The 61,090-nt window shown below is 42.1% G+C and overlaps 2 protein-coding genes across 7 annotated transcripts; both read left to right on the top strand.

Annotated features, from left to right (window-relative positions):
• The first annotated feature begins 798 nt into the window (after positions 1–798).
• fus (FUS RNA binding protein) lies at positions 799–23,720 on the top strand. Of its 6 annotated transcripts, none has more exons than XM_071350719.1 (15): positions 799–956; positions 6,520–6,544; positions 6,863–7,026; positions 7,200–7,365; positions 7,537–7,784; positions 7,906–8,089; positions 12,768–12,802; positions 19,129–19,164; positions 19,455–19,564; positions 19,900–20,029; positions 20,317–20,442; positions 21,260–21,389; positions 21,579–21,682; positions 21,976–22,114; positions 23,366–23,720. In XM_071350719.1, the coding sequence occupies exons 1-15, from the start codon at positions 944–946 to the stop codon at positions 23,403–23,405; spliced, it is 1,650 nt and encodes a 549-aa protein (XP_071206820.1). In that variant the 5' UTR covers positions 799–943; the 3' UTR covers positions 23,406–23,720. The 6 variants fall into 6 exon arrangements, with proteins under 6 accessions (XP_071206820.1, XP_071206989.1, XP_071206908.1 ...); XM_071350888.1 differs by having other exon boundaries at positions 20,317–20,424; XM_071350807.1 differs by having other exon boundaries at positions 7,540–7,784.
• A 12,097-nt stretch (positions 23,721–35,817) lies between these two features.
• LOC139543853 (transmembrane protease serine 9-like) lies at positions 35,818–48,641 on the top strand. The gene is made up of 10 exons (XM_071350378.1): positions 35,818–35,928; positions 38,973–38,993; positions 39,147–39,309; positions 39,632–39,903; positions 40,836–40,972; positions 41,217–41,469; positions 41,604–41,781; positions 47,321–47,577; positions 47,893–47,990; positions 48,111–48,641. Exons 1-10 carry the CDS (start codon positions 35,871–35,873, stop codon positions 48,429–48,431), a joined length of 1,758 nt encoding a protein of 585 aa, XP_071206479.1. The 5' UTR covers positions 35,818–35,870; the 3' UTR covers positions 48,432–48,641.
• Positions 48,642–61,090: the final 12,449 nt, after the last annotated feature.

The following is a 61,090-nucleotide window of genomic DNA, read 5'->3' on the forward strand; positions in this document are numbered from 1 at the left end:
AAACTATCCATGTTCTGGTTCAGTGCCAATAGCCTAAATGTTGGTCTTGTTAAACAACAATAACGGTTTAAACTGACAAACACCCACTTAACCAAGATGGTCCTAATGCCAATACCTAAAATGGCAATTAGACTTGACCGACATACTGAAAATCCACCTGAAACATAACATGTGAGAATTTATTTTTATCTAGGTGTGTAAAACTTGTTTGTTTTGACTGAGATAATTTCAAACTCAAATTAAATTTTGACACCCCTCCATCCAGCAATGTGCATGACTCAAGAAAAACACCCTATTACACCCCTGCCTGACCAAAGCCATTTTGTATGTTACCTGGTGGCGGTCTGTGATTGTGTGAAAATTATTTTTCCTTGTTACCAATTCCATAGTATACACAATAGCCTAGAATTTATTTAAATTTTTATACCACATAAGACATTTTATGATTCTGGACCATTTCTAATAAAGGAGAAAATGTGTTTAATATAATTAGTGCTCTATTAAAAGTTGTCTACTTTTGTGGCAACTCAAGTATTTGACACATGGTCTCCTGAGCAGATGGAAATCCTAATTTATTGCTTCATTGATAGATGAGAATTAAATCAGACAAACCTTGGGCTATGGATAAATTTGGCCCTTGATGACGCTTTATAACGTCATGATTGTGTCGTCATTTGACGTACGATAGTGCATATTGCTGCATTCATGTGCTAGTCGGAACAAGGAAACTCGGACATTTCCGACTTAACTGGTGGAACGCGGCACGTGTCCAACTGCAACCGGTTAGCAAGTCTGACATTTCCGAATAGCCCATGAACGCGGCATATGACGATTCTCTGCCTTTAGCAGCTAGTGTGACCTGCTGTCTTGAAGAATAGCCCAACGTTAGCTAAATAATCAACATTTGACAAGTTTGAACTCTGACTCGAGGGTTTTAAACGAGATGGCGTCGAATGGTAAGAATACATTGGACTAGACAACCTTATCTGAAGTGGCCATTAAAAATAAGACATTAGCTAACGTCTGAAAAGAAGCTAGCTTGCTAACTAACGTTAAATAGTATACATTTTTTTTGTATTTTAGCTAGCTAGTCAATGAAACATTTACCATGTTTTTGTAACTGTTGGCAAGTGAATTTGTCAAGTCAAACCAAAGTTAGCGAGCCAAAGCAAAGACGGCTAACGTTAGCTAGTTAGATTCGACAACCACCATTTTGTTTGGCTAGCTGCGAACGTTACAACAACCAACTGAACCAAGCAAGGAGACCGGTTTGTTCTAGCAACTGACCTAGTTTTGTAGAGGTCATCTTATTAGCTTGGTCGCTTAGTTAACATATTCGAAATAGTCGGTGGAATAAGATTACTTTTAGGCAGGGGTGAAAGTAGATGTAATATCTTATCGGTACGGGACACCAAGTGCGCGCACGCTTTTTTTGTGCTTTTTTCATAGAGGTGTAACGTTAATCATTGAATTGCAAGTAGAAGCCAAATTAATTTAATATAGTGCATTCGGAAAGTATTCAGACCCCTTGACATTTTGTTACGCTACAGCGTTTTTCTAAAAATGAATTAAATCGTTTTCCCCCTTTCAATCTACACACAACACCCCATAATGACAAAGCAAAAACTGGTTTTTAGAAATGATAAAATAAAAATCACTAAGCATTTACGTAAGTATTCAGACCCTTTACTAAGTACTTTATTGAAGCACATTTGGCATCGATTACAGCATCGAGTTCTTGGGTAATGATGCAACAAGCTTGGCACACCTATTTGGGGAGTTTCTCCACTCTTCTCTGCAGATCCTCTCGAGCTCGGTCAGGTTGGATGGGGGAGCGTCGCTTACCTCCCTTTCCAAGGCCCTTCTCCCCAGATTGCTCAGTTTTGCCAGGCGCCACTCTAGGAAGAGTCTTGGTGGCTCCAAACTTCTTCCATTTAAAAATGATGGAGGCCACTGTGTTCTTGGACCTTCAATGCTGCAGAAGTGTTTTGGTACCCTTCCCCAGATCTATCTTGACAAAAACCTTTCTTGGGCTCTATGGACAATTCCTTTGACCTCATGGCTTGGTTTTTGCTCTGACATGCACTGTCAACTGTGGGACTTTGTATAGACAGGTGTGTGCCTTTCCAAAATCATGTCCAATCAATTCATTTATCACAGGTGGACTCCAATTAAGTTGTAGAAACATCTCAAGGATTATCAATCTAAATAGGATGCACCTGAGCTCAATTTTGTGTTTCATAGCAAAGGGTCTGAATACTAATGTAAATAGGATGTTTCTGTTTTTTTATTTTTAATAGATTTGCCCAAATTTCTAAACCAGTTTTCACTATCATTATGGTGTATTGTGTTTAGATTAATGAGGATTCATTTTTTATTTTTTTTATCAATTTTAGAATAAGCCTGTAACATAACAATGTGGAAAAGGGAAGGGGTCAGAATACTTTCCGAATGCACTGTATATAATGTCTGTATGCCTAGTAGCCTAGCCGTAGTAAATATTTGTCATATCACTTTTAACATAGGTGGCGCGAAGCTATTTTTCACCATAAACATGCACCCTTATAATAAAGCATTCCATGCATCCTCGCGTTTGCAGACTTATGTAAGACAGCCTACTATTACTAATGTGATGATTAGATTGGATAGTCATAATTTAAGCTGAAAAAATATAACTCAATCACTGATCGCAAAAAAGACTGTAAAATGCAGTGCAGGCTTAGGCTATAGGCCTATCAGATACATTTCTTGTTGGCATTTTATAAACGCATTGCATGCAATTCTACTGCACTTTATATGAATGTGGACATTAGTAGAATCTTTTTTTAATACTATAAAAATTATAGGGTAGACTACTCTGCTGACACTGACAAACAGATCAATAAAAATGTTGTCTGATCCATGTAATTGGCATACGAACAGGGAAGACGCATACAATATAACGTCCATCTACCCTGGAGGAGGAAATGATTGTCCAAAAACAAACAAAAGCGGCACTGACCCAATGATAAAGACAGTGAATATGCACACTCACCGGGGGAATGGCCGATGTTCTCCGCTGGTGCCAATAAGATACTAGGCTACTGTTCGCTCAATTAAGTTGAGAATTTTGTTAACGAAAAGACAGATTGGATTATTTTCATTGTACTCTCTTTAAGGCAATAGCCATTTGCTTTCCAAACTGTTTTTCCGCAATTCTTTATTTAAATATTGTGATATGCCTGGATCTCTGCTTTTCATTGACAGTCGCAACTCAACTATCATCTAGGCCTATTTGGTATTTGCCTGGCACGCTGCCCAAATTGAGGACCCTTCCGACTGTAGGCTATGCGATCTTTTTTGATTTTTTAAATAAGCTAATGATCCTCGGCGGCCAAATCATGCTTTCTGGTGTAGTAGCCAGTTTTGAATGATTATTGTAGACAGGAATAAGTTACGTAGACAAAATCATTTTGGCAATTTAATTAAATTGAATCTGGAGGAAAAAGAAACGCACACCTGTTTAGGCGAGGTGCTGGCTAGCGGAGTAGAGAACACTTGAAAAAGAAAAGGAGAGCCGCCCACTCTAGAAGCTGAGATGCAATAGTGTAATAACTGAGTAACCAACGTTTCGACAGACAAGCTGTCTTCATCAGGGTATAATGACAAACACAATGGGTCACTGGTTTACATAGTGTCAAAGGACACACACAGGTGTCTGTAATCATGGCCAGACATGAATGGAACATATAAAAAACATAAATGGATAGCATACAATCATAGATAAAATTTGGCTACATAGGCCTACAAACATTTACATGATTGCAGACACTTGTGTGTGTCCTTTGATACTATATAAACTAGTGACCCGTAGTGTTTGTCATTATACCCTGATGAAGACAGCTTGTCTGTCGAAACGTTGGTTATTAGGTTATTCAATTATTGCATCTGAAGCTCCTAGTGTGCAGCTCTGCTTTTCTTTTTCAAATTTAATTAAATTTACCTGCAATTTGATGAATGGAAGAAGACACCTACGTGTATTGTAATGACATTCTGCGATTGTCATTAGGCCTACACTTGTAGCCCGAATTGATCCATCCACTGTTGTCTGCACACGTTTCTCGGCAGCTCTTCTCGTGTGTCTCAGCCGCTCCTCTCCGGGTGCGCGTGTCTCGGCTGTTCACTCATCACTCATCTGCCACAAATCTAAGTGTTCCTATTGAAACACAACGCAATTTGGGGAGCGTATACCTCCCAATTTCGTAAACTTTTCATGCGGCTGACATGCAGTAATGTTAAATAATGGTCTAATAGCCTATAGTTTTTTTGGGCATGTTGTATTAATTGTGATAGGCTCACGTTTTACCGGTACGGCGTATCCCCACTATTTATTTTGCCGGGACGCCATACGGCCTTACTTTCACCCCTGCTTTTAGGGAACAAATAGCTAGCTCATAGGAACATACAGAGAAGGAACTGCAAGATGTGTCATAATAGCTTGGAAGCAATGCTGCGTTCAAAACCACTGGGAACTCTGAAAAATACAAGGTAAAATCATGACATCAGTGCTCTTCAGGTCAGAAAGTTGGAGCTCTAGAAAGAGGCCTGTGATTCGGAGTTGGATGACCGTTGAAATCGATTTTTTCCCAGTCGGAGCTTGTGTTTTTCCGAGTTCCCATTTCTTTTGAACGCACTGAAGTCGGAAGTTGGAGATTTCAGAGTTCCCAGTTGTTTTGAATGTGGCATGAAGCCAAATTTGAAATTGAATACATGGAGCAGGATGGGAAAAATCGTAGTAAAACACAATTTAAATGTATTTTCCAAGTGGCTGTGGTCACCAATGAATACATTAAATAGAGTGCATTCAGAAAGTGTTCAGGCCCCTTCCCCTTTTCCCAATTTTGTTACGTTACAGCCTTATTCTAAAATGTATTCAATTTGTTTTTTTGCTCATCAATCTACATACAATACCCCATAATGACAAAGTGAAAATAGTTTTTTATATTTTGCAAATCTATAAAAAATCTAAAACATACCTTATTTACATAAGTATTCAGACCCTTTGCTATGAGAGTCGAAATTGAGCTCGGGTGCATCTTGTTTCCGTTGATCATCCTTGAGATGTGTCTACAACTTGATTGGAGTCCACCTGTGGTAAATTTAATTGATTGGGCATGATTTGGAAAGGCACTCACCTGTCTATATAAAGTCAATTTTAGAATAAGGCTGTAACATAACAATGTGGAAAAAGTCAAGGGGTCTGAATACTTTGTGTGTGTGTGTGATGCAATGCACTGTGTGTGTGATATATATATATATATATCATTTTTGAGAACTCACAATCACCAAAATAAAAGCTAGATTTTTAGGGAGAATCAAAAATTAATTCAGAAGTATTTTTGTCATGGCATGGGGCACCCATTGAGTTTGATATGTTTAAGTCACTCAGATGGCATAAGCCATGGAAAAATGTTTAGAATTGCAGGAAACTCGCTTTAAAACTGCACTTTTTCTATAAGCTCCATGGCAAGATCTGTAGAATTGCAGGAAATTAGATTTTAAAACATAAAAATTTTCATTCACCTTTTTAGCTATTTAAACAGTAATGTTTTCACTGGCCAACAGGAAGGCCTCTAAAATGTCTGGTCTGTGACAGCACCATTGGCCACACCCATGGCCACTCCCCTGTCACACCCACCAGCTAAGTCCCATTTTGATCCCAAAAACACCCTGGCTGCATATGAAATGCTGTGATTAGCCCGGACTCTATCCACCTCATTCTCCTTCACCCTCGTCGGGCAATCCAAAGACGTCGCTTCGTGCTTCCCACCACATTTGCAACATTTCACATTCTCCTCACTTCTACAACACATTAGATTATCTCCTCCACAACATGGACATCTCGGTTTTTACCCTCCTGCAGACACTTTCCACACGCCCAAAAGCTGTACAGTGATTACACTGCATCACTCTTGGGAGAAACGCTTTTACATGAGAATTCACATATCCGAATCCAGAGGACATAAAACAATATAGAGGTTAGATGGATATCTATTTTGAGACATAACGTAGTATTTTTGTAATACAGTTTTTAAGATTTCTCAGAAAAACATGCATATGTGTGAAATGTCAATTGAACACTGCTTGTACGGCAAGCCTTTTATTTTCAAAGCCTTTTACATTTAATTCAGTTCGTGTCGTGCTTATTTAGCTTTTTATGACCCGCAAAAACAACTTTGCAGGCGACCACCACAACTTGTAAAATCCTCAAGTTACTGCGGGAGAAGCAGCCCTGCTCTGTCAATTATGCATTAGGTTACGAAATCTAAATGTTTTCATATAATGTTAATGATATGTTAGAGACCCCACTGAACGATTCAGAACATGAAGAATCATATTTGTCTTGGTAAAATGTTTTTTTTTAAATTACATTTAAGGGAAATTTCATCACCAAAGTGTGTTTTCACCCACTAGGCAGAGTGGGTGGACACGCTACTATTAGGCTACCTCTACTGATCACATCCCTTTCTTGTTCCTCAGATTACCCTCCAACTGCAGCCCAGGGGTGAGTCAAAATATGTGTATGGTATCCTCTCATTAGTGGTAGTTAACTTTATCCCGGATTGCTAAACCCAGAGCCAACTAAAGTTAAATGCATGGCTCTAGCTAAGCCCAGCCTACATTCTTTTCTGCAAGCTTAATCAATTTACGAACACTACATCAATGGAATGGTGTTTTCTGTATGTATGTGAAGTCCTATATAGGTTGTTTCTCACGGAAACTACTTGTCACACCAATTTTGAAGTGACCCATTTCTTATATTGAGATTAGATTTTATGTGCATGTCGCCACTCCATATAATATCTGTGTTCGCTGCTTTCAGATATGGGTCCTATGGTGGTGGCCAGGCCAGCCTGGTTGGCTACAGTCAGTCGTCCACCCAGCAGGGCTACGGCAGCAGTGGCGGCTACAACCAGAGCTCTGAGGGAAACTCTGCCTCCTACGGCCAGGGAGGCTCCGGCTCTAACTACGGCCAGTCGCAGTCAGGTACGTGACCAACTGCACCATAAAAAAAATCTTCATTTTATCTGGTGATGGAGCTATTTATAGACATTTTTATTTTATTTTGCTTTCAAAATTGGTGCTTGGTAGCTTAAGTCTGCAGATGCATATCCACCTCACGTCCCCTCTCTCTCTCCCTTGCTGTTACCTTCCTTCAGGAGGATATGGTTCTCAGCCTCCATCCCAGGGCAGTCAGCCCTACAGCTCTGGGGGCTACAACAACAACAGTGGTAGTAGTCAGCCACCACAGAGCGGCTACAACCAGCAGTCGTCCTACTCTGGATATGGACAACAGCAGTCTGCTGCTGCACAGTCTTCTACCAGGTGAGAGACTATGGAAGACTGTGTTTGTGAAGTTCTGCATTGTGGGATGAGCATACAAAATGTGTTGATAAACATTGACATTTTGATGCTTATGCATATCCTTAGTGTTCCTAAACGTGAAAGCAGCTGGGCTTAAAATAACGTTGTTCCTTTTTTCTCCCTTTTCCACAGTAGCTATGGCAACAACTCCCAGCCCTCTAGCTACGGGCAGCAGCAGCCGCAGAGTGGAGGCGGGGGCAGCTACGGGAGCCAGAGCGGAAGCGGCTATGGGGGCAGTGGCGTTGGACAGAGTGGGGCTTATGGGGGCAGCGGGGGGCAGCAGCAGGCCGGGGGGGCTCCCTACAGCCAGGCCCCCAGCTACAGCTCACCCCCACCCCAAAGCTACGGCCAGCAGACCAAGTACAGTCAGGGGGGTGGAGGTAAGGATCCCCCTCTGATATTAGAGGTCCAGTTGACGTTCATTGAAATGCACCCACCCTTCTGTTTTTGAGCACCCACCTGGAATCTCAACCTCAATTTCCTCCATCTACTACTTCACAGGATACAGAGGCAACTCTCCACCAATGGGAGGAGGGGGTGGAGGAGGGTATGGTGGCTCGGACGGAGGCTACGGAGATAGTGGAGGGCGAGGCCGTGGAGAAAGGGGAGGCGGCTTTAGGGGTCGCGGGGATGGTGACCGAGGATTTGACCGAGGTGGTGGACAAAGAGGCACAGGCGGCATGGGGTAAGTACTCAATAGCTCCGCTCCTCAACACACTCACACACACACTCACACACCCACCTCAGTATTCACTTAGACTTCTTGCATCAGTCCCCCATAACATTTATCTGGACTCACCACATAACAAAAGGACACACACACACTCAACTTGTATCTGTGTTTGGATACATCTACACATCAATCAGGTAAACACATGTGTAGTGTAGTTGATACTCAATCCAAAGTGTCTGTGTTTGGGCTATTACAAGATAGGGAAGGGCATGGTTATTTGAATATCTGAACAGACATTAGTATTCCATTACTTGGGAGAGTATTAGGGCTGTCCCAGACTAAAAACAAATCTTGATCGATCGAAAGTCGTCTGTTCTTTCGACCAACATGTTTTTTTCCATAAATAGACACACCTTTTATATGTTTTAATAAAAATCAACTAAAAGCATTGAGCTTATGTTTTGATGAAATAAGACAAATGCCTCGAGGGCGCCAGAGATCTAGATAACCGGAAGAGAGAAACTTAACCTGAACCAACCTTCTCCTCCCACTCCTGCTGGCTTTCAGATTCTGCCATTACGCTCCTGAAGTTGCCTGTAATAGGCTACACGAGGAGTCTGCAACCTTTCTCATGTGGGATGACAATTTATCTGACCATTTCTACCGATCTGCGTGCCAGTTAGGGTTTTCATATGCACATTTTCATGAAACAGTTTAATTTAATTTATAATAATGTCTGCGTGTCTCAAAATCATTTTCATATGGTTAATCAAAATTCTATACAAATCTAAATGAAATGATACAAACCTAAAAAGTAACTTCTATTGTCAACTATGTAAAAATAGCCTACATAAAGCCAACAAATAAAAACATTGCAGCCTGCAGGTTTTTTTTTAAACAACAACAATCCTATAAATCACATTGGCTACACATGGCCTGTCTGCAATGAACTTGAAACATTGTATCAACTATTAACTTGGGTCAGGCCCGAAGCCTGCCCTTGCGAATTTGCAACCTTGTATAAAATATTCTGGGCGCTCAGTTTCCCTCACCAGTGAGCTCGGGACAGACACAGCTGGAGGCTATTTGCGCAAGGGATAAGAAGCACTGGTTGACTTGGGCAGGAACTCTACCGGAGCGGAGTATGGGCACCTCAAGTTTTCTACTGTATGAGCTCCTGTTCCCCTTATAAAATATTAGCTTAAAGGTATTGTGGAGCTCCTGCACCTAAATATAAACGGTACCAGCACCCAAAATGAATACCGGAACCTATTTCAGTCCAAGTCAAGCACTGATAAGAAGTAATCAGGTAGGCCTATTTTAGGACGTTTCCACTGGATCAGAGCATGACATTTTCCCATTTCACTCTGAGTGCTTATTGAAAAAGAGAGAGCTGGAAAGATTTTTCAAATACATTGAGGAACTATTGCTTGCTGTTTGGGGTTTTAGGCTGGGTGTCTGTACAGCACTTCGAGATATTAGCTGATGTACGAAGGGCTATATAAAATAAACTTGATTAAAATAAACTTGATATTGTCATTCTCAATGGATGTAAAAACAGACTTTGTTGCTGTTTGAGGTGAAGAAAACATTACTTTGAGAAGCTCCACAGGTCATTAGTGATGGTGTGTTAAGCCAATCAGAAATACTATCAGATCCCCAAATGGGCACATGTATATGCCTACATTTCCTCGCAGGCCAGGTAGCCTATAGGACTACTTCTATGCATGCACGTCTTAACTCAACATTGACAGGAGCTCTCCAAACAAAGCCAATGACTAGATTGACCCGTAAATGGAAGGAAATTAACCAAAACTTGTTTCTCACAAGTGTAGCATAGGTTGTGCACTTTGCAAATAATGTGTTCACTCCGACTGGAATAATAGCCTAATATTGAATGCATTAACAGAAATGATAGGAATTAGCATTAAATATACTATTGATATATGTAATGGGGAATTGATATACACTAACAATCAAATGCAAACAATTCACACAATGAAACAATGAATGTGAAACTGGCAGGAGAGAGCACATTCTGGAGCGAGAAGTGCATCTGGGCACATGGTCAATCTGACATCTGCATTGGCCATGCAGCATTTACGGTGATACGGCCTCAGCAGGAGTCATTCATACTTCTTGTGTTTCGTGGAGCAGTGCAGAGCTGTTGTCAAGAAAGTGAGTTTGTGTTTTCTACAGGATGTACCACCTCCACCTACCGTCAACCAATCATGTCAATGCGGAGTTCTACAGAGCACTCCGCATTGTTACAAAATTTGGGAGGCGCGTGGCGATGCGGTGAGGAGCTCGATTTGGCTTCTGCATTCCTCTGGAGGCTCCGCAATTGCGTCACACTCTCCATATGGAGCCTCCGACCACATTTTTGGATCAAGAATAAGTTGGCTTTTAGTCTAGGCCTCCAATGGATTAGTTCACTGAGATGGGCGCGCGCGTGTGCTACTGCTCGACTAAAACGATCTCGGTCGACCAACAGCCTAACGACTAATTGGGTTCAGCCCTAGAGTGTGTGTATTATTATTTCTGTGACATTGCTACATAGCCTATAAGGATAGACCATTACATTCCACATTTTTATTAAAAAAACAGTTTTTACAAGTGCGCCCCATTTAAAAAAAAAATAAAAAAAAAAAAAAGGGAAAAAAGACGCACTGTCAGCCTAAACACATTTCACAAGTGTATCTTGTTGTTATTGTCGGTCAATCAAAGCGCTGCTACAGTCAGGCTCCATGTGTAGCAAGTGATGTCAGAGATTTCTAATCAATGCAGAATGGAATTAAAATTAGAATTAAGTTCGCCAAATGAGGAGGAGGAGTAGGCTGCAATGATCAACCAACAGGTAGGCTGTTGTTTCTACACACAGCGTGCTCGAGTCGCGCAAGCAAGTCTCCATTTGAAGTTTTTCTTTATAACCTGATTTCAACTATCCGGATATTCCCCCAAAATACTATCACCGGTCTGATTTGTACAGAAACAACTCAGTGGTGAAATGATTGTCTTGGTGACATTGTCGGTTACCTGGAAATCCGAGGGGGACAAGGACAGATGTAATTGTCCACCTGAACTGTAGGAAGCGCTTGTCAATTTGATCAATGAAAAATGGATGCACTGGTGTGCTAGTGCAACTATGATAATGGGAAAACTCAAACTCCGTAGGGGTTGAATAGTTTGGAGTTGTATGTGCAAGCGACCCACGAGACATGACAAAGTAACAGTGTTCTGGCTGGTTATAGGGGTTGTTTACAAAGGAAGGAGTTTTTGAATGTGATGAAGACATCGGTCTTAGGTTCTCCCAATTATTTGGTTATTAAATCATTTACTTCAGTCCCCATGTTCTCCTCGCTGCCTGTTATCTATGGAACCTGAACTGAGTGTCATACTAGCGTTGTGCACATTCACACTGACAAAACTGCCCATGCTCAAACCAAGCAAACGCAATCCATGGCTACAGGGAAATGCTGTGTAAAGTGCACATTTGTGTTTGTGGTTGCTTGTGTGCAAATACAGCATCACCAAAGCCACTGATGAAGTAAGCCGAATCCTACTAGCATTAACTACCTAGCTGTGCAACTGACTCCTAGTAACAGTTGTGTGGTTCTTTTAAAAGCTGAACACTGCTAAACGTCATCCATATTAACTTTAAACATGCTATGTTGCTGAAAAGTTAGCAATAAGCAAGAGATGTAGTCATTATCACATTTCATCAAGAGTTATCTTCTGCTTACATTGGCAGCCGTGTGACTATTTATTTTAGTGAACTATTTGAAGCGTCTCACTGGCAAACCTTTGTGTGCACACTGACACTGTCCACACACAAACACACCACATGACCTTGCCATCCTCCCACTCCACCCTCCTCTTCACCTTTTTATAACGCCACTTTCCCACCCACCCTTTACTGTGTGATATGATGCTTTAATAAATCTCTGAATCTCCTCCTAGGCTCTCACCTCTCCATGGTGGGCTTCTGTTTTTCATTTTGTTTTTTTCTCTTGAGGAAAGGGGGAATGGTAGAAAGAAGGAAGGACAGGCAGGAGAAATTCACTGAGAGGACTATAGGCAGGGGTTAAAGAATAAGAGTTGCAAGTGCAACATGGACGCACTGACTGATCAGTTAGAAAGGATGTCAAAGACCTACCTAGGAAGTGTGCTCTTAAGACAATGTCAAAGTCTCAAGACGGTCACCTATATAGAAAATATCAAGGAAGGTTTCATGAAACTCCTATCTGTAGGTGCTTAATTTATGTTTACTTGGATTCCGCAGCTGTTCTTGCAGTGTTATAAAACAGTGTACAGCACGACACAGCAGTTCCAGGAAACAAGAACATTTGGTCTGAGTTGGTTTCAGAGATCAATGCAAAAGGAGTGTTAAATTATCTCTTGTACAAAGCAAGGAGAAGTGACTGTGGACAATTTTGATCTTCGGATTAAAACCCACTTGCAAACAAGATGCAAAGGTCTTCAAAACTGACCTCCGACTCCTCAGTTGTATAGGAGAAGGGACAAATCCTAGGGTGGTTCCAAAGAAGAGATAGGGGGTGAAAAAAGTAAGAGAGAAGTGAAAAGAGAGTAAAGGGGATGGGGTTAAAAGGGGGTGGAAACCCCCCCTAGAGAGAGATTTGGCTCCGTCCACACCAGCCTTCAATGCGTCTCGCCTTTCTCTCCTCATCAGAATGGGCGATCGTGGAGGATTCAATAAGTTTGGTGGTAAGTGACAAAACTCTTTTAAATAAGAGATTTGGTGGGTTTAAAGAGTCAAGCTTAAAGGGAGGGGGAAAAACGAGATATAAAAGGTTTAGATTATTGGGCCCAAAAAGGAAACTGGCCCCGGACATTAGAACTATTTATTATGTGATGGTTTTTGAACGTGGGAAGAGGGAATTGATGTCGGAAGAACAACCAATATGGGAAGTATCACACAAAGTTAATCAACAAGGAAAGATTGGTCATGATTTTATCTTAGAAACAAATCTAATATTCAGGAGTTCTGGGTAGAATGGAAAGAAAGCATAGCATATTGAGGTGAAAAAGGGTCATGATAGAAAAGCAAAGCGTAATTAGGATTTAAGGTCTTTATTATTCATTAGATGGGTTGCTTTCAACAGATCTCTTGGTCCTGTTTTGCTCAGTTGACACTAGGATTGTGTGGTTTGATTCCCGCTGGGCTCACACCCATACAATAGACCTAAGCACGTGTGACTAAGGCTGGAGCTACATTGGGGCGGCAAGCGTTCAGCATTCCGTCAGCGCTGGAGAGGCGGGATAATTTATCTCGTTGTAATAAATGGAAGCAGCCACACCCCAGGCTGGTCTGCTTGGTCTGATTTGCAAGCGTACCCTGGAATTTTTGTGACCTTGCGCCTCTGGGTTTAGAAACGTTGTCTTTCTTTGTTTATGTGATGCTTTTTCACATTAGTTAAATGATACTTAAAAACAACAAATATCCTTTCCTATATGCAACCTCGAGGCATACCCCTTTTCAGCGACGACTCAGCTCATCTTTTGTTATTTAGGGCTTATTGTTATATTTGTCATGACTGGGTACTTGATGATTCCTTTCAAATTTCGATTTTGCATCCATGTGAGCTGATTTTCATTAACTGTATTGCTCTCTGTGAGTGTGTGTATGTAGAACTTTAAGTACTCGGGCAAAATGACGCTGACGCCATGCTTTAATGTAGCTCCGGAGTAAGTCACCTTGGATAAAAATCTGCAATTTGTATTATATCTTAGTTGTCTTGTTTTTTTCTTTATGTAATACATCTGTAACACCTCAATATGCTATGTAGCACATGATGGATGTACTGCATGTTGTCACCTCAACAGGTAAGAAAAATCTGTGTGTATGTTCCATATCAGAAATTTCACTGTCGTGTTTGGTACTGCGTAGGGTAGTTTACACTGCACTCCAAAATCCTTAGCAGCAGAGGGAGCTGTACAGTAACTTACTTCCATCTCTGTTGATTCGAAGTTACCTTGCTTTAATCTTCTGAATTTAAGCCACTGGGCTCTTAAGATTATTTGAGTTGAGGCGGAAGGTCTTTCTAAGTGTCAAAGTTTTAATGTGCCTACCTGGGTGATTGAATCTGAGCAATGGGTGTTCCCCCCCCCCCCCAAAGGTCAAATAAGGTATTTCTTCTTGCTTGGGAAGATTTTGACAAAAGAGTTGTGCCCAAATAAATGGTCAGGGCTGTTACAGCCGCCACAACGGTGTCAGAAGTGTTGCTGAATTTTTTTTAAACAAATGTATCCTCACAATATTCTATAATATGTGTGATGACATCAAATTGCAGGATGAACACTCTAAGGAAAGCAACTGACGTAGGGTGTTTGGTTATGTTTCTCCCTTTCCTTCTGTAATGCTATGCTCACTGTTGTCTTGTTGGTGTGAGGAATTTGGCTCTCTGCACCTTCTGATTTCTAAATGCTGTCGAAGTGTACTGCCTAGACAGTCCACTTAAAAAATCATGGGTGGAAGTACTGATGATGGTGTTGGTGGTTTTTTAGTTACCATCTTGGACTTACATGCTGACTACACTGGCGCCATCGTGCTCACATGTTGAATATATCCATCCACACCAGACACGATCATGACATGCAGGTTAAAATATCAAAACCAACTGTGAACCATCTATATTAGTTTTGGGGTAGGTCGAAACATGCATGAAGCATTCATGGACATAGGGTTATTTTATCTGACATGCATATGGTCCTCTCTTTAGCTGGTTCTTTTGTCGAATTTTGACACAGTCATACAAAAGTGTGTGTTTCTCTACTCCGACAGTTAATCCACAGACAACAATGGAAACCTACTTAGTTTTTTTATATCTTTAATCTGTCCTCGTTTGTCTTCCAAGCGTCCACGTGGGTTTGTATCTTCCTAATATCCAATAAGGGAGGAACTTGCACCACGTGAAGCGTCTTGAATAGAACCAAGTTCTATTTTAGCGCTTGGCTACGCAGACTCGTTCACATGCGAAATGATTGAATAACATGTATGTGTACATTTATTTTGCACTGCTCACGCACTGAATATAGCCAGTGTGGTTTGCATGTTAGTCATTGGACTCCTTGGACTATGTATCTAAAGAAAATACTTAACCCTTACTCTGGTTCCGAAACTGCGTTGATCAGAGGGAAGGGAACAGAATGGGAAATATGTATGAGGAAAAAACTGTTTGCTCCCAGGTAGGTAGTGAAAGTTAGTGGACAAAACACTAAAGGATTCTTGTGGTGTTGCAAGGGTGCACTAATGACCCCTCTCATCTTGTAACTTTTGTGGTCCTCTAAAGAAATTAAGTGTTTGTTTGTTCAGCGTACAAATTGTTCTTGTACCAGAGACCTGTTTGTGGCAAACAGTGCTCCAGAGGAAAGTCAATTTTCTCAAACCGGTAAATTAAGTGTTGACGCATGACTAGAAGTAAATAATGACTGCCATGCAGTCATAGTATTGTCATGATGCTTGTGATATGTCAGAGGTGGGATCCATACACTATCAAAGAGTAATGTTAAACTCTTGGTGAGGACTTGTTTCCTGTTGAATGTCCTCCGTTGTTTGTGTTGACGTAGTTAAGCAGAATTTTTGAAATGGCACTAAAGCATGATGAATTCTTGGTCCCCCCCCCCAAAAAATAGATAGAAATATTTATCACAGTCCACACTTGCCTTATTGTCAAGGTTCTCTCCACACGAGATGAAAACAGAACAATATCACACACAGTGAAATCAACAGACAAGTCAAATCTTTGTCTCAAAAATGTTGTACAGTGAGCAAAGTGGGTTATCTTGGCCACAAAGTAAGAGTACAGCTTCTGAAAGTGGCCACGGTGTGTGTAAAACGATAGCAGCAACAACCGCATAGTAAAAGAGTTGGACCTCTGAGTAAAGTATACTGAACAAAGATATAAACGCAACATGTAAAGTGTTGGTACCCTGTTTCACGAGCTTAAATAAAATATCCCCTACATTTTCCATAAGCACAAAGAGCTTATTTCTCTCATTTTGTGCACATCTTTGTTTACATCGCTGTTTGTGACCTGCCAAGATAATCCATCCACCTGACCGGTGTGGTATATCAAAAAGCTGATTAAACACCATGATCATCACACAGGTGAACCTTGTGCTGGGCCAGTAAAAGGCCACAATGCCACAGCTGTCTCAAGTTGAGGGAGCATGCAATTGGCATGCTGATTGCAGGAATGTCCAGCAGAACTGTTGTGAGAAACTGTAATGTTAATTGCGCTACCATAAGCCACCTCCAACTTAATTTTAGAGAATTTGGCAGTACATCCAACCGGCCTCACAACTGCAGACCACGTGTAACCACGCCAGACCAGGACCTCCACATCTGGCTTCTTCAACTGTGAGATTGTCTGAGATCAGACACCTTCTCAGGGAAGCTCATCTGTATGCTTGTCGTCCTCACCAGGGACTTGACCTGACTTCAGTTCGGTGTCGTAACTGACTTCAGTGGGCAAATGCTCACCTTCAATGGCCACTGGCATACTGGAGAAGTGTGCTCTTCACAGATGAATCCCGGTTTCAACTGTACCGGGCAGATTCCAGACAGCGTGTATGGTGTCGTTTGCTGATTTAAACGTTGTGAACAGAGTGCCCCATGGTGGGGTTATGGTATGGGCAGGCATAAACTACGGACAAAAAACACAATTGCATTTTATCGATGGCAATTTGAATGCCCAGAGATATTGTGACGAGATCTTGAAACCCATTGTTGTGCCATTCATTCGCCGCCATCACCTCATGTTTCAGCATGATAATGCACAGCCCCATGTCCCAAGGATCTGTACACAATTCCTGAAAGCTGTAAATGTCCCAGTACTTCCATGGCTTGCATACATGTCACCCATTGAGCATGTTTGGGATGCTCTGGATCTATGTGTACCACAGCGTGTTCCCACCAATATCCAGCAGCTTTGCCAGTGAAGAGGAGTGAGACAACTTTCCACAGCCCACAGTCAACAGCCTGATCAACTCTATGCGAAGGGGATGTGTCGTGCTGCATGAGGCAAATGGTCACACCAGATACTAACTGGTTTTCGGATCCACGCCCCTACAATTTTTGAAAATGTATTTTAAATGTTTATTTTTTATAAATGTACGCTACATGACAGTATGGACACCTGCTCATCGAACATCTCATTCCAAAATCATGGGCATTAATATGGAATTGGTCCCCCCCTTTACCGTTAAACAGCCTCCACTCTTCTGGGAAGGCTTTCCACTAGATGTTTGAACATTGCTGCACAAACTTTCTTCCATTCAGTCACGAGCCGTAGTGAGGTAGGGCACTGATGTTGGGCGATTTAGGCCTGGCTCGCAGTTGGCGTTCCAATTCATCCCAAAGGTGTTCGATGGTGTTGAGGTCAGGCCTCTGTGCAGGCCAGTCAAGTTCTTCCACACCAATCTCAACAAACCATTTCTGTATGGGCCTCGCTCTGTGCACAGGGGCATTGTCATGCTGAAACAGGAAAAGGCCTTCCCCAAACAGTATCACAAAGTTGGATGCACAGAATAGTCTAAAATGTCATATGCTGTAGCATTTAAGATTTCCTTCACCCCCACCCCAAACCATTATTCCTCCTCCACCAATCTTTACAGTTGGCACTATGCATTGGGGCCGGTAGCGTTCTCCTGGCATCCCCCAGATTTGTCCGTCGGACTGTCAGATGTTGAAGCGGATTCCTCACTCCAGAGAACACTTTTCCACTGCTCCAGAGTCCAATAGTGGCGAGCTTTACACCATTCCAGCCGACGCTTGGCATTGCACATGGTGATCTTAGGCTTGTGTGTGGCTGCTTGGCCATGGAAACCTATTTCATTAAGATCCCGACGAACAGTTTTTGTGCTTACGTTGCTTCCAGAGGCAATTTAGAACTCTGTAGTGAGTGTTGCAACCGACGACAGACTTTAAAAAAAATGCGCTTCAGCACTCGATGGTCCCGTTCTGTGAGCTTGTGTGGCCTACCACTCCGCGGCTGAGATGTTGTTGCTCCTAGATGTTTCCACGTCACAACAACAGCACTTACAGTTGACCAGGGCAGAAATTAAGCGAGCGTTGTGTCAAGAAGCAGTGCGGCTGGGTTGTGTTTCGAAGGACGCACAGCTCTCGACCTTCACCTCTCCTGAGTCCGTACGGGAGTTGCAGTGATGGGACAGGACTGTAACTATTCATTTGATACCACGAAATTGGGGAGAAAAAGGAAAAAAACATCAATATCGAGACAGGAGTTGCATTTGTCATGTGAAATCCATAGATTAGGGCCGAATTAATTAATTTAAATTGACTGATTTCCTTATGAACTGTAACTCAGTAAAATCTTTGAAATTGTAGCATGTTGTGTTTTATATTTTTGTTCAGTCTATGTCAGATCAAAGGGTCTGTCTGGTTTTATGTGCAAACTTAGAAATAACATGGAAACTTGAGACAAATGGTGACAAACTGAAAGAATGTGAACGTCCCCAGGCAAACAATCCGTGGCGATTCCTTGTACATATCGTCCACTGGGTTCAAAGATCTCTTCGGCCCCTTGTGTTAAATGCATTCATTCCTAGTAATGCTGGTTGGTACATGTGGAATGGATGTATTATCAATAAAAACGGCTGATTTAAAAGTGGAATCAAAGGTTTATTTGATAAAGGTGAGAGAAAAAACTGTCAATTGTTTCTGGTTGTAACTCTTCTGATGAAGTGATAGGAAGGTTGTACGACGTACACTATGGGCGTCGTGGGTCATTATTTCACTTCAATAGTGTCTCAAATCTGGAGTCTGGTCTATGGCAAGCATACACTGTAATGGTCCATGCCAGGTATACACTGCACACTACACAAAAGGCATGTAGAACGGTATACCAGTAGGTGTGTTTTGTGTGAGTGGTTTTGTAGGGATGAGAGAATCAAAAGAATGCATAGTTGTGAATGTGCAGAAGTTGTGGGACTGTAGAATAGTAGTATGTGTGGCACTTTTGTAAGTGTCCACTTACAAAAATGTAAATATGTCCTTTTTCTTCCTGAAGGACCGAGAGACCAGGAACCTGGTGGGCCCAGCTCCAGTAAGTACTGACCTCTGACAGTTGATAGTGCTACAATTAGAACTGATTATGTTTCTTGCCATCATGTTATTAAGTTCATTAATGTGTCACTATACGGTTCTGGAATATCTAGGTCAGCAGCAGTATGCATCTTGCTTTTCTGATCTGCTCCTACCTTTGTAAATTGTGTATATTAGTTATGTTAAGAAGTATTTGTCTTTTCTGGGATATAGATCAGAACCACCTTACATAATGAATGAATGTAACTGTCACTGTGTATGAACCCTATGCTGGCTTGACCACCTCCCTAGTGGAAGACCAGGATAACTCTGACAACAACACCATCTTCGTGCAAGGCATGGGAGATGGCTACACCGTTGATTCTGTGGCTGACTTCTTCAAGCAGATCGGCATCATCAAGGTACCGTCCTGCCTACCTTTTTTTATTGATTGAACTCTTAACACCTCCCTCCATTGAATTATACCTGACACACTGCCCTGACTTTGGTGCATGGGTGGCATCTTTTCCTGAGGCTTTGCTGTAGATTACTAACATGCTATGTTTTGAGTGGTAGGCCATTGTGTTTACCTATGCAATGCTTACATCTAATGCATTTTCCTTCTGTATCTTAATGTAGCTTTTTTTCTCAATCCATCTCTCGTTTTCTACTCTTTCTCTCCCTCAATTCCCCTACCTCTCCCACTTTCTCTCTGTCACACTCTCCATCCCTACCTCCCTTTTTCTCCATCTGTCAGATCAATAAGAAGACTGGTCTGCCCATGATCAACCTGTATACAGACAGAGAGACAGGGAAGCTGAAGGGCGAGGCCACCGTGTCCTTTGACGACCCCCCTTCTGCCAAAGCTGCCATCGACTGGTTTGATGGTGAGGAGATTACCTGTGGAGAAACTGCTCTTTACATTGTTTTGGGGGGGCAGGGAATAAAATGTTTTACTGAAACTTACAACATGAAATAGATAAGTGAAAAAAGCAGCATGGTGGGTCACTGCATTTCTCCATTTGAATCGTTTTCTGTACCTTTAAGTGTAGTCTTTGAGCATTTTGTTTTTCTTATAGGTTTGTTTATTGAAGAAAATGGGTACAGTAAGTGATTTTCACTTGTTTCCCTTCATATTTGTGTTTTGTAAATTCTATTGTTTTCTCCGTTGCAGGGAAGGACTTCAAAGGGAACCCCATCAAGGTGTCCTTTGCGACCCGCAGGGCGGACTTCGGAGTAGGCCGGGGTGGGGCTGGCGGCATGAGAGGAGGACGAGGAGGAGGTGAGGCAGAGTTTGGTGGTGAGTTGGTCATTATAGGGTCGGCTCAATTGGGTTAGTCAATTCCACTTCATATTAGTCCACGTAGGATATGAATTGAGGGTTTTTAAATATTTAATTTTAATTTCAGTTAATTTACTAAAATGATTGAATTGAAAGGGAACTGTTCCAGCAAAACTGCTTGCCCCCCCAATGGAAAGGGGCCAAGTATCTGTATAATTTTGTATAGCCCATGGGAAGGAGGGCATGAGTGAGAGCACAGTATGATTTAGCCCTTAAATCAAGACCATTGGACGTCCACTTTAGCCTCGTGAGGGAAATGCTCAGACGTTCCTCAAATATTCTGTCTAAATGCAATTTTGGAAACATTTGAAACTTAACTTTCATATAAGCGAGAAATACTTTTTCAAATTCAAAAGATACTGTATTCAGTTTAGGAAAGTTGTACCCGGCTGTATTTTGAGAAACGTGATCCAGCTATGAAATATGGAATGGTCCAATGGAAATGCGAGCGCAAGGTAAGAGGATGTGTCGTAGCTGAGGCGGTGTGTGAAAACAGCCGGGTGCAACTTTGCTTAACTGTGCACAGTAAGTGTATCTTGTGATTTATTTCTTTCTTATATGAAAGTTTATTATCAAAGGTTTCCAAAACTGTATTGCTAGTGAGGATTAATAATGTTTCTAAATGTTAAAACCGAGCCTTCGGATTCTAGTTCGTTGACCAAGCTGTGGTCCGGACCTTCAGTTGACAAATCAAGGGCTGGGTATGTCCCCCTCGGGTTCTCGAGAGCTAAGTATGATTGTACCTCTCCTGTATATTCTAACCCTCTCTCTGTAGGGCCGATGGGTCGTGGCGGGTTCGGAGGTGGTAGAGGTGGTGGTGGTGGTGGTGGTGGTCTCTCTGGCGACAATGGTGGCCGTGGCAATGGAGGACAGCAGAGAGCTGGAGACTGGAAGTGTTCCAACCCGTAAGTCAGGGCTGAGGTGTGTGTGGACTAGAAGTGTTCCGACCTGTAAGTCGGGGCTAAGAGGTGCGGGTGGGTGGACTGGAAGTGTTCCAACCCGTAAGTCGGGGCTGAGGTGTGTGTATATTTTGGGGATAAGGATGGGGGTGAGCTGCTGTGTGTGTCTGAGATTCTCTGTCTCTTTCCTTTCAGGGTGTGTGGGAACCTGAACTTTTCGTGGAGGAACGAGTGTAACCAGTGCAAGTCCTCCAAACCAGAGGGGGCCGGTGGTGGCATGTCTCCTATGGATGGAGGCGGTAAGGCTGAAACCAACGTTCTGCACTGGCTTTCAGACTTTAGCCAAAGGTTTTAGTCTTTAGGGAGCAGCCTAATGGCTAAAGGAAGTCTTGTGTACAGAGAATTATTTGCTTATTTACTAACAACGACTAATGGATGAGGTGTAGACTGCCTTTTATACTAGGCCATGTTAGCCAGCCTAGTGGCCAAGGGCACAATTAAACTGAATGCCAGTCGTAGCTCTGTGTTTACTCGTTTTGATGAAATTACCCCCCTTTTTTTGTCTCTAACTCTCTGTATTTCTTTTTGTCAGGAGGTTTCAGTGGAGACAGAGGGGGCCGTGGGGGTTTTGACCGTGGGGGATTCCGGGGCCGAGGGGGTGACAGAGGTGGGTTCCGAGGCGGACGCGGAGGCGACAGGGGTGGATTCGGACCGGGCAAGATGGATGGAAGGTAAGAAGGTGCATGTGTCCCAACATTGTACATAGACAATGACTTACTTTTGTATATATAGTATACATGAATATGTGGACACACCTTCAAATGAGTGGGTTGAGCTATTTCTGCCACACGCATTGCTGACAGGTGTATAAAATCGAGCACACAGCCATGCAATCTCCATAGACAAACATTGGAAGTAGAATGGCCTAACAGAAGAGCTCAGTCACTTTCAATGTTGCACCGTCATATGATGCCACCTTTCCATCAAGTCAGTTTGTCAAATTTCTGCGTCGCTAGAGCTGCCCCGGTCAACTGTAACTGCTGTTATTGTGAAGAGGAAACGTCTAGGAGCAACAACGGCTCAGCCACGAAGTGGTTTGCAAACACCCTGGTCCACACACACATACAAATACCAGATTCAAACGCATCCGTTTTTTTACTTTTAAATTAATTATGTATACTATTGATTCTTGAAGAATATAACTTAACTATATAAATGCCTCATGAGCTTATTTCAACTGTCGTACCCCATTAGAACCCAAAATATAAGCTTGTTTTACAATGTTTTGTTTTACTGCATTGTTTTTACGCATCTCACATGCCACATTTTAGAATACCCTACAATTGGACACACTAGTGCACGTGTCAAACTCTTTCCATGGAGTGTCTATAGGTTTTCGCTCTTCTCTTGTACTTGATTGATGAATAAAGGTAACTAATTAGTAAAGAACTCCCCTTAACTGGTTGTCTTGGTCTTAATTGAAAGGAAAAACCAAAAACCCGCAGACTAGGCCCTCCATGGAATGAGTTTGACAACGCTGCGCTGGTGTCTTTGGTAAATGACCTCTTCCAAGAAGAATGTATGTTCATTTTATAGTTTTGTTTTTGTGTTTGTTTCCCACCTTGATTGATGTAATTGTCACTAACTCCTTATTGTGTCATTTGTATTGCTTGCTGCTTTGTAATGCAGAGTCCGCCTTGCAAAAGAGACCTTGGTCTCAACGGGACTTCTCCTGCTTAAATAAAGGTTAAATAAAGAAATAAAAACAATGTAATTGTAAACTAGCACGGTATAGCCACAAAACATGGTTAAAAATAGAGTGTTGATATTATAGGTCAGTCCTCGTATCCATAGCGTTGTCTGTGAATTTGAGTGATTACATTTCTCCAGCCCCATCTTTGATTTTTACCAACACAGTGGTGGGGTGTCCCTTGGTTATTTTTTAAACCCCTTTAACAATGTGACATGTCTTTCTGTTGTAGGGGTGAACACAGACAGGACCGCAGAGACAGGCCCTACTAGACCAACGCCACTCCAAGCTGGGACTAGTTCTCCATCCTGCTCCTCCTCTCTTACTTTCCTCTAGGACCCACCACCCAACTTCCTCCCAAACCCTCCTTTTATACAGTGTTAAAAGTTGTTACTTTGCCCATGTTTCTTGACTGTTTTGACAGACCTGACTATCCCACAAACACTCCCACTCCCCATATACCCCACTCCCTCCAAAGTTTGGTCAACTTGATTTTATTTGTTCTTGAAGAGCTCTTTACATTTGCTGTTGCTGTCTTTTGAGTTGTTCTTAATGTTTTGTTTTTAAAATTAAAGTATAAAACCAAATGTTTGGGATTTGAGTGGAGGTTCAGGCATCAAACAATATCTCAGGACTATTTCAAACTTTTGGTTGTGAGTTGATACACAAGATATTACACCACTCAAACATTTCTGTGGTAATTCTGAATGTACCACCATCTCACCTGGGTTGACACTGCAGGGGGAAGAAGCTACCACTCACTGTGTTTCCCAAATTGCATCCTATTTCCTTTATAGTGCACTACCACTGTAGGCCTCTAGTCAAAAGCAGTGCACTTCAAAGGGAATAGGGTGCCATTTGCAGCAGATATCCCAGGAGCGGAGCCAGAGGGGTGTCCGGGGTTGCACTGGACACCGCTGACATCTGATTGGCCACCCCAAAATGTAATTTGCTACTGGCAGTTTGATGCTGATTAACATCTCATTTCACATTTTGTTTAAAGAAGCATTTATGTTGACATTCGGCGGCACATTTTTCAAATTTAGGATGAGGAAGAGAGAATATTAACATTGGTTGCGAGATACAGAAGAAGAAGAACAAGAGGAAGAGAGAATATCTCCACAAGCTTTTTTGGGGATTGGCGAAAGCATATTTGAAGTAAGTTAAGGTTTAGCATCAGGTTTAGGTTTCATGAACAACCTTTACGAAAGTTGAGTCGCTGTGTAAGTTAACATTAGACCTTTAGCTACATTAACATACAGTTAATCAGATAAGAGAGATCGGTTCCCAATTTAGTCTAACATCTGCTAGTAATGCACGCATGTGCAGTGTCGGAAGTTACAGTATACGAATGTTTAGCTAATGTGGGGTAACTAGTGTCGTGGAAATATTGAGTCAAATATTTCTCAGATACCGGAGCTTGTGAATTCAAATAGACTTTATTACAAAAAGTAACAAAGCCGAGCAATTCCATGGAACAACTATGTAGCCTCCTGCTACAGATACATTTACACAACTATAGCCTTATTTAATTACGATCCCTACAGCAACTGCCGTAAGAATAACTACTGCCTGTAATCTGTCAAGTGTTTCGCCGGCTGTTAGAAATTGGGAACAATATCAATGAGTTAGAAGAATATCCAACCTAACAAAACAGAAGTCACAAGTCTTTTAAACGTTTACCATGTCTAAAATACCACCACTATCTCTTTTACTCTCACCATAATCTAGGTATGTGTAATGTTCAATTTACTTATAATTTACCCTATATTTTACACAGCCAGCTGTCCTCCCTCCTATGAGCTGTCTCCTGTAACAATATACATAGTCTCTGGAAATAACACCCCTCTACCACCACAACCTTAATATATGAGCCCCCCCCCCAGATCCCCAATGCAGTCACATTCCATCTAATCCATAACACACTAGTCACTACTCATAATGTACTTCCACAGTTATAAACATACTAAAACATTTTCAAATCAATTTAGTCAATATACATCAGTACCTACTTTGGAACAAAAATCACTCTTTTGTTCCTAAAAACATATTACTTACCCCATGTTATGCTGGTCTCCATGCTGTCTCCATCTCCATCATTGGGTGTTCTCGCAAAACACAGACCTTATATGCAATTAATTATATATCATCCAGCCATCTCTATCAATACAATTTAACATAAAAATTCTAATGAAATAATAAAACAAAACAAACAAAAAACAACCTTTATGTTAACCCAAGCTATCATCCAGTATGTTCTAACAAACTCCCTGTCGAAGGATACTTAGAGATAAGGTTTCCAGAGCTTCCCCAGGCCAAATAAATGTAAACAGTGCCCCCAACCCTCACCATTAAAAAGCAACACTTCTGCTATATCCAAATAACTAAAACATTTGGTAAATTCTCCAACCTAAATTCAGAATAACAGTCCTTAGTGCTTACTTTAACTCAAATTCAAACTTCTCAATTTAGCACACATCATCCCTATTAAAATGTACATTTAGAAACAAAACCTTTTAGTACCAGCAATAACTATTCTCATTACAGCTGATATTCGGGAGCTGATGCTGTTGGAGGATTTTAAAACCAACCTCCCTGATAGAATTGTAGTTAATTTAAATGAGCAGAAAGTGGCGACATTGGCGGCCGAACAATTACGTCATCAGTGCCTCGTTCGGGTCGCTTTTCATCCAACGACCCCAAGCCTTTACACGATATCCATGAATGTTTGTACTGTCACCAAAAGGTCACGTGATTGCAGACTGCCCGGTTTTGAAAAATAAACCGAAACAGTCCCTGTCACCATCCCCAAAATTAAAAAGCGTGGGTTTAGTCCAGTCTTTGGCTCGTCCGTTGGACCGAGTTATTGATTCAGCATTTGGGAAACGGGATCCTATCTATTCTCTGTTTATCTCTGCCGGTTGTGTTTCCTAAACTGGAGAGAACAAGCGGATCAAAAGCCCATACAAATCTTACGAGACACCGGGGCGGCGCAGTCAGTAATCGTTACTGATGCTTTGCCCTGGTCTCCTGAAACGTATTGGACTCGCATGTCATATTACAGGGTATAGAGACAAAAAACGTATCTGTACCATTTCACTGGGTCCACTTAGTGTCAGACTTGGTATAAGGACGTTTCTGTGTTGGTGTAGAGTCTACACTGCCAGTAAAAGGAGTCACATTGCTACTAGGGAACGATATCGCTGGTGGTAACGTCACTCCTGTGTTAGAGGTAGTAGACAACCCAGAAATCAAAACTACAGATGATAAATTGGTTCAAGCATTTCCCCATGTTTTTCCTGCTTGTGTGTTAACGAGGGCACAATCTCGCAAGCTAGGAGATGTGGTGGATTTGTCTAGTTCCATTTTTGAGAATGTTGAGGTGTAATGGCACAGACATACATATACAATACAACTACATGTCTCAATGCTAGTCACAGAACCAGGCAATGACTTCCCGCAGGCCTATAACAGCACAGGCATACATTTTCTGCTAACGTTCTGTTTTTACATGTCTAGTGATTAACTCAATGTTGATCCAGCTCTGTTTCATTCATCTGGCCTCAGTTTTTATTCTGATTTAACCCTGTGTTGATTCTGCTCACTACTTCTGGGGGAACAGTCTAGATACTGGAAAATCATCCATAGTCATGAATTTTCTCCTACACTAGTAGGCTACAGCTGTCAGTGTTGAGCAATTTGAAATCCATTAACTCAGTTAGATTTTCGTACTTGAACTCAAAACGAACACTTGTTATTATCAATTATCAATGTTACTCAAAAGATGACCACAATTTGCAGATAGCAAATAGGCTATCGTAAAGGTGTAAGAAATTATAGCTAGCTAAGTTACTTACTGCAGAGTAGGGCTAGCCATGATCTAACTAGTAACTTAGGCTGGTAGTTGATTTTAAGGTACAGTTATGATAATGGGGATTTGTAATTGAGATTGGACTAAAATGTGGGTAATTGGATGCTTAGATGTAACCATAGACTGTCTTTTATTTTTGCATAGGGTCAATTAAACATGAAAAGAAAGGGACTTATTTTTAGAGAAGCACAAATAGGGAGATTAGGCCTCCTGATTCAGATGCAAACAGACCCCGGCCCTTGAATCACCACCGGACCCCAGAGCAGCTCCCTAACTGAGGCTAATCAGAGTCAGTGTGGTCAGACTTCACAAGGACCCAGTCTACCACCACCAGGTCAGAGCATCTACCAGGCAGTCAGTCACATGCCCAGTTCAGAATTTAAGTTTAGCTTCAGCTTGTAACATATGATTTTGTCAGATTAAGCCTCACTTTAAAATGTTGGTTGTTGATTCATGTGTGTTCTTGTTTTGATAGCTGTGTAATTTTTATTGTTATTATACACTAATGATTCTTGTTATTTTAATCTAATAGATGTATCAAGGGATGACACAGAGACATCTGGCTCTGAGCAAGACAGTGAGCCAGAGCTGCGAGGAGATGTCACCGAGCCCCTCCCAACTGCATCAAACACCAGATATGCTGTTCCAAAAGGACCCAATGGTAGGCCAGGTATATACTTTAAACTACACATTTTAGATAGCAGCTGTTCATATCTAATCTTGTGGATCTCTTAATTATACATTTCCATAGAGATATGAGACATTATTTCAGACATTTCAGTATTTCAGACATTTCAAGATCCAGAGAAGAGGGTCCTGTACAGCCGTGTTTGAAAACACGGTACTAGGAAAAGGGCTTTCAACAGCTCCTGGTATAAGGACAATTCATGGCTTGAATATTCTGTAAGTCAAGATTCGACTTATTGTTTCGCCTGTAGGAATTTTTCTCTGCCCAATACACCTGAATCTGCCTTCACATCACAGTCAGGTTTTTGTACAATGCTATGTATGCTTGGAATCAGCATAAAAGGGCTATTGACAGCAACTCATCAATGTTAGATGTCATAAATGAGGACCGGAAAAAGAAAGTGGAGGAAAACTGTACTTACATTAAAACAACTGCAGATGTGCTCCTATTAACTGCCACTCAAAATATAGCGCAGAGAGGTCATCGAGAGTCTAATGACTCTCACAAGGGTAATTTTTTGACAAACTTAGAAGAAATAGCAAAGCATGACCCTCTCATGGAGAAAAGGATGAATGCATGTGGCAATGCTAAGTACACAAGCCACCAAATCCAGAACAAAGTTCTTGAGGGCTTATCTGAGATGGTAAAGTGAAATAATAAGAGAAGTAAAAGAAAGTTAAATGTTTAGTGTAATTGCAGATGAATCCAAAGATCTAAAGAAAAAATAACAAATGTCTTTAGTTGTGAGGTTCAATTACAACGGGGCCATCCACGAAAGCTTTTTACAACTTTCAGTCAGCTGAAAGCTTAGATGCAGCAGGTCTCACAAAAATGATAATTGATTGCCTTGAAAAACATAGTCTGGACTACAGAAATAATCTTGTGGGGCAAGTGAGGGTTACTTTGGAGAACTATGGAAAGAGGTTGAAGAGATTGCAGAGCACTGCAAAATAAGTGTACAAACAGTGTGTAAAAGACAGCCTAAAACAAGCGTAAGATTTCATGACTCATTGATGATGAGCACTGTAGGACAGAAAAATAGTGACCAAAGTGATGGTGAGAGCTTCCAAACAGCTATCTTTTATCAGGTGCTTGACAGTCTCACAGTTGAACTTCAGAGGCGTTTTTCAAAGAAGAATTGCGAGATAATGCAAGGGGTCCAGTCTCTCAACCCAAAGAGTACAACATTATTGAATGAGGAGCCTCTGTTTGCCTTTGCTCAGACCTTTGAGTCAGATTTAGAGGACCTCAAACATGAGGTTCATCAAACCACAAGCGGCTTCCTGATAGCAGAGAGAAAAGTGGAAGGGACAGACCGTCTAATCTACTTGACTTTGTTGTGTTTCTAGAACCTTATAAAGAGGTCTTCCATTAGCTATTATCGACTATGTAAGATTTCTGTTGTTACACCAGTCAGCAGTGCTTCTTGCGAGAGAAGCTTCTCAGCTTTAAAACTGATTAAAAACCCACCTTAGGACAACAATGGTTGATGACAGGTTAAGTCACCTCGGAATTCTCAGTGTGGAGTCAAGGAGGGCACGCTCCCTTAACATGGATGAGTTTGTGAAACATTTTGCCAGTTCTCACCAGCAACACAGAATTATGCTGTTTTAAATCTACCTAGGATAATTTGGCACTTAGGCGTTCCCTCTGGTCATGATTAACACCTGCACTGTGTACTAGCTAGTACACTGACATTCTACAATTATAAATCCAAAGGGTATCATGTCACACAGATTTACATAACATAATATGTATGAGCATACATTTTTTTTTTCAAGGCCATTTCTGCTTGATACCTGGCATGTTAAATTGCAGTGTTTTTTTGTTGTAAATGTACTTTTTTGTAAATCTATGCAATTTATGTAACACACAAACGCTATCTTATCTCCTTGGTGCTTGAGCTTTATTTTCAGAAAATATTTGGGATGTTCAACACTTATAGACCCAGATTATATATTCATGAAAAATTAATTATCACTTCTACCTCTAATCAGCAATGATAGGATTCATTCATAAAATTTTTATATATTTGTATAATACACAAACAATTATAATTTTTCATGTCTTTTTTAAACAAACCGTGTAAACATTCACAGTGCAGGTTGGAAAAAGTATGTGAACCCTTGACCCTCCTTTGGCAGCAATAACCTCAACCAAATGTTGCGGATCAGACCTGCACAACGGTCAGGAGGAATTTTGGGCCATTCTTCTTTACAAAACTGTTTCAGTTCCACAATATGTTTGGGATGTCTGGTGTGAACCGCTCTCTTGAGGTCATGCCACATCATCTCAATCGAGTTGAGGTCAGGACTGACTGGGCCACTCCAGAAGGCTTATTTTCTTCTGTTGAAGCCATTCTGTTGTTGATTTACTTCTGTCTTTTGGGTTGTTATCCTGTTGCATCACCTAACTTTTGTTGAGCTTCAATTGGCGGACAGATAACCTTACATTCTCTTACAAAATGTCTTGATGAACTTGGGAATTAATTTTTGTCTGATAGCACGCTGTCCAGGCCTTGAGGCAGCGAAGCAACCCCAAACCATGATGCTCCCTTCAGTTGGGATGAGGTTTTACTCATAGTGTTGTGTGTTCATTCCATACAACACAACTTTAGTTTCATCTGTCCACAGAATATTTTGCCAGTAGCGCTGTGGAACATCCATGTGCTCTTTTGCGAACTTTTGCGAACTTCAGCAATGTTTTTTTTGGACAGCAGTGGCTTCTTCCATGGTGTCCTCCCATGAACACCATTTTTGTTTTCGTGTTTTACGTATTGTAGACTCGTCAACAGAGATTTTAGCATCTTCCAGAGATTTCTGTAAGTCTTTAGCTGACACTCTAGGATTCTTCTTCTTAACCTGATTGAGCATTCTGCGCTGTGCTCTTGCAGTCATCTTTGTAGGATGGCCACTCCTAGGGAGAGTAGCAACAGTGCTGAAATGTATCCATTTATAGACAATTTGTCTTACCGTCGTGGACTGACTTTTAGAGTTACTTTTGTAACCCTTTCCAGCTTGATGCAAGGCAACAATTCTTAATCTTAGGTCTTCTGAGATCTCTTTTGTTCGAGGCATGGTTCACATCAGGCAATGCTTTCTGTGAATAGCGAACTCAAATTTTGTGAGTTTTTTTATGGGGCAGGGCAGCTCTAACCAAATCTCCAATCTCGTCTCATTGATTCGACTCCAGGTTAGTTGACTCCTGACTCCAATTAGCTTTTGGAGAAGTCATTAGTCTTAGGGTTCACTTACTTTTTCCAACCTACACTGTGAATGTTTAAATTATGTATTCAATATAGACAAGAAAAATACAATTTGTGTGTTATTAGTTAGCACACTGTGTTTGTCTATTGTTGTGACTTAGATGTAGATCAGATCAAATTTGATGACCAATTTATGCAGAAATCTAGGTAATTCCAAAGGGTTCACATACTTTTTCTTGCCACTGTATGTGGATTATTCTTCAGTTTATGCTTAAGATGAGCTTTCCCACAGAGTGAGTTTTTTTTTGCCCAGGAGACTGTTTGACACGTATTATTATTATTACTAGTGAACCTTTCGAAGTGAGTTCAGCTAGGCCTCCAAGCTACAGTACACAATGACATTCTAAGAAGCCTGAGCATTAGAAACTTGATGGAAACAGACAAGTGACTGGAGCACATTCCATCCTTATTGATGACAAACAGGTACCATTGTGAAACTTTGTAAACACACAACTATGTGTTCTTTTATTTTTGACGATGTTGCTGCAATAGCTTACGCCAGAGCCTTCTGGCCTACACAGGTGTGTCCACTCTTCACAGTTGATCTTTGAATACCTAACTTGTTTGTTAACCACAATTGAGGAAATGGGACAAGTTGAAAACAAGAGAAACTGACATATATAAAAAAGATTTTGGACAAGTTGTTGTGGACAAAACTATATCCGTGCAGTTTTACATGGACATTTGGGGGGTGTTGGAAAGGCTGTGAATAATTTCTGATTAAATGTTTGTTAACACACATTCCATTATGTCGATTGCATCAACTGTCTGTGGCCCAACTCAGTCTCTCATTTCCTTCAAATGCCCTAAGGAGCTGTACTATTCTTATCCTGTGTATTTGTGTTTGTTAGTGTCCCCTGGCGTGTCCGTATGGAGGATTATTAGAGGCATGGGTAGATAAACCGGTATGGCCAGTTCACCAAGGCTACGAAAGGTTAGCATTCCTTACATTGTCATGGCTTTCGTGTGAATATACAGTACTGGATGGACTTGATTCATTTAACCAAGTGGTTTTGACCATTGATGAGAACATTACTCTGGAAGTTGGCCATTATGACTTGATAAATAAGAATAAACAAATATACTAGCATAGGAACATAAAGGAGTTTGACTCCGGCATGAAGGCCACAGTACCATATGGGTTAAAAGATGAATTCTGGTTAATAAATAATGTTTGGTGAAAGGCCCCCATATACTTTGTGTACCTTGGTTGTTGGTGGTGGTGGAACCACCTACTATCATTTAAAAGTGCTTCATTGTGATTCTTCAAATGATATTGCTAGCGACTTTATTTGCGTTTTTATATTACACTGAACAAAAATATAAAAGCAACATGTAAAGTGTTGTTCCCATGTTTCATGAGCTGAAATAAAGGACCCTGACATTTTTCATATACACAAGTTTATTTCTCTCAAATTTTGTGCACAAATTTGTTTACATCACTGTTAGTGAGCATTTCTATTATGGCAAGATATTCCATCTACCAGACAGGTGTGACATATCATGAAGCTGATTAAACAGCATGATCATTACACAGGTGCACCTTGTGCTGGAGACACTAAAAGGCCACTTCAAAATGTGCAGTTTTGTCACACAACCCAAGTTTTGAGGGAGCTTGCAATTGACATGATGACAGCAGGAATGTCTACCAGAGCTCTTGCCAGAAAATGTAATGTTCATTTCGCTACCATAAGCCGCCTCCAACGTCTTTTTAGAGAATTTGGCAGTATGTCCAACCGGCCTCACAACCGCAGACCACATGTAACCACGTGTGGACCTCCACATCTGACTTCTTCACCTGCGGGATTGTCTGAGGGGGGGGGGGGGGGGGCACAAGCTACGGACAACAAACACACAATTTAATTTAATAAAATAAATTGCCATTTGAAAGCACAGAGATACCGTGACGAGATTCTGAGGCCCATTGTCGTAAGGATCTGTAAGCAATTCCAGGAAGCTGAAAATGTCTCAGTTCTTCCATGGCCTGCTTTACTCACCAAAAGAGCATATATTGCATGCTCTGGATCGACGTGTACGACAGCGTGTTCCTGCCAATATCCAGCAACTTCGCACAGCCATTGAAGAGGAGTGGGACAACATTCCACAGGCCACAATCAACAGCCTGATCAACACTATGCGAAGGAGATGTGTTGTGCGGCATGAGGCAAATGGCCGTCACACCAGCTACTGACTGGTTTTCTGATCCACGCCCCTACCTGTATTCCCAGTCATGTGAAATCCATAGATTAGGGCCTAATGAATGTATTTCAATTGACAGAGTTTTACTAAATCTCAGTAAAATCTTTGAAATTGTTTAATGTTGCGTTTTTTAATATTTGTAGCAGATGAAATGAGTGGTTGGGCTGTAAATACTGGTGTGATAGAGGAATAGGGAAAAATTAAAGACACTTCTTCGATAAGGTCTCTGACAAAAACATTGATAGTAAATGTGCCGAGGTAAAATTGTGTGTGATTTTTTTTTCAACAATGTACATTTTGGGCCTAACTGCAATGCCAGAGAGGAAGCATGCTGGACTTGAAGTTCCGAAGTTGTTCACTGCAAATCTGTTAATCTCATTCACTTCATGATTTGTTAAGGGATTAAAAAGGGATGGGTGAGACCGTAACATATTCAGATTGACTGGATGTGTGACACAAGGATGAGGCCCATCTCAATTCAGTCCCCTCACCATAATAAATCACTATTTCTAAATCAGTGAATTGCCTATTATTTCCAATGAGAATATTCTCTACGTCAATTGAATATCCAATTAATTCCCTGATAAAAACGGCCCCAACCATGGTATTGTAACATGTACAGTAAACGTTGTATGCGTAGAATGGTGGCTGTCTCAAACTTTATGATTTATCTTTACCTGATTGAGATATATTCCTTTGTTATTAGTGTAACTTAGTTTTTGCCCCCCCCTCTTGCAGGAAGTTGGACCTTCAGGGAGGGAGTCCTAGCTAGACGCGGGAGCGGTATAGTCTTTTGACCATACAGACATACAAACAGGTCATATTATGTATTTTTCACGTCACGCAATCTATACTTTAAGTTGATTGGAGAATCATTTTTTTTGTTAGATATAAGAAGAATAAACATTTTTGTTGCACTATATCCCTGGATCTCATTGAATGTTTTGGCTATTTGGAAACCTTGAATGTGGACTGTATGCGTACGAAACAACCCCGCTTTCAGGCTAGGGCAGTGGCTATGGTCAAGAGGAAAGGAAGCCACTACACTGTAGGTGTTCCTTTTGTCCAGGTGTGAAAGGGCAGTGTGGAGTGCAATAAAGATCGCATCATCTGTGGATCTGTTGGGGCGGTATGCAAATTGGATTGGGATTAGGGTTTCTGGTATAATTGTGTTGATGTGAACCATGACCAGCCTTCCAAAGCACTTCAGGGCTACAGACGTGAGTGCTACGGTTCGGTAGTCATTTAGGCAGGTTACCATAGTGTTCTTGGGCACAGGTATGGTGGTCTGCTTGAAACATGTTGGTATTACAGACTCAGACAGGTTGAAAATGTCAGGGAAGACACTTGCCAGTTGGTAAGCGCATGCTCGGAGTAAACGTCTTGGTAATTTGTCTGGCCCTGCGGCCTTGTGAATGTTGACCTGTTTAAAAATCTTACTCACATTGGCTGCGGAGAGCGTGATCACACAGTCGTCCGGAACAGCTGATGCTCTCATGCATGTTTCAGTGTTACTTGCCTTGAAGCGAGCATAGAAGTCATTTAGCTCGTCTAGTAGGCTTGTGTCATTGGGCAGCTCTCGGCTGTGCTTTCCTTTGTAGTCTGTAATAGTTTGCAAGCCCTGCCACATCCGACGAAAGTCGGAGCCGGTGTAGTATGATTCAACCTTAGTCCTGTATTGACGCTTTGCCTGTTTGATGGTTCGTCGGGATGGCATAGCGAGATTTCTTATAAACTTACGGGTTAGAGTCCCGCTCCTTGAAAGCTGCAGCTCTATCCTTTAGCTCAGTGTGGATGTTGCCTGTAATCCATGGCTTCTGGTTGGGGTTTGTACGTACAGTCAATGTGGGGACGACGTCATCAATGCACTTATTGATGAAGACAGTGACTGATGTGGTGTACTCCTCAATTCCATCCGAAGAATCCCGGAACATATTCCAGTCTGTGCTTGCAAAACAGTCCTGTAATTTAGCATCTGCTTCATCTGACTACTTTTTTATTGACCGAGTCACTGGTGTTTCCTGCTTTATTTTTTTTGCTTGTAAGCAGGAATCAGGAGGATAGAATTATGGTCAGATTTACAAAATGGAGGGCGAGGGAGAGCTTTGTACACGTGTCTGTGCGTGGAGTAAAGGTGGGCTAGACTTTTTCCCCCTCTGGTTGCACATTTAACATGTTGGTAGAAATGAGGTAAAACGGATTTGTTTCCCTGCATTAAAGTACCTGGCCACCTCTGCATGAGCGTTTTCCTGTTTGCTTATGGCTATATACAGCTCATTGAAACCATCAAGTGATAGATTTAATACGAATATATGTCTGTCATTGAACAGGTTACTGTACTGCATTCTTCTCGTCACACACACTAAACACACAACCCTTCGAACATAATGATGCAACAGGATATACACAGGATAAATGACAGATTAGCTTGATACATATTTCCACCGATATATAGATAAATAGACAGGAGAAATGATCACAGATTACAGCAATGGAAAACCAATAGCCTTGCCCTTGTGACAACCAAGACATTCCTCAGTGGGTCGGTTTGACTTGAAAAGAGGGATGAGAGAGGGAGGAGAGAAAACAGGTGTATCAGGGTGTGGGTTTCAGTGTGAGAGAGGAAATTAGATAAAGGGGAGGAGTGAAGGCAGGGTGGAGTATAAAAGTATGAACACTAAACAGGACAGGCTTTAGTGGAGGGCATTGAAACGATGGAAGTCTACAAAGCACTCTGTTTGGTGACTCTACTAGTTGCCCTCTTTTCAAAAGGTAAGAGACGAGATTCCCGTTATTCCACTGCTTTCCTTCTATTGACTGGTGAATGGAGTCAAGGAGTTGGCCAGGTTATAGAATAATGTTGGTGGTGGGCCATATGGGCCGTATTGACTATTTATAGAATACAGGCATAGCCAATAAAGACAATCAAAGCCAACAGGATGTCATGTTTCTTGTGACACAGGAGAGAGACCTGTTAGACTGTTTTGGGCCTTGAGGGAGGTCCTGTGCCTAATTTTAAGGCAGAACGTTCACATTTCTCAAATATTTGTCAAAGACGTGAATGTATGTTGTGTGAGCGAGGTATAACATGTGTCCTTAAAGACATTTCTTAGTCTAAAGTGGAGCCTCATGGCAACATAACTTAATTACACTGCAAAAGGGTCAGTGTGTTTTAGGGTTTGTGGACCAGTTGAAGTTATACATCTAATTTCCAAGCAGTAAGGAAAGTGAAGGGGGTGTTAGCCCAAGTTGTGTCACAGCCGCCCGTCACCGGGAGCTCCCAAGGGTGGTGCACAATTAGCCCAGCATCGTCCGGGCTGCGGTTTCCTTGAACTGTGTTTGCCTCCGAAACATTGGTTCCCAATAGATATCACAACCACAAAGTAAAATTTGTCTATATTGTAAATATTCAGAAAAACAAAAATTTGCTTTTTTGGTTTTAATTTAAGATTAGGTTTAGGTTTGAAATCCGATTTTAAGAAGATAAATTTGAGAAATAGGCAGGGTTTATGACTTGTGGCTGTGTTAACTAGTGACAACTCAACATATTTGGGCAGCTATCTTCTGGGTTAGCGAGCAGTGTGGATTAGAAGCAGTGAGGCTTGGCGGGGGTGTCTCGGAGGACGCATGTCCCGATCTGCGCCACTCCAAGCCCATTGAGGAGTTGTTGCAATAAGACAAGGTCGTAAATACACAATTGGATACTGGGAAAATGAGGTAAAATTTAATCATTTAAAATAAACGTTGTGTAAATGTCACATTAATATCTTCGTATGCCTTTTCTGAAATTTTCAATTTACTAAAACTGTGTGCGTGAACAAGCGTTATAACTCTGACTGGAAAACACCCTTCATTCACCTTTTAATGGTGACATAATGTATAATTGAAAGTATTGGGATTAGGCCACAGCAGTTTCTAAAAGAAAGAGCAATGGCAAATCTGAGATGTTGCCAGAAGGTCTTGATCTTTTGCAGTGACTATTTATTAGTATTTGGCAAAGGACTGAGATTGTTTCTAAAAGGAAAAAAAAACACGACAAATTGTTATGGACCTGTTAGCAGAAAGTTTAAACTCAACAATGTTTTGTATTGACTTTTCCACGAATGTAAATATGCTGCACTGCCTACCAATTCAGAATTATTGTCTACTCAATACATTTGAAATACAGTAGGCTATGTCAATGGAAAAGAGAAACTGTCTGTTCTATTAAATTATACGGTAACCACGCCCTGGATCTCAGAGCAAAATAGTTGAGATAGCTTATCTAATAAGAAATGGGACAAATGGTATTCTAAACCATCACAGTCAGAAAAGCAATAATTATGGAAATAAAATAAATAGTAAATCGATTCCTATTTCGAATCATTTCAGATTAGCAAAGATATAATAAATAGAGTTTGGCTCTTCTCATTAACGGCCTGCTTGCAATGCAATACTTCAAACACTAGAAATTGTGTGTATGCATGGTCTAAATTTTACGTGGAGGTACGCACATTTTCACGTCAAGTTTAGTTAAGGCCAATGTTTGAGTGAACTGGTCACCAATGCAATGCTTGTCTGTTGTTGTCTTAAGGGCAGAGTACAGGGAGGAAATTGAGGTTCCAAAGTGTATGAACATTTGTCGTGACTGGCCAGCTGTGTTTCTCCTCAATTTCAGTTGGATGGAATAGAATATTTGATACGTTCCTTATGTAATGCAATGAACTTGTAGAAACAAATATCCGTTTGTAGATACGTCTGATTTGTCTGTTTACCTCTTTATGTGTTGTATACATTCATTAAAAAACATGACCTGATTATAATTTAGTGGGTGGGGACTGAATGTGAAACCAGTCAAGCTGACAGTCACGCCCATAGAGCACCCAGAGGTAGGGTGCTCCTTTAGATTCACTGGTCTGAGAAGACAGAGGAGGTGAAAGTGTCATTATGACAGACGTTTAGCTGTGGGCTTAATTTCTCCTGTCCAGTTCTTTTAGATTAGCTCAAATAAAGGAACGTAGGTGAGGCGAGGAAGCCTCTTTAGACCATTTGTCACATACAGAGAAGATTCAAAACAATAGTGGAGGCAAGAGAAGGGTGATTGGGTGAACTATCCTTTGTAGACAAGTCTTACAATGCATTATGACACATTACCAAGTATTCTTTCATGTGAAATCCCCATACAGTCTTACAGCAATGATGACTGTTTGTTGTGACCACATTGCTTCCTTTGAATGATTGTGCATTTTGTCTTGTTCTTTGTTTTTCCTGATGAGCCGGTTTTTCTTTTGTTCTCCTCCTTGTTCTCCTGCAGTATATATTTCCTCATCCTCTTTATCTTATTCATAAGGCTTTGGCCCACAAACTATATTTATCTAGTATTAGTTCATTAGTATTAGTATGAAATATAAACACATCTTAGTAATTCTGGGAGTAATCTATTCTCCTAGGTTGTTTTAATAGGTAACGTGCTAATTAGTGTTAAACACATTCTGGACAATGTTAAGTGGACAGTAGTATTAGGTAACATACACAGTGATGAAAGACGTTTTGACAGATGGCGTTTGGTTTAACAATCCACAGACTCATAACAAGAAAACAGCTGAGATAGTTTGTTCACAGGAAAAGTCTGTATGGACACTAAATACACACAGTACCTTCAGAAACCACAACAATCATTCACAGCCAGCCACCCAGACAGACAGACAGCTCCAAGACTGTATGTTTCTACTATGAAACCAATGAGGTGAAAATAGTTATGAATGACCTGTTTGCCCACAGTGTGCCAAAACCAAACTGTTCAACTGTTCAACTGTTCTGCTTCTCCTGTTTTTCAGTGTCTCACTCTCAGTTGGATGGTAAGTCCCCTCCTTTTTCAATCAAATTTCAGTTATTTTCCTAATTGAATGACTTAACCATGCACCTATTCACTGACTAACTAGTGAGCTTTAATCTCTTCACTTCCTGTGTGCGCTCTATTTTGTAATCCCTCGTCCATCTGTCTTTGTTAGTGTGTGGAATCTCTCCTCTCAACACTAGGATCGTGGGGGGTCAGGATGCTCCTCCAGGGAGTTGGCCATGGCAGGCCAGTCTGCAGAGATCTGGCAGCCATTTTTGTGGGGGATCCCTTATCAACAAAGAGTGGGTGCTGACTGCTGCTCACTGCTTTCCCAGGTGAGGACCCATAAAAACATACGGCTCAATTCAATCAAATCTGCATTGTAGTATTTCCACAAACTGTCACGTAATAGATATAATAATAATAATAATAATAGATTTAGATTTTCATGTGATCACATAAAACCACAATGTTTTTTTGGGACAGTAAAAATACTTTGTAAATAGACTTTCCTCCCGATCATGTTTTCAAAATGAGATGTCGGAAGTAAAGGGAAGCAGTTCGTAAATAATGATAATATTCAAATATTGCTGAGGTGGGTGCTACCGGCTCTGCTACCGGTGCTACAATTCTAACTTGAAACTCTAATTTTCTCAGCACCAGTACATCAAATTTGGTGGTCTACGTGGGTCGTCAGAGCCAGCAGGGCTCCAACCCTAATGAAGAGAGTCGTACGGTCATTCAGATCATCTGCCACCCCAACTACAGCAAGAGTACAAGTGACAACGACATGTGTCTGCTGAAGCTCTCCTCCCCCGTGACTTTTACCAACTACATCCGGCCAGTCTGCCTAGCTGCACCAGGCAGCTCCTTCTATGCTGGCACTACTAGCTGGGTCACAGGCTGGGGCACCCTCAGCTTTGGAGGATGTGAGTCCACAGATATAGCTTGTTTTAAGTACTACTGATGATGGATCAGAATTCTGAGAGGTCTTGTGTATGTTGAGGAAGCCCTTTTTCTTATGGGGTTGAAAGTCTATCCTCAGTGTCCCTGGCCTCACCACAGACTAGAGCTGGGCGATATGGACAAAAATGTATACCGCAATAAATTACCTGAATTGATGCGATAACGATGAGTAGAACGATACGTTTATAACATTCATGTGCACCACAGTTTTTTTATTAGCCTTTAAAATACTCCTACTAGCAATGGTGTAAAGTACTTAAGTAAAAATACTTTTAAAGCACTACTTAAGTCGTTTTTTTGGGTATCTGTACTTTACGATTTATATTTTTGACAGATTTTAGTTTTACTCCACTACATTCCTAAAGAAAGTAATGTACTTTCTAATTTACCCTGACACCCAAAAGTACTAGTTACATTTTGAATGATTAGCAGGACAGGAAAATGGTCTAATTCACACACTTAAAAAGAACATCCCTGGTCGTACCTACTGCATCTGATCTGGCTGAGTCACTAAACACAAACACTTTGTTTGTAAATTATGTCTTAGTGTTGAAGTGTGCCCCTGGCTCTCCGTAAATTAAAAAACAAGAAAATCGTGCCAAGAAACAAGGAAATCGTGTAGGATTTTACTCGGTGACTCACTTTTACTTGAGTAATTTTCTACTAAGGTATCTTTTACTTTTACTCAAGTATGAAAGTTGGGTACTTTTCCCACCACTGACTACTAGTTTGATTGTTGTAGCTATCAAATGTCCCATTAACAATCACCCATATTAGCAAACTTATTTCATTTCAAACTTCACATTGTCTAGTATAAGCTACTTATCATAGTGAAGAATATCAGCAATGCCTGTGATAAGTGGTTGGTGTCTACATTTTCAGTTTATCATCCCAGCTGTACCACAGATCCTACAGGAGGTAGATGTGCCAGTAGTGGGAAACAAGCAGTGCAACTGTAATTATGGAGTTGGCGTGATCACTGACAACATGATCTGTGCTGGTCTATCAGCAGGAGGAAAGGATTCCTGTCAGGTAAAATCTCTTGGGTGTCCTTTTCCTTTTAGTTTATTACAGTGTCAGTCAATAACACATTGGGCTTATCTTCCAGACACAGGTTATACGTAATCCTAGACTAAAAATAATTTCAAAAAGAGATTCCCCATTTGAAAATGCTTCTTTGTCTGAGACTAGGCTTCATCTGGGAAACCAACCCATTATATTTCATAATTCTGTGAAAATTCAATCCCAGTGACACTGTAAATCTGTCTATGCATAGGGGGACTCAGGAGGTCCGATTGTGAGCAAACAGGGTCCTCGCTGGATCCAGTCTGGCGTTGTGAGTTTTGGCAACGGCTGTGCTCTGGCAAATTTCCCAGGTGTGTACGCCAGAGTTTCCCAGTACCAGACCTGGATCAACAGCCAGATTACCAGTGACCAGCCAGGCTTCATCACCTTCTCATCCAGTGGGACTGACTCTGACCTCAGTGTCACCTGCACCACCACCCCCCCCCCTACTACCACACCCGCACGTACGTACCTATAGTCTAACTTGTGCATATGGCTAAACCTTGATGTGAATCTCTCTACTTCTGTAATAAATCTGACTACTGGATTACTCCCTTTTATTTGTCTCTCAAACTTGTATCTGTCTCTCCCTCTGCAGCTGTGGTGTGTGGCAGCGCTAGCGCCTCTTTGAACTCCCGTATTGGTGGGGGAAGCTCGTTGGCGACAGCAGGCTTGTGGCCCTGGATAGCCAGCATACAGAAAAACGGAGCACACGTTTGCGGGGGTACGTTAGTGGCGGTGGACTCTGTCATGAGCGACGCTAGCTGCTTCTCCAGGTAAGTTAACTAGTCCGGTTAATTAGTCCGACGTAGGACATTCGTACAATCCTTGTGCTAGTGAAAATCCTTTTATAGATAGCTGTTCAAAAACACCACCCATGTTTTATACAACCGGTGCTGCAGAGAGAATGGACCTGGTGTAATCATCATGTCAATCAATGTCTGGATGGGACTGCATGGGTCCAACTTAGCGATGGACCTCCATTTGCGTCACTCTCTGAGTATTTCTATGTACTTTTGTGCGGCTGAATTTTTGGAACGGTCTGTACACGACGCTCCGACGCTCTGTTTGCGCAGAGTGTGTTGAGCCTTTTACAGTAATATTTACTGTAGTGTACCAAAGGGGAGAGCCATCAGCCAACATCTCTCCCAAAATACTGTACAATTCTGGCTTTACCATCCTGATCAGCTGGACAGTTTTTAAAGTGTTGTTACCTTCATAGATACATACAGTTGAAGTCGGAAGTTTACATACACCTTAGCCAAATACATTTAAACTCAGTTTTTCACAATTCCTGACATTTAATCCTCGTAAATATCCCCTGTCTTAGGTCAGTTAGGATCACCACTTTATTTGAAGAATGTGAAATGTCAGAATAATAGTAGAGAGAATTATTTATTTCAGCTTTTATTTCTTTCATCACATTCCCAGTGGGTCAGAAGTTTACATACACTCAATTAGTATTTGGTAGCATTGCCTTTAAATTGTTTAGCTTGGGTCCAACGTTTCGGGTAGCCTTCCACAAGCTTCCCACAATAAGTTGGGTGAATTTTGGCCCATTCCTCTTGACAGAGCTGGTGTAACTGAGTCAGGTTTTGTAGGCCTCCTTGCTTGCACACGCTTTTTCAGTTCTTCCCACAAATTTTCTATAGGATTTATGTCAGGGCTTTGTGATGGCCACTCCAATACCTTGACTTTGTGGTCTTTGTAGTCCTTAAGTCTTTTTGCCACAACTTTGGAAGTATGCTTGGCTTCATTGTCCATTTGGAAGACTCATTTGCGACCAAGCTTTAACTTCCTGACTGATGTCTTGAGATGTTGCTTCAATATATCCACATAATTTTCCTACCTCATGATGCCATATATTTTGTGAAGTGCACCAGTCCCTCCTGCAGCAAAGCACCCCCACAACATGATGCTGCCACCCCCGTGCTTCACGGTTGGGATGGTGTTCTTCGGCTTGCAAGCCTCCCCCTTTTTCCTCCAAACATAACGATGGTCATTATGGCCAAACAGTTCTATTTTTGTCTTATCAGACCAGTGGACATTTCTCCCAAATGTACGATCTTTGTCCCCATATGCAGTTGCAAACCGTAGTCTGGCTTTTTATAGTGGTTTTTGAGCAGTGGCTTCTTCCTTGCTGAACGGCCTTTCAGGTTATGTCGATATAGGACTCGTTTTACTATGGATACAGATACTTTTGTACCTGTTTCCTCCAGCATCTTTACAAGGTCCTTTGCTGTTGTTCTGGGATTGATTTGCACTTTTCACACCAAAGTACGTTCATCTCTAGGAGACAGAACGCTTCTCCTTCCTGAGTGGTATGATGGCTGTGTGGTCCCATGGTGTTTATACTTACGTACTATTGTTCGTACAGATGAACGTGGTACCTTCAGGCATTTGGAAATTGCCAGACTTGTGGAGGTCTACAATTTTTTTTCTGAGGTCTTGGCTGATTTCTTTTGATTTTCCCATGATGTCAAGCAAAGAGACACTGGTATTGAAGGTAGGCCTTGAAATACATCCACAGGTAGACCTCCAATTGACTCAAATGATGTCAATTAGCCTATCAGAAGCTTCTAAAGCCATAACATAATTTTCTGGAATCTTCCAAGCTGTTCAAAGGCACAGACAACTTAGTGTATGTAAACTTCTGACCCACTGTAATTGTGATACAGTGAATTATAAGTGAAATAATCTGTCTGTAAACAATTGTTGGAAAAATGTATGTGTCATGCACAAAGTAGATGTCCCTAACCGACTTGCCAAAACTATAGTTTGTTAACAAGAAATTTGTGGAGTGGTTGAAAAACGAGTTTCTATGACTCCAACCTAAGTGTATGTAAACTTCCGACTTCAACTGTATATACTGAACAAAAATATAAACGCAACATGAAGCAATTTCAACGAATTTATAGTTACAGTTCATATAAGGAAATCAGTAAATTGAAATAAATTAACTAGACCTTCCTCTATGGATTTCACGTTTGGGAAGGAGCGTAGTCATGGGTGGGCCTGGGAGGGCATTAGCCCACCCACTGGGGAGCCAGGCTCAGCCAATCAGAATGAGTTTTTCCCAACAAAAAGTATTTTTTACAGACAGAAATACTCAGTTTCATCAGTTGTCGGGGTAGCTGCTCTCAGACAGGTGAAGAAGTTGGATGTGGAGGTCCTGGGCTGGCGTGGTTACACATGGTCTGCAGTTGTGAGGCCGGTTGGACGTACTGCCAAATTCTCTAAAACGACACTGGTTCTAGAAATGAACCTTTTAAGGATCTCTACAGATCGGTGTCTCACCCATGGGAAGGTTGAGCTAACGTAGGCTAATGCGATTAGCATGAGGTTGTAAGTAAGAAGAACATTTACCAGGACATAGATATATCTGATATTGGCAGAAAGCTTAAATTCTTGTTAATCTAACTGCACTTTCCAATTTACAGCAGCTATTACAGTGAAATAATTCATGCTATTGTTTGAGGAGAGTGCACAGTTATGAACTTGAAAAGTTAATAATAAACCAATTTGGGCAGTCTTGATACAAAATGTTTAACAGAAATGAAATGGTTTATTGGATCAGTCTAAATCTTTGCCCATACACTGCTGTCATCTAGTGGCCAACATCTAAATTGCACCTGGGCTGGAATAATACATTATCGCCTTTCTCTTGCATTTCAAAGGTGATGGTACAAAAAATAAAAATAAATAAAGTTTTTTTCTTTGTATTATCTTTTACCAGATCTAATGTGTTTTATTCGCCTACATTGATTTCACATTTTCACAAACTTCAAAGTGTTTCCTTTCAAATGGTATCAAGATTATGCATATCCTTGCTTCCGGTCCTGAGCTAAAGGCAGTTAGATTTGGGTATGTCATTTTAGACGGGAAAAAAAGGGGCAGATCCTTAAGAGGTTTAACATTCAATTCTCTGGCTACAACTCTGGTGGACATTCCTGCAGTTAGCATGCCAATTGCAAGCTCCCTCAAAACTTGAGACATCTGAGGCATTGTGTTTTTGACATAACTGCACGTTTTAGAGTGGGCTTTTATTGTGTCCAGCACATTGTGCACCTGTGTAATGATCATGCTGTTTAATCTTGATATCCCACACATGTCAGGTGGCTTAATTATCCTGGCAAAGGAGAAATGCTCACTAACAGGGATGTAAATAAAGATGTGCACAAAATCTGAGAAAAATAATCCTTTTGTGCATATGTAAAATTTCTGGGATTTTTTTATTTCAGCTCATGAAACATGGGACCAACACTTTACATGATGCGTTTATATTTTTGTTCAGTATACATAACCCATACATATCACATTCATAAGCAGTGCATATGAATTTAATAAATACACTACCGGTCAAAAGTTTTAGAACACCTACTCATTGAAGGGTTTTTCTTTATTTTTTGTATTTTTTACATTGTAGAATAATAGCGAAGACATCAAAACTATGAAATAACACATTTGGAATCATGTAGTAAGTGTTAAACAAATCAAAATATAATTGAGATTCTTCAAATAGCCACCCTTTGCCTTGATGACAGCTTTGCGCACTTTTGGCATTCTCTCAACCAGCTTCATCTGGAATACTTTTCCAACAGTCTTGAAGGAGTTGTGCTCACATAAGCTGAGCACTTGTTGGCTGCTTTTCGTTCACTCTGCGGTCCGACTCATCACAAACCATCTCAATTTGGTTGAGGTTGGGGGATTGTGGAGGCCAGGTCATCTGATGCGGCACTCCATCACTCTCTTTATTGGTCAAATAGCCTTTACACAGCCTGGAGGTTTGTTGGGTCATTGTCCTGTTGAAAAACAAATGATAGTCCCACTAAGCCCAAACCAGATAGTATGGCGTATCGCTGCAGAATACTGTGGTAGCTATGCTGGTTAAGCTTGAATTCTAAATAGATCACAGACAGTGTCACTAGCAAAGCACCCCCACACCATCACACCTCCTCCTCCATGCTTTACGATGGGAAATACACATGCGTAGATCATCCGTTCACCCACACCGCGTCTCACAAAGACAAGGCGGTTGGAACCAAAAATCTACAATTTGGACTCCAGACTAAATGACAAATTTCCACCGGTCTAATGTCCATTGCTCGTGTTTCTTGGCCCTCTTCTTATTGGTGTCCTTTAGTAGTGGTTTCTTTGCAGCAATTCGACCATGAAGGCCTGATTCACACAGTCTCCTCTAAACAGTTGATATTGAGATGTGTCTGTTACTTGAACTCTGTGAAGAATTTATTTGGGCTGCAATTTGAGGCTGGTAACTCTAATGAACGTATCCTCTGCAGCAGAGGTAACTCTGGGTCTTCCATTCCTGTGGCGGTCCTCATGAGAGCCAGTTTCACAGCGCTTAATGGTTTTTGCGACTGCACTTGAAAGTTCTTGAAATTTTCCGTATTAACTGACTTAAAGTAATGGACTCATCGTTTCTCTTTGAAAGAAATCACACAAATTAACTTTTAAGAAGGCACACCTGTTAATTGAAATGCATTCCAGGTGACTACCTCATTAAGCTGGTTGAGAGAGTGCCAAGAGTGTGCAAAGCTTTAATCAAGGTAAAGGGTGGCTATTTGAAGAATCTCAAATATAAAATATATTTTGATTTGTTTAACACTTTTTTTGGTTACTACATGATTCCATACGTGTTATTTCATAGTTTTCTACAATGTAGAAAATAGTACAAATAAGAAAAAATCTTGAATGAGTAGTTGTTCTAAAACTTTGACCTGTAGTGTATGTCAACAACTTCAAGTAAGAACATATCAACTTGCTACAATCATTAATTGCATTCAAAATGATGACAACATCCATACTAAAGAGAGATCCACTATGCAGAAATCGCGCCACCGTTTGCCTAATTTCAGTTTGTGACAAAACAAGCAGTCATTGTGTAGACAATCATTGTACCATCCAAACCACTGTGAAATATATTTTCCATAACCAAAAATATTGTATATTCTGCTGTTTAAAACACGTGTACGAAACTGAAAGTAAAAGACACAGAAACTTCAGAACGGGAAGCATAGAAATAGCAAACATACAACAGATCTACCGCTTCTTAGACTTGCTTTCGACGGGAACGACAGATCTATAACTCATATTTCTATGCGATTTTAAGGGTTGCCTAAATATTTTGATATTGTATGACGGGTGTCTACCTAGGTAGTAACACATTCTTCATAACACATTCATAACCCCTACATATCACATGTATAAGCAGTACATAAGCATTTTATAAGACGGCAATCAGAATGAAGAGTTTTGTGTCCCTCGCTAAACACACAACTTATTCTATCTCTCCAGCCAACCCAACGCCTCTCAATGGACCGTGATCCTGGGTCGTCTGAAGCAAACCGGCTCCAACCCTAACGAGGTAACCCTGAATGTCATCAACATCACCATGAGCAACTTGACGGGCAACAACGTGGCCATCCTCCGACTGGCCAGCAAACCCAAGTTGTCTAACTACATCCAGCCTATCTGTGTGGACCAGGGAACCAGCAACTTCAACACAGGGACTAAGTGCTGGGTGGCTGGCTGGGGCACTGGCCAGGGTGGGGGTGAGTGGATGGACAACTGTCTTTGTGTGTTTGTTAGAAATGTGCCTGTTCAGTAACAAGCTCTATAGATCTGAAAGAATTGGAAAAGCAATGGAATTGCTGTATGTTGGAAAACCCACCTATCCTATCAAAGGAAAGGTGGGATTTTCAACATATTGCTTACACCCTATCCAGGCCTCTCAGATGTACACAAATGCCTAGGGTAGGGGCTGGCTAGGGATTGTTTCCGGAAAGATACGACCTTAGGAGTGTGTGTGTGTGTGTGTGTATATATTGGTATGACAAGTAATATACTCTCTCTCTTTGTGTCCTCAGCTGAGCAAGTCCTGCAGGAGTTCCAGACCTCTGTTGTGGAATGCGTGAATGTTTCATCTTTGGACAACATTTGCACCGGACCTGTGACACTATTGCAGGTATGGCACAGTTGATCTATAAATCTGTCGGTCTTACTATTTTGCTTGCAACATGTTGTTATAAGCACATAACAGTATGACCATATTAACCCATGTTTTTCTCTGCTTCTCTCCCCATAGAGTGATGTGGGTGGTCCTCTGATGTGTAAGCAGGGCAACTCATGGTTTCAGACTGCTGTGTTGACTGTCGATAGCAGCAACGCCACAAGCAGCAACACCACTAGCACTAGCAAAGCACGATGGAGCCAGAGTCCTCGCGCCTCCACCATCCAAGTCTTCACCAAAACCTCCCGCTTTAAGAACTTCCTAGCTACCAATTTGGGAACCCTCCTATCCCCCGCCTTAGCTGGTGGCAGCAGTGGAGCTTCCATGGCCCACTCCTCCTTCTCTCTCTTCCTCCTCTTCTCCCTCTCCTTTGTCCTCCTGTTGGGCTGGGATTGACACTAAGCAACTCAATGCCAACCATTGACAAGCCCTTTCTGTAACTTCCAACTAACCAAAAGTCAGTGACTGGCAGAGTGTGTCAAAGCAGAGTGTGTCAAAGCCAACGTTGAACTCAGGGAGCCTTCATCTCCGGTCACTTGAATTATGAATGTTTACAATTTCCCCTTTGTCAAAGTCAATCGATAAAATATATTTTTGCTGTCACAATTGTTTTTGTATCCATAGCATTTTCTGGACAATATTTGTTAATTCTAACAGCACTGTTATTTAAGTTGCAAAATGCACGATTTTCTGTTCAAAGCTGTCTGGGCATGTGTAACAATGTTACATATTAATATCCAGATGAATATGATTGTAATAGCACACTTGACTTTCTCCAAAGATTATAGTAGTCTATTCTACAGTATCTGTGAGCCAAAATGGCAAGTAGCCAACATGCACTGAACTATTAGATAGTCATACTGGACATGTGCCATGGATTATTATATACTTAACAAATCACAATGTTATGATGATGGTTTTAACAAAACCGATAACTAAATAGCTCTAATACTTAGTTCTAAATTAATTGAAGACTTCATAGCCGTCAGATTATCCCTTGAAAGGCACATTGAGTGTAATTAAGAGAATGTAGAAATAACTTACAGACGTTTGAGGAAACCAGGAAAGGCAAGAAATGTCTAATAGATTGGGGTAAATTTAGAAAGTGGGAGAGGGAAGCCAAAAGACAGTCAGACAAGAAAGTTAAAGGAATAATGGTGAAAGAAAGTAAGAAGAAGAAACAGTCGGAGGAAGATAAGAAAAGAAGGAGAAACAGGGATGATGATGATAATGACTTTCCACCCCCCATTATACCCCTGTATCCACTGCACCAGCACCAACCCTGGGTGTCCGACAGCAGCTCGCTCAGCCATCTCCCACACCGCAGTTCTACCAGCAAACACCTCGGAGGTGGCCCATGAGCAGTGGAAATCCGTTCCATGCACCGGCCACATTGCGTCCCGTCTCTGGTGTTGATGGACTCTGGGAGCTTAGTCCACCATCAACGTCGACCCCTAACATGCAGCTAAGTCCCTCACCCACAACGGTCACGACCATAACAGGTAAAAAAGGTGACCCAAACACAACCTTTCTACAGGCACCTCTGGTAATGTCCACTAATCCATAACCACGACCTGTGGATGGTGAGAAGGGCCATGGCGAATGGTACCCTCTCTTCGGCATCCAGAAGACAGGACGAAATGAAGGACATTGCTAAAGAACTTCCAGATCCTACAAAGGACGCTGGGGATTTTACCACACAGCTAATTAAGATGGCCCGGCTGTACAAGCCATCTGCAGCTGAGATTGTGCACATTTGCCGTATCAAGATGAGGCTGCGATGGGCGGACGTGGAGGGAGGCTTTGATGAAAACTACCAATGGGAAAGGGTGGAGCCTACCCAGCTAACTACACTGTGTGATCGCAAAAAAGAACATTACCCACCCATGACCGATTGGGAAGCTATCTATAGTTGCACGCAGAAAGCTAAAGAGTCGTTGGAAGACTACAGACATAGGCTGGAGACTTGCTACCGTAAGCATAATGGGCTCAAACCAATGACTGATGGCCGCCAAAATTATGACTATGACAGACTCTTGAAGGCTGCCCTAATGAATGGACTTTTGCCTGCCCCTGGTAAACATGTTGAAATGACTTGCATTGGCTGGGAAACTATCAGTCTACAAGCTGTTATTGAACACTGTAAACACGATGAGAGGCAAAAACTGTCTCAAGCAGACAAGACAAAACAGAGAATAGAAAAAGGAGGAGTGCAAGCTGCACAGCTGGCTTTTTATCAAGGACAGGGCCAGCAGCGGCAGGCTCAGGGAAGACCTCAAAATGATGGATAGAGGGGACGGGGTAGAGGAAGAGGAGGGCGAGCCAGTGCTGACGGGTGGGCCAGAGAACAGCAACAACAGGGCAGGAACTTTGCTTGCAACAACTGCGGAAAACAGGGACATTTCGCCAGAACTGTCACACCCTGATCTGTTTCACCGGTCTTTGTGCTCATCTCCACCCCCCTCCAGGTGTCACCCATCTTCCTCATTATCCCCATTGTATTTATACCTGTGTTCTATGTTTGTCTGTTGCCAGTTCGTCTTGTCAGGTCTTACCAGCGTGTTTTCCCGTCTCCCTGCTTTCTCAAGTTCTGTTCCCTAGTTCCCCGGTTCTGACCATTCTGCCTACCTTGAACCCAAGCCTGCCTGCCATTCTGTACCTGCCTGACTCTGCCCTGGATTGCGGACCTCTACCTGCCTTTGACCTGTCTTTTGCCTGCCCCCTGTTTGGGTCAATAAACACCTGTGACTCTAGCTGTTTGCATCTGGGTCATATAGGCCGGGTCACTCACAATACCTCTCCCATCAACCTACAAGTGTCAGGGAACTACAGCGAGGCAATCCAATTTATGCTGATTAAGTCTCCTCAGGTTCCCATGGTATTGAGATTATCTTGGCTCCAGCAACACAATCCCCTCATAGCCTGGACTGCTGGTGCCATTATGGGCTGGAGCCCATTCTGCCACGTCTATTGTCTGAAGTCAGTGCAGCCTGTCCATGGACGTCTTCCTGTGGGCTCGGAAGTTGCCCCGGACCTCTCTGCCATTCCCGCGGAATACCAGGACCTCCAGGAGGTTTTCAGTAAGGCCCAGGCCACTCCTCACTGACCCTATGACTGCGGGATCGACATTCTCCCAGGCACCACACCGCCCCAGGGACAACTATACTCTTTGTCGGGTCCTGAGACCAAGGCTATGGAGACCAACATCGAGGACTCTCTAGCTGCAAAGTGTATCCGTCCTTCTGCCTCCCCCGCCGGTGCCGGGTTCGTCTTTGTGGAGGACAAAACCCTGCGCCCGTGCATCGACTACATTTACATTTAAGTCATTTAGCAGACGCTCTTATCCAGAGCGACTTACAAATTGGTGCATTCACCTTATGATATCCAGTGGAACAACCACTTTATAATAGTGCATCTAACTCTTTTAAGGGGGGGGGGGGGGGGTTAGAAGGATTCCTTTCTCCTCTCCTAGATATTCCTTAAAGAGGTGGGGTTTCAGGTGTCTCCGGGAGGTGGTGATTGACTCCGCTGACCTGGGGCCTCAACTGGGGCCTCAATGACATAGCGGTGAAGAACCGCTACTCGCTACCACTCATCACCTCGGCCTTCAAGTCGCTCCAGGCGGCCATCGTTTTCTTCAAGTTGGACCTGCAGAATGCCTACCATCTGGTGTGGATACGGGAAGGGGACAATTGGAAGACAGCCTTCAACACGGCCAGCGGCCACTACGAATACCTGGTCATGCCATTTGGACTTACCAACGCCCCTGCTGTGTTTCAGGCCCTGGTTAATGACGTTCTCCGCGACATGTTGAACCGGTTCGTTTTCGTCTACCTCGATGAGATCCTCGTTTTCTCCCACTCAGCCCAAGAACACGTGCTCCACATCCGACAGGTCCTCCAGCGCCTCCTAGAGATCCAGCTTTTTGCGAAAGCGGAGATCCCCTTCCTTGGTTACTTCATCGCTGCAGGGAATGTACAGATGGATCCCGGGAAGGTGAGAGAGGTGGTGGATTTGCCCCAGCCTATGTCCAAAGTGCAGCTGCAATGTTTCCTGGGATTTTCAAACTTCTATCACCGCTTTATCTGGGGTTACAGCACCCTGGCTTCACCCCTGTCTGTACTCACCTCTCCCAAGGTTCTGTTCACATGGTCCCCAGCTGCTGACTGGATGTTCCGGGACCTCAAGCACCGCTTCACCACTGCTCCCATCTTGGTTCATCCTGACCAGTCAGTTCGTGGTGGAGGCCGATGCTTTGGATGTCGGAGTGGGGGCTGTCCTGTCCCAGCATTCTGCCCTGGACCTCAAGTTACATCCCTGCGCCTTTTTCTCCCATCGCCTCACCGCCTCGGTGAGGAACTACGATGTGGGAAATCGTGAGCTTCTCGTGGTGAAGATGCCTTTGGAGAAGTGGAGACGCTGGTTGGAGGGGGCGGAACATCCGTTCATTGTGTGGACGGACCACAAGAACCTGGAATATCTCCACACCGTCAAGCGTCTCAATTCCAGGCAAGATAGGTGGGCCCTACTTTTCACCCAGTTTAACTTCTTCCTTTCCTACCAACCAGGATCCAAGAACATCAAGCTGGATGGGCTGTCATGCCGCTATAGCCCCACGGCTACACCCATGGACCTTGAGACCATCCTTCCCACCTCGTGTCTGGTGACGGCACTCAGCTGGGGAATAGGGAAGCAGGTCCATGAGGCGCATCGTTCCCAGCCAAACCCCGGGGGTGGCAGATTATGTTTGTGCCTCCTCGGGCCTGGAGTGGTCCCACCCGGGCTTGCCTGCCACCTGGGCTCCCATCGGACCCTGGCCTTTGTGCGGCAACGCTTTTGGTGGCCTACCATGGTCTCGACGTCTCCACGTTTGTCTTCACCTGCGTGGTGTGTGCGCAGAACAAGACTCCTCGGCAAGGTCCGGCTGGTCTTCTTCAACCACTGCCTGACCCTCACCGTCCCTCTTCTTACATATCCCTGGACTTTGTCACAGGCCTTCCTGTCCGACACGGTCTCAACATGTGATTGGTACTATGCATGGGACGTACAGGATATTGATGGGTCACATTATTGATGGGTCACCCTACTGACAAAATTTTCTTAAATGCTCGCAGTCGTTGGAAACAGAAAGGCAGTTTTATGTCACAGACTGGCTTACACTGCACCGCACATTTCTCACCATTGACAAGAGATTATGAACAAAATTGTCTGTAAGGGACCACACCCCAAGAGAGCAGTGACATTTATAGTGGGCCCCAATTTTGTGCTTTAAGTGTTAAATTGACAGGCTTTGTTGTATGTATTTAGTGACAGCATGCCACATGTATCAGTAGCTGAAACACATGTTGCTTGGGAGGATACTGGTATTTGGTTGAAGTCTGTCTTGCAGGTCACTGATTGGGAACTTAGAGCGGATGGGTATAAATTCTCCCCCAGCATACATACTTTGTGTGTTCAATTTATTTGGGCTGTACATGTTCAATGAGGTGTACATGGCCTTGATAGCACTAAACAGATGATTTCCGTGGAGAATCAATCACCCTTGTTGATTGGTCTCCCAGACTCTCTGTGGGCTAAAGATAAGTATGACAATGAGGGGGGTTGAACCACTTACTGTCATACCTAAGGGCACACACAGACCAATCAGAACTCATTATCTCCTAAGTCAGGAAGCAGTCAAGGGGATTACCCCTGTTCATGCTTCATTGGTAGAAAGAGGAGCTATTGTGCCTTGTCCAGACTCTCCCTGTAATACCCTCATTCTTCCTGTCCAAAAGGCCTCAGGTGATTGGTGTTTTGTTCAAGATCTCAGACCTGTTAACGATGCAGTTTATGTAAGGGCTCCTGTTGTGCCAAACCCCATTCCAATTTTATCTGCTGTGCCGGCGTCGGCTAAATGGTTTTCAGTTGCTGATTTGGCCATCGCACCAGAAAAACAGTTTACGTTTTTAAACAACTGTTGGACTTGGACTGTCTGCCACCAAGGTTACTTGGAATCTCCGGCAGTATTTTCTGCTGCTTTGGTGCAAAATTTAGAGGGTTTCATACCCCCGATGGGAGTATGTTAATACAGTATGTCAACGTCCTGTTACTGTGTTCTGAAACCCAACAAGCATGCAAAGTCGACACCAGAGCTCTGTTAGTGTTTCTTGCTGAAAATGGCCACAACATTTCTAAGAAAAAGTTTCAACTTGTCTCCCAAACAGATAAATATCTGGGGCATGACATTACACCTAATGGTAGGAAATTGGGTTTGGAGTGTGTGGCTGCAATTGTCTCGATACTAGGGATAGGTACCGAAACCCAATATTAAACGGGCCCCGGGGCTAAATTATGAAAGACCGTAGTTTCCATAAGCTCCGACGTTATCGGTTCTGCTTTCGGTACTGGAGAAATGTATTTATTATTGCTATATAATTGTTATTTTGCACATTTTATCTCACCAACCATTTCTAATTTGCAATAATATTAAGACATTTGTCTATGATGCATTTTCACTATTCCCAATCCAGAAGAGATCTCTCTTGCGCGGAGCCTGTGTCTCCAACACGCTACAGCACACACAGCACCCTGCTCTTAATTAGTGATGACGGCGGAGAGAGCTAAACGTTCAAAAGTGTGGTTACACTTCACCAGAGTCGATGCTGACAATGCTCATTGCCACAAGTGCAACAATACTTTTGCTTGTAAGGGCGGAAACACAAGCAATCTGTCCAACCATCTATCAAAAGTTTATCATGTACAGGCAGAGAAATGCACAGTTTTCGACTGCCTGGCTCGTACTTAATTTCTCGTTGCACGATCTACATTAAGTATGTACAGTTGAAGTCAGAAGTTTACATACACCTTAGCCAAATACATTTAAACTCAGTTTTTCCTGACATTTAATCCTAGTAAAAATTCTCTGTTTTAGGTCAGTTAGGATCACGACTTTATTTTAAAAATGTGAAATGTCAGAATAATAGTAGAGAGAATGATTTACTTCAGCTTTTATTGCATTCATCACATTCCCAGTGGGTCAGAAGTTTACATACACTCAATTAGTATTTGGTAGCATTGCCTTTAAATTGTTTAATCTCTCTAGGGTACGTGGGACGGTAGCGTCCCACCTGGCCAACATCCGGTGAAATTGCAGAACGCGAAATTCAAAAATACTAAATTCAAATATTTAACATTCTTGAAAATATATGTGTTATACATCAAAATAAAGCTTAACTTCTTGTTAATCCAGCCGCTGTGCCAGATCTCAAAAAGGCTTTACGGTGAAAGCAAACCATGCGATTATCTGAGGACAGCGACCCGCATACAAAACCATGAAAAATATATTTCAACCAGGCAGGTGCGCCACAAAAGTCAGAAATAGCGATATAATTAATGCCTTACCTTTGAAGATCTTCCTCTGTTGGCACTCCAAAATGTCCCAAAAACATCACAAATGGTCCTTTTATTCAATAATGTCCTTCTTTATGTCCCAAAAATGTATATTTATTTGGCGCGTTTGATTCAGAAATACACCGGTTTCAACTCGCCCAACATGCCTACAAAGTATCTAATAAGTTACCTGTAAACTTGGTCCAAACATTTCAAACAACGCTCCTAATCCAACCTCAGGTACCCTAAAACGGAAATAATTGATACAATTTAAGACAGAATAAACCGTGTCTAATACCGGATAAAAACAACGTGGAGCGAGCTCCTGGTCATGCGCACCAAAACAGTACAGTCCACCTGGAGTGACACTTACAATGAATAGCACTACTTCTTAATTTCTCAAAAGAAAAACATCGAACAATTTATAAAGACTGTTGACATCTATTGGAAGCCATAGGAACTGCAACCAGGTTCCTTATAAAAAGGGCATCCCATAGAAACCAATTGGAAAATCCTATGACCTGGATGGTTTGTCCTCGGGGTTTCACCTGCCAAATCAGTTCTGTTATATTCACAGACATTATTTTAACAGTTTTAGAAACTAAAGTGTTGTCTATCCAAATCTAACAATTATATGCATATCCTAGCATCTGGGCCTGAATAACAGGCAGTTTACTTTGGGCACGCTTTTCATCCGGATGTCAAAATACTGCCCCCTACCTCAGAGAGGTTAACTTGGGTCAAACGTTTCGGGTAGCTTTCCACAAGCTTCCCACAATAACTTGGGTGAATTTTGGCACATTCCTCCTGACAGAGCTGGTGCAACTGAGTCAGGTTTGTAGGCCTCCTTGCTCGCACACGCTTTTTCAGTTCTTACCACAAATTTTCTATGGGATTGAGGTCAGGGCTTTGTGATGGCCACTCCAATACCTTGACTTTGTTGTCCTAAAGCCATTTTGCCACAACTTTGGAAGTATGCTTGGGGTCATTGTCCATTTGGAAGACCCATTTCCGACCAAGTTTTAACGTCCTGACTGATGTCTTGAGATATTGCTTCAATATATCCACATCATTTTCCTACCTCATGATGCCATCTATATTGTGAAGTGCACCAGCCCGTCCTGCAGAAAAGCACCCCCACAACATGATGCTGCCACGCACGTGCTGCATGGTTGGGATGGTGTTCTTCGGCTTACAAGCGTCCCCCCTTTTCCTCCAAACATAACGATGGTCATTATGGCCAAACAGTTCTATTTTTGTTTTATTAGACCAGAGGATATTTCTCCAAAAACTACGATCTTTGTCCCCATGTGCAGTTGCAAATCGTAGTCTGGCTTTTTTATGGCGGTTTTGGAGCAGTGGCTTCTTCCTTGCTGAACGGCCTTTCAGGTTATGTCGACATGGGACTCGTTTTACTGTGGATATAGATACTTTTGTACCTGTTTCCTCCAGCATCTTCACAAGGTCCTTTGCTGTTGTTCTGGGATTGATTTGCACTTTTCGCACCAAAGTACATTCATCTCTAGGAGACAGAACGCGTCTCCTTCCTAAGCGGGATGGCGGCTGCGTGGTCCCATGGTGTTTATACTTGCGTACTATTGTTCGTACAGATGAATGTGGTACCTTCAGGCGTTTGGAAATTGCTCCCAAGGATGAACCAGACTTGTGGAGGTCTACAAATTATTTTCCGAGGTCTTGACTGATTTCCTTGGATTTTCCCATGATGTCAAGCAAAGAGGCACTAAGTTTGAAGGTAGGCCTTGATATACATCCACAGGTACACCTCCAATTGACTCAAATGATGTCAATTAGCCTATCAGAAGCTTCTTAAGCCATGACATAATTTTCTGGAATTTTCCAAGCTGTGCAAAGGCACAGTCAACTTAGTTTATGGAATTGTGATACAGTGAATTATAAGTGAAATAATATGTCTGTAAACAATTGTTGGACAAATTACTTGTGTCATGCACACAGTAGATGTCCTAACCGACTTGCCAAAACTATAGTTTGTGAACAAGAAATTTGTGGATTGGTTGAAAAATTTGTTTTAATGACACCAACCTAAGTGTATGTAAACTTCCGACTTCAACTGTTTGCTAGCAACCTAGAGTCCACACACGGAGTTAACTAAATTATGGAAACAAGGGTACTTGATCAAAAGTAGCTATGGTTGCCTTCATAAATTCAATCACCCATTTCAAGATTGACTCCCCACTGGTCCAAGCCAAAGACCTGCCCAAAGCCCCTTCATGCTGGCAGCTAGTGGGAGGATGACTGAGGAGAGGTTGAATGAGTGCCACCTAGCCGTGACCAAGTTCATAGTGAAAGGCCTACACCCCTTTGAAACAGTGGAGCTTAAGGGCTTTAGGTAACAGTCTGTCAGTATATATTGAGTTGTATTCATTTTTAGGATATAGTAGTATAAAAGGGTTGTATGTTAGTCCCATCACTCCACAATACAATACACAACAACACAATAATTCAATAATGATAATTCAACACATGGAAACTATATTTTTTACTGTAGGGAGATGGGCAAGTCACTCAACCCCAAATATACCCCTCCCACCAGGAGTTACCTCAGTGACACATTAGTTCTTACCTGGTGTGGTGTAGAAAAGGCCAATGTGATCACTGAGCTGAAGGACGTGCCAAAGCTGGCCATCACATCAGACGGGTGGACCAGCCTCTGTCAGGACCACTATCTCACTGTTACAGTTCACTACACAAGTCAGGTGCCATGTAAAACAGAAGGTCCTCCACACCAGGGCAGTGTACAAATCTCAAACTGGCGAAGTAGTGGCAGAGGAGATCTCAGACATTCTGTAAGAGTTTTAGATAGCCATAGGCAGAAATCCCAGGGGGGACGGGGGACACACGACCCCTCATCCTGGGAAAAATATGATTTGTCCCCCCCAATATATCACTGTAAACATAACTATGTAATTTCAATAATATTAATAATACGCAATGAAAGCACTTGTGCTGATTATAGACACTTATTTGCGCGTTTTTAAGTTTCAAAAGATTGCGACCTCCCGCCCTTTGCCTCACAATGGTTTGATCCACTGCCCCCCCCCCCTCTTTGCTATCGTCAGTTTATTCCAAGATCAGCATGCAGCTGTAGTGCTTCGAAGTCCCTGTGATACGGTTAGCGATAAACTGAACTCCAAACTGAACAGAACTACTGTCACGTTCTGACCTTTATTTCCTTTGTTTTATCTTTATTTAGTAGGGTCAGGGCGTGAGTTGGGGTGGGTTGTCTATGTGTGTTTTTCTATGTTAGGGTTTTGTGTTCGGCCTGGTATGATTCTCAATCAGAGGCAGCTGTCAATCGTTGTCCCTGATTGAGAATCATACTTAGGCAGCCTGGGTTTCACGTTTGGTTTGTGGGTGTTTGTTTCCTGTGTCAGTGTTTGTGCCACACGGGACTGTTACGGTTAGTTATTTTGTATTGTGTCTTGTTTTCCTGGATATTAAAATCATGGAAACTTAACACTCTGCGTATTGGTCCTCCGATCCTTCTCGCCTCTCCTCGTCCGATGAGGAGGAAGAGATAGACTGCCGTTACAACTACACTCTCTTCTACCATTGTCTTAAATATATTTAATGGTCTCGTTGCAAAAGCTAAATTGTCGCTATGGGACTTTGAAGCACCTGTGTGCCGATCTTGGAGTAAACTGATGATAGCAAAGATTATAGCAAACACCACAGAAACGGAATTGGTGCTAGCTCAGCAAATTCAGCTATTGTGGAAAGCCAGCCAATATAAAACGAATGCATAAACTATATTAAAATTACAAAAGGTTGCAGCATACGTTGTGTAAATGGTGAACTCATACAGCTGTCAACCCTTGTCACTGCAATCCGTTTCACATTTGCTAACTGACTAGCCAGCTACCTTGTAGATCGAAGCCCATTATAGAATGATAATAGATGATAGACATCTCCTACTGTAAATAACTTGCACACTGTGTGTGTGTGTAGCCAGCCAGCCAGATAGAAAAATGGCAGAAAAAAGATGGACATCAGAACATTTTTTAGTACACCAAAACGCTAAGTAAGAACCCTAGTAGCCTAATATCTCATATACTAGTTGATAAAATGTTCATAAGAAAGAAGTGAAATACTAATGGAAATGTTTCAAATGTGTCTTTAGGCAGAGCAGGCATCAGATGGCACACAGACAGCAGAGCTGGGGACAGATAGGCAGGGACAGACTGGCAGAGACAGGGAGTCTCAGGTAAGTTTGTTGAGTCTGTTTGGCAACATTATGAAAGGTTCTCTCTTTTTTGGACTTGTAAAATAGGGACATAATTGGACAATGCCATGAATACCCCCACTCTCAACTTAAACTGGTGACTGAACTAATATTTTTTAAGGCAATGGTATTGATGTTGTGATTAATTGTGTAGTTTTGGGTACCGGTAGTTAGGAGTATGGCAAACACCTTATTTATTTTCTAGGAGACAGACTGTGAGTCAGTGAGGGTGGTGAAAGGGAAATGGCCAGGGAGAGACTTCAGAGGACAGTGTCAGCCACGGCAGGACCAGGATTCACCCTTGTTGCCAGCAGCACCAGTATAGGGGACAGTGGCACAGCATTGTCCAGTTACCTCAGTGATGGCACAAAACCATATCAGCCACACCTACAATTTATAGAACCGCAAACTCTTGCCAACAGAGTGTTGACATTTCAAGAGAAATGGTTTCGCGATTTCCCCTGGCTACATTATAATCCATCAATAAAAGGAGTGTTGTGTTTTCACTGTAGCCAAGGGTTTTGTAATGAGTGCGTACTGGCGGCAGAGAAGTCAGGCGCAGGAGAGCAAAGACTGTGTTACAATGGCGTAGTTTAATAATAAAAATCACGTGAACAAAAACAATAAATATATACAATGGGAAAAAAAACTTCGCACGCCAGACATAACGTGCACAAACTTGCAATCAACAATTCCGGACAAGGACATGGGGGAAACAGGGTTAAATACACAACATGTAATTATGGAATTGGAACCAGGTGTGTGGGAAGACAAGACAAAACAACTGGAAAATGAAAGGTGGATCGGCGATGGCTAGAAGACCAGCGACGCCGACCGCCGAACATCTCCCGAACAAGGAGAGGGACCGACTTCGGGGGAAGTCGTGACAGGTTTTCAAGCCAGCCATCTTTTGGCCAAAGAGCGGATGCTGCCTTCATTAGTGCAGGATTTAGGAACTGGAGAAAAGCCATTGAAAAATTCACAGCACATCAAAACTGCCAAACCCACCACCACTTTGTAACTGTAACAGCACACCAACTAAATCCAATCAGTGTCCAGTTATCCAGCGCATGGGGTAAACAGCAGGAGGACGCAAGGCATTGCTTGATGAAAATTGTTAGTTCAGTGCAGCATGTAGTAAGACGGGGAAAAGCCTTTAGAGGCCACACAGAATTTATACCAGCTTTTGAAACTTAGGGCAGAAGAGGATGATCCCATTTTCCAAAGATACAAATCTGACCACCCTGAAACCCCTATGTACAACAAGGTGGACTGTGCGGAATACTGCTATTAGAGCTGTGCTAGGGCAGCATGAGCAGGTACTAAGCAGCCTAGAGGAGATGGCAAAAACTGCATCCAAGACAGCTTCAACTGCCAGTGGCTTATTCAAGCTCTTCAGCAAAGGCAAGACTGTGTTGGGCCT

The sequence above is a fragment of the Salvelinus alpinus genome, chromosome 1, assembly GCF_045679555.1.
Source record: "Salvelinus alpinus chromosome 1, SLU_Salpinus.1, whole genome shotgun sequence".
Lineage (NCBI taxonomy): Eukaryota > Metazoa > Chordata > Actinopteri > Salmoniformes > Salmonidae > Salvelinus > Salvelinus alpinus.

Excerpts from the sequence above, each read along its gene's own strand:
- fus (XM_071350719.1), top strand. Across the intron at positions 21,683-21,975 it reads GTCTCCTATGGATGGAGGCG|GAGGTTTCAGTGGAGACAGA; the intron begins GTAAGGCTGAAA and ends TCTTTTTGTCAG. Across the intron at positions 22,115-23,365 it reads CCGGGCAAGATGGATGGAAG|GGGTGAACACAGACAGGACC; the intron begins GTAAGAAGGTGC and ends TTTCTGTTGTAG.
- LOC139543853 (XM_071350378.1), top strand. The coding sequence starts at position 35,871 with ATGGAAGTCTACAAAGCACTCTGTTTGGTGACTCTACTAGTTGCCCTC. Across the intron at positions 39,904-40,835 it reads CACCCTCAGCTTTGGAGGAT|CTGTACCACAGATCCTACAG; the intron begins GTGAGTCCACAG and ends TTATCATCCCAG. Across the intron at positions 41,782-47,320 it reads GACGCTAGCTGCTTCTCCAG|CCAACCCAACGCCTCTCAAT; the intron begins GTAAGTTAACTA and ends CTATCTCTCCAG.